At 36.8% G+C, this 72,089-nt stretch overlaps 3 protein-coding genes and 2 non-coding genes across 5 annotated transcripts; 3 read left to right on the top strand and 2 right to left on the bottom strand.

The window, feature by feature from the left end:
- Window positions 1–35,756: 35,756 nt before the first annotated feature.
- LOC120580393 (small nucleolar RNA R71) lies at window positions 35,757–35,863 on the bottom strand. Its single transcript, XR_005646116.1, has one exon. It is a non-coding gene; the product is annotated as a small nucleolar RNA R71 (small nucleolar RNA).
- Window positions 35,864–49,835: 13,972 nt separating this feature from the next.
- LOC120580347 (small nucleolar RNA R71) lies at window positions 49,836–49,942 on the top strand. The gene has a single exon (XR_005646071.1). It is a non-coding gene; the product is annotated as a small nucleolar RNA R71 (small nucleolar RNA).
- A 2,150-nt stretch (window positions 49,943–52,092) lies between these two features.
- LOC112420815 (protein ALP1-like) lies at window positions 52,093–52,739 on the top strand. Its single transcript, XM_024780509.2, has 2 exons — window positions 52,093–52,195; window positions 52,294–52,739. The coding sequence occupies exons 1-2, from the start codon at window positions 52,093–52,095 to the stop codon at window positions 52,737–52,739; spliced, it is 549 nt and encodes a 182-aa protein (XP_024636277.2).
- Window positions 52,740–56,390: 3,651 nt separating this feature from the next.
- Window positions 56,391–62,371, top strand: LOC25492062 (diacylglycerol kinase 5). The gene is made up of 13 exons (XM_024780908.2): window positions 56,391–56,549; window positions 56,862–57,068; window positions 57,741–57,863; window positions 57,995–58,123; window positions 58,450–58,535; window positions 58,722–58,845; window positions 59,125–59,173; window positions 59,659–59,741; window positions 59,867–59,934; window positions 60,548–60,622; window positions 60,871–60,958; window positions 61,169–61,285; window positions 61,845–62,371. The coding sequence occupies exons 2-13, from the start codon at window positions 56,874–56,876 to the stop codon at window positions 62,160–62,162; spliced, it is 1,455 nt and encodes a 484-aa protein (XP_024636676.1). The 5' UTR covers window positions 56,391–56,549; window positions 56,862–56,873; the 3' UTR covers window positions 62,163–62,371.
- A 4,318-nt stretch (window positions 62,372–66,689) lies between these two features.
- LOC25492064 (protein THYLAKOID FORMATION1, chloroplastic) lies at window positions 66,690–71,692 on the bottom strand. The gene is made up of 5 exons (XM_013600115.3): window positions 71,273–71,692; window positions 68,832–69,099; window positions 67,980–68,196; window positions 67,525–67,640; window positions 66,690–66,997 (listed from the first exon to the last, which is right to left on the bottom strand). The coding sequence occupies exons 1-5, from the start codon at window positions 71,478–71,480 to the stop codon at window positions 66,895–66,897; spliced, it is 912 nt and encodes a 303-aa protein (XP_013455569.1). The 5' UTR covers window positions 71,481–71,692; the 3' UTR covers window positions 66,690–66,894.
- Window positions 71,693–72,089: the final 397 nt, after the last annotated feature.

Here is a 72,089-nt window from a genome sequence, read left to right as displayed (position 1 = left end):
TGATTCTGATTTTTTCTGACTGATTGTGATGGATCTGACACATTTACTATTTATAGCCTGCCATGTGTATTGGAGACCCAATGGAAAATTGACACCTGGACTGTTTTGGACTTAAGGACTAATCTGCAAAAAAGTTAATATGAGGACTAATCTGCAATAAAAAAGACTAAAAAAAAAAAAAATGCAATTAAAAAAAAGTATTGGACAAAAATGCAATTTTGGGACCCTTTTGGGGGACCGAAATGTGAATAAAAATAAAATGAATTAAAATTGGTAATTGGTAAAAAGGTAAAGTGAAACGAAAAATAAAATCAACAAACGGACTAAAACGAACAAATTACCGACATGAGGTATTTTAAAATACCTCCCTGTCGGAATTTTGACAGGAAAAGACCAAAATGCCCCTAGGGACTAAACTGACTCAGATGCAATTTTTGAAATGATTTTTTAAACAAAGACTCAACAATAATTCATACAAACAAGTTGAAAAGACTCAGAGGCAAACACAGGGACTAAAATGGGTTCCACTGCAGGAAATGACCAAAATACCCTTTTGTATGATTTTTTGAAATAAAATGCAAGAAAAGTAATGCGACGTTTCAGAGAGTTCTTAAATGACTTGTAATGCAAGAAAAGACACTTTGAATAATTTTATGCAAGAAAATCGAGCTTGAACGTACTTTGAGACAGAGATAGTAAAATATGCAGATGAAAAGAGAGCAAAGATTCCGGGTAAAACAACAGCGAATTGACAAGTATCAGTGTTAGAAAAGAAATTTGAACAAGTATTTTTAGGTCCAAAATCAGGGTATAACAGCTGCCCCTATTTAAGTTTCTTTGTCTGGAGGGTCAAGAGACGGAGTCTTTGGCTTGACGGGACGAAGATACTTAAATATTAACATTTGCACTGTGTTTGGACGTAAAAATACGCTTGTACATTTTCAAATATCATGAATGCCATGCAACATTTGGATTATGAGTGCAAGACAAACGAAAACTGGAATTAACAAAAGATGTCATATCCATTGCGGGACTGAAAGACATTAACAAGATAACAGATAACAGGGTAGACAGGAAACTAGGAGCAAATTGACGGGTACAAGCTGCTCTTGGATTGAGCTGGGCACTTGACCGGGAATAAAAGCAGACAAACAGGTGCGAGTTGTTCTTGAATTCGAACTGGTTACTCGACCGGGGACATAGAAAAGATAGGCAGGTACGAGTTGTTCTTGATTCGAACTGGTCACTCGACTGAAAGCAAAGGCAAATAGACAGGTGCGAGCTTGTTCTTGGATGTGAACTGGTTACTCCACCGGAGACAAAGACCAATAGATAGGTGCAAGCTGCTCTTGGATTGAGCTAGCCACTTGACCGAACAGAAACAGATAGACAGGTACAAGCTGTTCTTGGACTTGAACTAGCCACTCGACCAAAACCAAAGACACATAGACAGGTGCGAGCTGTTCTTGGATTTGAACTGGTAACTCGACCGATAACATTGAAAAGTAAACGGGTGCAAGCTGTTCTTGGATGTGAACTGGTAACTTAACCGGAAACATAGACAAATAGGTAGGTTCAAGCTGCTCTTGGATTGAGCTAGCCACTTGACCAAACAGAAACATATTCACTGGGGATTATTGTTTTGACAAAATATAGATTGAGATTGACTTGACGTCGATTTGATTTGAAAGGTAGAAATTGACCGATATTATTGGCTCACAAGGTTTTGACAGAGAACCCGACATGAGTATTGAGTTGAGACTGTTGTTGATATTGGAAATGCAATATGCATGAATGATATAACAGTTTCATTAAATGCAGGGGCACGTAATATGCATGATTATGCATGTATGAATGCTTGTAATGCATGACTGTTGGCGATTTGTAAACACAGTTCCACAGATACAGACAAGACACTGGAGTGTTGGGCACGCAGTGGCTCGTGCTATATTACACATTCCTGGAAATCCTCTTTGGAGATGACGTCGTTGGGAGACGTATTGTAACACCCCATTTTCCCAACATAAAAATTTCATTTAATAATCAAAGTTATTCACGTAAACGGAATGCTACACTTCTTTTCATAAAATCATAAACTGAATAAATAACTATTTATCCTTTAAAATTCAATAACAAAATCTTTAATACTTCGCAGCGGAATTTATTCAATAACTAAAACCAGTCTTTGGCACTAAGGCCTCTTTACAATTATGTCATAAAAATCCATTCTAAAAACATAGTCATAATTCTTCAAAAACAATACGTAAGGAATAGAAAGCAATAACAAAGTTCCCATCCCGTTACGTATCAGAGCACCTAGAGACACTTGAGCCACCACTCCTACTAATCATTAATACCTGCAAGTTACTCATACGAAGAGCAACATTTTCAAGCAGAAGGGGTGAGATTTCACAAAACAATAATATCAAGCATATAATTCAATAATTATATTTAACAACATAAATAACTTCATCTATTAGTAATAATAATTCTTCATGTAATAATTCTTAATAGTTCAACCAACTTCTAATTATCATTTAACACATATTAACCAAATCGTAACAAACATAGATCATCACATCATAGTCGTAGTTCATATATAGCATGACAACATCTTAATCCTAATTCATATACAACATAACAACATCATTAATTCATAATAATAATTATTCATCAAACATCTCATTATCAATTCATTAATAAAAGACAACTTATCAATTTAACATAAACATCATCAAGTACACTTAACAACTCATAGATATCATCATCACTAATAACTTTAAAACAACACAATATAATCATCTCTTATTAATAGTAATAATTATCTACATCATAACATAAACATCTTCTTATAATAATATAACCACAACGTAACATGATATTCACTTAATAATAATAATAATTATATATACATCATCTCGTCATAATATAATAATATAACAACAACATAGCATGATATTCATTTAATAATAATAATAATTATACATACATCATCTCTTCATAATATAATAATATAACAACAACATATTCATCTTCTTATAATAACAACATATTCATCATCTTATAAAAATATAATCAACACATACTAACACCAAAATCAACATCATAAATCTTCAACATAAACATCTTAAACATAATCATCTTAAACATCATAGCATCTTTGATAAACAATTACCAAGTAATCACAACATTCGATCATCATCAATAACATAACATAATATTCACTTAATAATATTAATCATATATAGAACAACATATTCATCACTTAATAATAACACTTATATACATCACAACATATAGCATCATAATAACATCATATAATCAACATCGTAAACAACATCATAACATTATAATCAGTATCATATACAACATCATAACAACATAACAATATAACAATATCATAATCAATATCTTAAACAACATAGCAACATCTTAGTCAACATCATATAATTCACATCATAAACATCGTATAATCTTCATAGGTACTTCTTTAACAACACATGGGTAGAAGACAACTCGACAACTCATAGATGATAATTCATCGACAACTTAACAACTCATGGATGATAATTCATCAACAACGACTTTGACTCGACAAATGCGACAATGCAACTTAGACACTTATATGCATGTGGTACCAATCGTCATCATAAGTATTAATATACTTTAATCGTGCGGAGGACAAAGCTCCTAAACGTGCGGAGGACAAAGCTCCTAATCGTGGTGAGGACAAAGCTCAATGAATGCTAATGCATGGACTCTATCAACAGGACACCTTAATCAACTTATCACTTATACATCCAATAATTTGGAGTTCATCATCAACTTATTCATACTAATAATCGTGCGGAGGACAAAGCTCCTAATATAATTCAATAATATTTCGAGTAATGCATTTAATCATTTAATCACATTACAAACAACTTAGCAGTTCATAACAGCAACAGAAACAACACAAGCAATTCACAACATAACAATATTAATATGAAGTATCAACAACTTAAACATCATACATCTTCCACATAAGTCATATAAATATTTCACATAACCAACAACAGCAACATAGGCGACACGTAAACATCTCAAGATATAACAATATCAAATGATAATCAACAACAACTCATGCAACTTAGTTTAACAACAATTGCAGCATAATCAATTCATATCAAGCTTAATAACAATTCATTTCAACATCTTGATCATTCAATAATATTTCAAGTAATGCATTTAATCATTAATTCACAGTATATAATATTCTCTCGTTAATCATATCATCAAAGTAAGTCATATTCATCACAACAACAAAATAGCATCAATCAATAATGATAATCATCATATATAACAATTACAAATGCACGTCATCAACATCTCAATCATCAAACATAATTCATGCAATATATATCTAATTATATAACATTATAAATATCATCAAATCATCTTAATCATTATCTAAGGTCTAAGGACAGTTTCTACATCTTTTTAACAAGTTTCCACCGTTTATTCATTAATTCTACAATTTTAACCTACTTTTCAATTCCTCAAAAACTCATCCTACATCATGTTAAACCTAACCATTGATTCACATACTTAATAGAATTGCAAAGTTAGTCTCAGCCTTACCTTTGGATTGATCGACGAAGGACTCTACTGCTTTCTCTTATCTAAAAGGATATTAAACCGAAGAGGGATTATGGTCTTAAGAACACTTTTAATTCCGAAGGGACAGAAAGGAGTAGAAAAAGAAGAAAGACTCGTCAACACAAGTCAAAAGAGGGAGAAGAGAAGAAAAGCACAGGAAGTATCAACTGTGAATTTCGGTGTGTAGAATGCACTGTGTGAGTTCTCTATTTATAGAGATAATTTACAACTAATAAGTGAGAAACAAGTAATGCACCTATTAGATCTAGTAATTAAATATATCAATTGAGTACCAAAATATATCATATTAAGTACAAAAATATATTATTCAGTACAAAAATATATTAGATTGCCTACCAAAATCTCAATATTCTATTCTAATATATATATAAAATATTTATACAACAAATAACAATTATATCTCTATAACAAATATATTTCTATAACATATATATATTTCTACACAAAATAACATATATCTCTACACAAATTAACATATATTTCTACAACAAATCACATTTATTTCTGCAACAAATCATGTGTATTTCTACAACAAATAACATTTATTTCTATAACAAATCACATTTATTTCTGCAACAAATCATATGTATTTCTATAACAAATAACATTTATATTTTTAAATCAAATAACATTTATATTTCTAAACCAAATAACATTTATATTTCTAAACCAAATAACATTTATATTTTTAAATCAAATAACATATATGTTATACTAATAAATACCAACATATATCATACCAAAATATCACTCTTCAAAATAAATCATATAAATCATACAAATCATATAAGTGTATTCTAAACTCATTAAAAATATTTAAATAATTAGAGAGGGCGTTACACGTATCGGGACCAAGGCTGAGGGCCGGTAGCTATGCAACTTGCTGGGGATAGAATCTTGGGAGACTCTACTGGGAATAATGCCGGATGTATCGTGGACGTCGCATCTGTGGTCAATGCTTTTTGCATGTTATTTTCTCAATTTTCATTCATTCATTTTTTTTGCATCCCATTTTTGCCTGGATCGCCCTTTCGGGTTTTCGATCCACCGGGGAAATAAATTCTTTTCATTGCCCCATTTTTGCCTGAACTTCCCTTTCGGGTTGTCAATCCAGCGGGGTGCTCATTTTTGCCTAAGCCGCCCTTCCGGGTTTTCAACTTAGCGAGCCTATTCATTTTCATGCATTTTCATTCTGTTTTTTCATTCTTGTCATTGACCACAGACTATCCTGGAGGAGAACCTGCTTGTAACATATATTGAAATAGACATCAACATACTCTCGCTCATGCATGTTTCATTTGAATGTACCCTGTTGCTCAGGTTTGCTTTTCAAAATAGACAAAAAGTTTTCAATTTTCAAGATGTTTGTTTCGAGCATTTGTCATTATTAAAAATAGAAGGAAAATGTTTTGTATATAGCTTTGAAAGTAAAAAGAAAGCAGAGTTTCAAACAAAAGCACGGGCTCAAATTGATGTATAAGAGTGGTGGTCAGCCGAAGGCGTGACTCCACGGATTCACAAAGCTTGGAAAATGGTAATTTTATTGGTTGGTGGTACATTGAACACAGCAATCATTACATTTCCTAGAAACTTTGAATTCGCAAGCGTAGGAGCTTTTGATGAAGATAGTCATTAACAGCTGCAGATGCCCCAAGGGAGACGGTGATTGACCAGATATAGTTACTTGCCTTTTGTTTCAATCTCATTTTTGCATGAACCGCCCTTCCGGGTTTTCGGCTCATCGAGACGCTCATTCTTGCCTGAGTTGTGTACAATCTCAGCGAGCTTTTTCAAATATTTTTTTTTTGTCCCTTATTTTTGCCTGGACCACCCTTTCGGGTTTTCGATCCACCGGAAAGCGCATTTTTGCCTAGGCCGCCCTTTCGGGTTTTCGACCTACCACGCTGTTCTTTTCATATTTCTAGGCAAAGTATTTCTTGACTATATCGGCATTCACTGGATTTGGAAGTTCTACACCATCCATGTGTGTAAGGATTAAAGCACCACCGGAGAAGGCCTTCTTGACAACATAAGGACCTTCATAGTTTGGCGTCCACTTGCCCCTTGGGTCGGGTTGCTGGCTTACCCTCCTTTTCAATACAAGTTCTATAACACCCCGTTTCCCAAAATCAATTTAATTATAATTATAAAATCAGAGTTCCACATTAAACGGCATGTCACACTACAAAATATAAACTCTTAAATAGATTAAAACTATTTAACAACATCCTTCATTAAACTGCAGCGGAAAATTCTTTAAATTAAACTCCATTATCCAAAATAATCTTGGCATTAAGCCGCAACATAAAAATCAACGATAAACATGGACTACGTTAACTTGTTCCAAAATTTGATACATAGATAGAAATTTAAACTATAAATCCCATCCCACGCATCAGAGTCCTAGACACATTGAGCCACCACCAACTACTCAGGATCACCTGCAAGTTACCCATAGGAAGGGCAACATTTTCAAGCAGAAGGGGTGAGATTCACAACAAAATATAGATAAAGAATACATCAATTGAATCTAACACCCTATCATAATTCATCCACATTATTTATAATTTCATAACATCATTTTCGCATATTATTAATAATATTAATTCATACACCTCTCAACAATATATGCAACTTATCACCACTCCACTAAGACTCCTCTAACTCCCATGCATGTGGTACCATAAATCAGGGCCGTGACCCACACCGCTGTCGAATGGTTAAAGCATTCTCAACAGGACATAAGTCCTCACCACTACACCACTTTGAGTAACTAGTACTCCACCACTTTGAACGACTAAGCATTCCAGAGCCGAAGCTCTCCCACTGTTATGTTAATGCAACTAATCCCCATAGAGTATATCTACATACCAACCAACCTAGACATATACATATATATGATTCACCAACCAACTTACACCTTTAAGGGAATTTAATTATATACAACACACATCAGTCAGCATCCATTCATCAAAACCAACTAAGCATCCAGGGAAATATATATCAGCATACAAGCCATGCAATAATTCAACAAAATACACAATCCAAACAACAACAGAAATTAACCAACCAAATACTGGGCAACTCGCCTCGCGAGCTCATCTACTCGCTATGGCGAGCTCAGAAAAACAGGTACTCGCCATGGCGAGTTGGAGGCGAACTCGAGGCGAACAGAAATATGGTGCTCTCGGGAAAAATGACATTTTTCTCACTCAAACCTCAATTCTAAGCTCCCTAATCATCTTTTACACTTAAAACTTGCTCTAGTCCTCTTAAGAATCATCTAGGTACACGAGACTACCCAAAATACGGCTTATAACAACTTTTTCAAAATCCAGATTTTCACAAGGCTACTCGCCATGGCGAGCTGTATCACTCGCGAGGCGAGCGATGAAGTTGTTCACTCGCTATGGCGAGTAATGGGTACTCGCGAGGCGAGCGATGAACTTCTGTACGGGCAGAATGCAGGTTTTTCCCAAAAATCCCATTTTTCCTCAAATCACTCCCCAAATTAGTTTACAGATATGAAATGAAAGGTTTTATGCACCCAGAACCCATTTCTACCCTCAATTCTATGATTCCTACACTCAAAACTCCTTAATCAACAAAAACCCAATTTCTCCCAAATCCTCACATAAACCTGTTAGAACACAATCAACATTCAGAATCTATATAATTGCGGTAAACCTCAACCTTACCTTAGATTTGCAGAAAAAAATACAGCAGCAAATGGTTCCTAAGCTTCTCTCCCTTGCACTAGCTTTTCTCCCAAAACTAGACTGTTTTCACGTAAAACTGTTTTCTCTATTTTTCTTTCCTTTTCTCAACTCCCAAAATGTAACCTCCCACTCCCTAATTAGCAATTAACTCCCTACTAATTATGTTAATTATTTCATAACCCCCAAGATAATAATTAATCCTATTCTTATATTATTTTAATTATTTAATAAAATAATCATATAATAAATAAATATACACTACATAAATCACCAAAAATCACATAAATGACACCACACAATTAAAAATAATTAAATAAAAATTAGAGTGTTACAAGTTCCCCTACCTTGAATTCTCGAGGATGGACTTTCTTGTCAAAGGCAGTCTTCATTCTTGCTTGATATGACTGTCCACGAGCCATGGCATCCATACGTTTTTCCTCAATCAAATTCAACTGATCATACCGGCTTTGGCACCATTCAGCCTCGGATAACTTTGCTTCCATGATCACACGGAGAGATGGGATCTCCACTTCCAAAGGAAGAACTGCTTCCATACCATATACAAGAGAGAAAGGGGTTGCCCCGGTTGAACTGCGCACTGTAGTACGGTAACCATGCAGAGCATAAGGTAACATCTCATGCCAGTCCTTGTAAGTGGTTACCATCTTCTGGACAATTCTCTTGATATTCTTGTTGGCAGCCTCAACTGCACCATTCATCTGAGGTCTATAGGGAGAAGAGTTATGATGCTCAATTTTGAATTCTTCACAAAGAGCTTGCACCACATTGTTATTCAGGTTGGTACCATTGTCGGTAATAATCTTGCTGGGAACACCATATCGACAGATAATGTTGTTCTTGATGAACTTAGCTACCACTTGCTTGGTCACATTGGTATAAGATGCTGCTTCAACCCATTTGGTGAAGTAGTCAATTGCCACTAAAATGAAACGATGACCATTTGAAGCCTTCGGTTCAATTTTTCCAATCATGTTGATGCCCCACATTGAGAACGGCCATGGGGATGAAATATCATTGAGAGCGTGCGGAGGCACATGGATCTTATCAGCATAGATTTGACATTTGTGGCACTTTCTGGCGTGCTGGTAGCAGTCATGCTCCATGGTCATCCAGTAGTAGCCTGCCCGTAACAAATTCCTTGACATAGTATGCCCTGTAGCATGGGTCCCGAAGGTACCGTCATGTACATCATGCATTAACTGCTTCGCTTCATGTTCATCAACACATCTTAACAATACCATGTCATAGTTTCTCTTGTACAGAATATCTCCATCTAACAGGAATCTACTGGCCAATCTTCTCAGGGTCTTCTTATCTTGTTTGGAAGCACCCGGCGGATACTCACGGCTCAGCAAGAACTGTTTGATGTCGTAGTACCAGGGTTTATAGTCAACCACATTTTCGCCAGCCTGATCGATCACATCCCCAATAGCAAACACATGTGAAGGTCTTTCAAGGCGTTGCACTTTGATTACTGGCACATCATTCCAATGGTTTACTCGAAACATGGAGGATAGAGTAGCAAGAGCATCAGCCATTTGGTTCTCATCACGAGGAATATGGTGCAGCTCAACCTTTGTAAAATATGTCAGCAAACGTCTCGCATAGTCACGATAAGGAATCAATTTAGCATGGTGGGTCTCCCATTCACCCTTTCTCTGATTGATGACGAGCGCAGAATCTCCATAGATGTCGAGGTGTTTGATTCTCATGTCAATTGCTTCCTCGATCCCAAAGATACATGCTTCATACTCAGCCATATTGTTGGTACATTCGAACAGAATTCGGGCGGTAAAAGGGATGTGATGCCCCTGCGGGGATACAATGACTGCCCCAATTCCTTTACCATAAGCATTGACAGCACCATCAAAGACTAAACCCCACTTGCTATTGGGATCTGGACCTTCATCAATCAACGGTTCTTCGCAGTCTTTTGATTTCAAATACATGATCTCTTCATCGGGGAAATCAAACTCAATTGGTTGATAATCATCAAGAGGTTGGTAAGCAAGATGATCGGCAAGAATGCTACCTTTGATTGCCTTTTGAGTTTTGAACACAATATCGTATTCAGACAAAAGCATCTGCCAGCGTGCAATCTTCCCAGTAACAGCAGCTTTCTCAAAGATATACTTTATCGGATCCATTCTGGATATCAACCAAGTTGTATGATTCACCAAATAATGACGCAGGCGTTTAGCGGCCCAGGCCAAAGCACAACAAGTCTTCTCAAGCATTGTATACCGAGTTTCACAATCGGTGAACTTCTTGCTTAGATAGTAGATAGCATGTTCTTTCTTTCCAGTCTCATCTTGTTGACCAAGTACGCATCCCATGGACTCATCAAATACTGCCAAATACATAATCAAAGGCCTTCCTTCCACGGGTGGGACAAGGATAGGTGGTTCCAGCAGGTAATTCTTGATGCTATCAAAAGCTTCTTGGCATTCATCATTCCATACAATAGGCTGATTCTTTCTGAGTAGCTTGAAGATCGGCCCGCAGGTTGCGGTCATGTGAGATATGAATCGGGAGATGTAATTCAAACGTCCGAGGAAACCTCTGACTTGCTTCTCGGTCTGTGGAGCTGGCATTTCTCGGATGGCCCGGACTTTATCAGGATCGACTTCAATGCCCTTTTGGCTGACAATGAAGCCTAATAACTTCCCGGATCTGACGCCGAATGTACATTTGTTGGGATTCAATCGAAGCTTGTATTTTCTCAACCTTTCAAACATCTTTGTCAAATATTCAACATGTTGCTCCTCATCTGTTGACTTCACAATCATATCATCCACATATACTTCGACTTCTTTGTGAATCATGTCATGAAACAGAGTAGTCATCCCTCTTTGGTAGGTAGCACCAGCATTTATTAGGCCGAACGGCATCACTTTGTAGCAGAAAGTACCCCATGGAGTGATAAAAGACGTCTTTTCTCTATCTTCAGGAGACATTTTGATCTGATTGTAACCGGAGAAACCATCCATGAAGGAGAACACCTTAGACTGAGCAGTATTATCAACGAGCACATCAATATGAGGTAATGGAAAGTTGTCTTTTGGACTAGCTTTGTTCAGGTCTCTGAAGTCAACACACATTCGGACTTTACCATCCTTCTTTGGCACAGGTACAATATTGGCAACCCATTCAGGGTACTCAACTGTCATGAGGAAACCCGCATCAATCTGTTTTTGAACCTCGCTCTTAATCTTGAGAGCCATATCTGGATGAGTCCTTCTCAATTTCTGCCTGACGGGAGGACATTCAGGCTTGGTGGGGATCCGATGTTCCACAATCATAGGATCTAGACCTGGCATATCTTCATACGACCATGCAAAAATATCCGGATATTCCCGGAGGAGTTGGATGATCTTCTTTTTAACCCCTTTCTCTAGAGCAGCACCGATCTTGATTTCTCGCTTGTTCTCCTCGGTACCTATGTTGATAAGCTCAATCTCTTCCTGATGAGGCTGAATGGCTTTCTTTTCTTGCTCAAGTAACCGAGTGATCTCATATGGTATGTCATCACCTTCCTCATCTTCGGCCTCATACACTGGGAACTCAAAATTCGGAGGGAATGCAGGGTTACTGTGCCCAACGGGTTTATTATAGTTCAATCTGCGTAAAATGGTTGGATGATTTTAGAAAGAGGTTTTTTATGCAGATTTTTGAAATTAATAAGAAAATACAGATGTTTTGGTTTTTTCTGGCATTACCATTATTTCCAAGGAAAAAAGCACTAAAAAAGCAGTCGTGAAAGAAACGACAATTTTTTTTATTAATCAACGGCAATGCTGAAACAAACATGCCCTTACAGAAAATATCACTCTCGCTTTGGGCAGAGCGAGAGGATAGTTATTTTGAAAAAACAAGATACTTAAGCAACAAGGTATATTACTCAGAAACATGCATGATTGAGGGAATGTCAATGGCATCCCAATCTCTCGCAATGCCTCCTGGTGTAACAAATACAGGCCTCGGGCCAAATCCAGTTGCTTCTTCTGTGATTGCGTTGACAAACCCAGCACTATAGAATGCCCCGGTGGAAACTCCTGAAGTTGGGGAAAAGCCAAGACCTTCCTTATGCTTGTTCTCATGAAGCTGTATTAACCTGCCCCAGCCGGCAGCTTGACCCTCTTGGACGGCTCTCTGTGCATCCTTCAAAGAAGCCATGGCAGTTCCATCCCTTTTAGGCTCCGTACCTTCGACAGTTAATCCTTGAAAGGCGGTCCCCTCTGCAGACCCTGCTTCTATGCAAGAGAAAGATGATAGCTGGCTAACCAGGTATGCCTCCTCTCCATGAATTGTAACAAGCTTTCCGCTTTTTGCAAATTTCAACTTCTGATGCAAGGTAGAGGTCACCGCTCCCGCGTCATGTATCCAAGGTCTCCCCAAGAGACAGCTGTAAGAGGCATTAATATCCATGACTTGAAAGGTGATTAGAAAGGTCTCGGGGCCAATAGTTATTGGCAAGTCTATCTCCCCGAGAACACTCTTGCGGGTTCCATCAAAGGCTTTGACCAAAAAAGTGCTCCTCCTCAAAGGAGTTCCCCGGTAACTCAGCTGATCCAGCGTTGACTTGGGCATCACGTTCAAAGATGAGCCAGTATCTACTAACACATTTGAGATCATGTCGGACTTGCAATTCACGGAGATATGCAAGGCCAGATTATGATGCTTTCCTACTTCGGGCAATTCATCTTCACTGAACCACAGGTTGCTACATGCGGTAATGTTCCCCACTATGCTACCAAAGTGATCCACAGTTACTTCATGATCCACATAAGCCTGCTCCAATACTTTCAAAAGGGTATCTCTGTGGGCAGCGGAACTCAGGAGTAGAGACAAAATGGATATCTTCGACGGTGTTTGCAGCAGCTGATCTACAATCTTATAATCAGTTCTTTTGATCAACCTCAAAATCTCGTCCAGATTAGAATCCTCTATAGACCGGCCTGGTTGGCTCGCGTCTCTGTTAACGGGAGAAATATCAGTCAGGGTTGGCTTGTCAATGGGTGGCACAGTAGGCGTAGCTGCCTTCTTTTGAAACAACGGTGGACGGACTCTTTCGCTTCTAAGGGCTGCTGAAGTTCCTTCGGCAGTATTGTTCATCACAGCCAAGGACACCAGAGGCACTTCTACTCCGTTTTCGATTATGGTAGCATTATACTTGTACGGGATAGCCCTATCTGAAGTATACGGTACCGGTCCGGGCAACCTTATCACCAGAGGCTCAACATTCTCCTTCAAAGGCATACTCTTGACAGGCGGATCGTGAAAAACTGGCACAATCACGTAGACATCACTGACAGTCAAAAATTTATCATTCATCAAGCTTTGGATATCATCTTGAACAGTATAGCAACCCAAAGGATCACGAAGGCATCCTAGGCACTTGGCATGATCATGGCTGAACAGAGAAGCTTTGCACAGCTTGATGTGTAGAGGCACCAGAGGAGTTGCGACGTTACGGACATCAAGTCTAGGAGCTTCCTCGCATACTTCGATCATATTTACAGCGGCATGATTTGGAAGAGGATTGTCGAGGACATGTGGGACATTATTCTCAAAAGTCAGCTTTCCTTGATCAATGAGCTTCTTCACGATATACTTCAAAGCGTAGCATCCCTCGACATCATGACCCAGGGCGCCTTGATGAAAATCACATTTGAGATCGGACCTGAACCTTGGGGGCAACGGATCAGGTGGGGGCTTGCCCTGTCTGGTTGTACAATGTCCTCTATGGAGTAAAGTTGGAAGCAACTCAGCATACAACATCGGTATCGGAGGGAAAGTAGGCCTAGCTTGTTGATGTTGTTGTTGTTGTTGAACCGGCAGCTGTTGTTTCATCTGTTGAGCGATCGCATTAACGGGTACTTGAGGTTGACCCGGTGGCAGAGGGTACTGATGATAAAATGGCGGAAAGAAAGGATGCTGAGAATACGGCGCATATGGGTATGACGGAGGCATTTGGGCTGCATTGATAGGAGCAACAGTAGCCATGGATTGACCGGCTCCAGCTGACACCATCCCTACTTCCGTTTCTTTCTTCTTGTGGTGTCCATTACCATACCTCTTTGATGCATTCACAGAGGATTCAGCTTTCTCGAACACAATGATTCCATCCCTGACGGCTTCTTCCAGACGAGTTCCCATGGTGACCATCTCCGAAAAGTTATTCGGGGCAGCATGTAACACCCCGTTTCCCAAAATCAATTTAATTATAGATATAAAATCAGAGTTCCACATTAAACGGCATGTCACACTACAAAATATAAATTCTTAAATAGATTAAAACTATTTAACAACATCCTTCATTAAACTGCAGCGGAATATTCTTTAAATTAAACTCCATTATCCAAAATAATCTTGGCATTAAGCCTCAACATGAAAATTCAACATAAAACATGGACTACATTAATTTGTTCCAAAATTTGATACATAGGTAGAAATTAAACTATAAATCCCATCCCACGTATCAGAGTCCTAGACACTTTGAGCCACCACCAACTACTCAGGATCACCTGCAAGTTACCCATAGGAAGGGCAACATTTTCAAGCAGAAGGGGTGAGATTCACAACAAAATATAGGTAAAGAATGCATCAATTGAATCTAACACCCTATCAGATAATTCATCAACAATATTATATAAATATCATCATTTTCACTTATCATCAATAATATTAATTTATAACCCTCTCAACAACATATGCAACCCATCACCACTCCACTAAGACTCCTCTAAACACCCATGCATGTGGTACCAAAAATCAGGGCCGTGACCCACACCGCTGTCGAATGGTTAAAGCATTCTCAACAGGACATAAGTCCTCACCACTACACCACTTTGAGTAACTAGTACTCCACCACTTTGAACGACTAAGCATTCCAGAGCCGAAGCTCTCCCACTGTTATGTTTATGCAACTAATCCCCATTGAGTATATCTACATACCAACTAACCTAGACATATACATATATATGATTCATCATCCAACTTACACCTTTAAGGGAATTTTAATTATGTACAACATACATTCAGTCAGCATCCATTCGTCACAACCAACCAAAGCATCCAGGGAAATATATATCAGCATACAAGCCATGCAATAATTCAACAAAATAAACCATCCAAACCACAACAGAAATCAACAAACAAAAATACTGGGCAGCTCGCCTCGCGAGCGCATCTGCTCGCTATGGCGAGCTCAGGAAATCAGGTACTCGCCATGGCGAGTTGGAGGCGAACTCGAGGCGAACAAAAATATGGTTCTCTCGGGAAAAATGACATTTTTCTCACTCAAACCTCAATTCTAAGCTCCCTAATCATCTTTTAAATTTAAAACTTGCTCTAGTCCTCTTAGAAATCATCTAGGTACACGAAACTACCCAAAATACGGCTTATAACAACATTTTCAAAATCCAGATTTTCACAAGGCTACTCGCCATGGCGAGCTGTATCACTCGCGAGGCGAGCGATGAAGTTGTTCACTCGCTATGGCGAGCAATGGCTACTCGCGAGGCGAGCGATGAACTTCTGTACGGGCAGAATGCAGATTTTTCCCAAAAATCCCATTTTTCCTCAACTCACTCCCCAAATTAGTTTACAGATATGCAATGAAAGGTTTTATGCACCCAGAACCCATTTCTACCCTCAATTCCATGATTCCTACACCCAAAACCCCCTTAATCAACAAAAACCTAATTTCTCCCAATCCTCACATAAACCTGTTAGAACAAAATCAACATTCAGAATCTATATAATTGCGGTAAACCTCACCCTTACCTTGGAATTGCAGAATAAACACAGCAGAAAATGGTTCCTAAGCTCCTCTCCCTTGCACTAGCTTTTCTCCCAAAACTTGACTGTTTTCACGTAAAACGTTTTCTCTGTTTTTCTTTCCTTAACTCCCAAAGTGTAACCTCCCCCACTCCTTAATTAGCAATTAACTCCCTACTAACTATACTAATTATTTCATAACCCCCAAATTCTAATTAATCCTATTATTCTCCTATTTTAATTATTTAATAAAATAATCATATAATAATTATATATACACCACATAAATCACCAAAATCAAATAAAAGACACCACACAATAAAAAAATAATTAAATAAAAATTAGAGTGTTACAACTCTCCCCAAATTACTGAATTTCGTCCTCGAAATCTTACCTCAAACAAACAACTCAGGAAAAGAGTCCCTCATCTTACTTTCCAGCTCCCAAGTCAAACTTTCACCAGTTGCTCCGCCCCAAACGACTCTCACCAAGGGTATTTCCTTGCCCCTCAATGCCTTTACCTTCCGATCATCGATCCTCAACGGCAAGGTCTCAACTGTGAGATTGTCCCGAACCTGCACATCATCTCTCGGAATAACATGTGAAGGATCTGCTACATACTTCCGAAGTTGTGACACGTGAAACACATCATGCAAGTTCGATAGATGTGGTGGCAAGCCAACTCTATATGCCACCGTCCCAATCCTCTCTGAAATCTGATACGGACCAATGAACTTCGGAGTCAACTTTCTCGATTTCAAAGCACGTCCTACACCCGTCATCGGAGTCACTCTTAGAAATACATGATCACCCTCTTGAAACTCAAGAGCCTTTCTCCACTTGTCATGGTAACTCTTCTGTCGACTCTGTGACGCTTTCATCTTCTCTCTGATCATCTTGACTTTTTCTGTAGTCTCCTGAACCAAATCTGGTCCCAACACAACACTTTCTCCTGATTCAAACCAACACAATGGAGTCCTGCACCTTCGACCATACAAAGCTTCGAAGGGTGCCATTCCTATACTCGAATGATAACTGTTGTTGTAGGTGAACTCTATCAATGGTAGGTGACTATCCCAAGCTCCACCCTGTTCAAGCACACACACTCTCAACAAGTCCTCCAATGATTGGATCGTCCTCTCCGACTGACCATCTGTCTGAGGATGATAAGCCGAACTCAGTCTCAACTTCGAACCCAAAGCGTCCTGTAAACTCTTCCAGAACCTAGAAGTGAACCTCGGATCCCTATCCGACACAATACTCGAAGGAACTCCATGTAGCTTCACCACACTATGTATATAGATCTCAGCCAACTGAGCTACTGGGTAACTGATGTTGATAGGAATAAAATGCGCCGACTTCGTCAACCTATCAACCACAACCCAAATCGAATCATGTCCCCTCGGAGTGTTTGGTAAACTTGTCACAAAATCCATAGAAATACTATCCCATTTCCACTCTGGTACATCCAACGGTGTCAACAATCCTGCAGGTTTCTGGTGCTCAACCTTAGACTTCTGGCAAGTTAAACATGCATACACAAAATGAACGACATCTCGCTTCAACCCAGACCACCAAAACAGCTTTTTCAAATCATGATACATCTTCGTAGCTCCCGGATGAATGCTTAAGCTACTCTTATGACTTTCCTCTAGGATTAACTTTTTCATTTCTTCATTATCAGGAATACAAATTCTACCTTTGAATCTCAACACACCCTGTTCATCAACCTTGAAGTCACTATCTTCAACGCCATTACCAGCAACCATCAGATCAACCAACTTGACATCCACTTGCTGTGCTTCTCGGATACTACTCAGAAAATCACTGTTAATCTTTAGCATCCCCAACTGTACACTTTGAGGCGACAACTCACAAACCAAACTCATGTCTCTAAACTGTTCCAGCAAATCGAATTCTTTTATCATCATAGCAGACATATGCAGTGTCTTCCTGCTCAATGCATCAGCGACTACATTAGCTTTTCCCGGATGGTAATTCAACCCAAAATCATAATCTTTTAACAGCTCAAGCCATCTCCTCTGTCTCATGTTCAATTCCTTCTGATCAAACAAGTATTTCAAGCTCTTGTGGTCACTGAACACTTCAAATCTGGAACCATACAAGTAGTGCCTCCAAATTTTCAAAACAAAAACCACCGCAGCTAACTCCAAATCGTGAGTGGGATAATTCTTTTCATGTACCCTCAGTTGCCTAGAAGCATACGCTACCACCTTGCCATCTTGCATTAAAACACCTCCTAAACCCAGCTTAGACGCATCACAGTAAACAACGAATGGCTCTTCCGGCTTAGGTAAGATCAAAATAGGAGCAGTTGTCAATCTTTTCTTTAATTCATTGAAACTACTCTCACACCGAGCATCCCACACAAAGGACTTACCCTTACAGGTTAACTGAGTCAACGGCAATGCTAACTTTGAAAATCCTTCTATAAATCTGCGGTAATAACCAGCCAAACCCAAGAAGCTTCTGATTTCAGTCACCGACTTCGGAGTCTCCCATTGCGATACTGCATCAACTTTTGATGGATCAACCGCTATACCATCACCAGAAATAATATGACCAAGGAAACTCACTTCACTTAGCCAAAACTCACATTTCGACAATTTGGCATACAACTTCTTCTCTTTCAAAACTTGCAGCACAATTCTCAGATGTTCTACATGCTCTTCTTCAGTCTTCGAATAAATCAGAATATCATCAATAAATACCACCACGAATTTATCCAGAAAAGCATGAAAAATTCGATTCATATACTCCATGAACACACCGGGCGCGTTAGTAACACCGAAAGGCATCACTTTGTATTCGTAATGACTGTATCGTGTCCTAAAGGCCGTCTTCTGCATATCCTCATCCTTCACCTTAATTTGATGGTAACCTGACCTCAAGTCAATCTTACTGAACACCTTTGCACCCACTAGCTGGTCCATCAAGTCATCAATCCTCGGAAGCGGATATCTATTCTTAATTGTAACTTTGTTCAATTGACGATAGTCAATGCACAACCTCATACTACCATCCTTTTTCTTCACCAACAACACGGGTGCTCCCCACGGTGAAACATTGGGTCTAACAAACTTCTTATCAAGTAAATCTTCCAACTGTTTCTTCAATTCAGCTAACTCAGAAGCTGACATACGGTACGGTGCCATCGACACCGGCTTTGTTCCGGGAACACGGTCAATTGAAAACTCCACCTCCCTCTCTGGTGGCACATCGGGAATCTCATCAGGGAACACCTCCGGAAACTCATTCACCACTGCTAGTTTGTCAATCACAGCTTGGTTTTCTAACGACAGATATGCCATTAGAGAAAACATCAGAATTCCATCACGTTCTAACTGCTTCATCTGCTTTGTAGATAAAATTTCAACTCCACTCTCTTCTTCAGCAGAAGAAAAATGCACAGTCTTGTTAAAGCAATTGATATGAACTCGGTTATACTCTAACCAATTCATCCCAAAAATAACATCCATCCCCGACAACGGTAAACACACTAAGTCTACTTCAAAATCTCTACCAAACATAGAAATTGGACACCTCAAGCAAACCAGAGAAGTAGTCACTGAACCCTTAGCTGGAGTTTCAACAACCATTTCTCCTTTCATATCAGACACAATCAAACCCAGTTTATAGGCACATTCTAAAGCAATGAAACAATGAGTAGCACCAGTGTTTATAATAGCAATTAAAGGAATACTATTAAAGAAACAAGTACCTCTGATGAGGCGGTCCTCATTAGCAGTCTGTGTACCAGTCAAAGCAAAAACTTTTCCACCAACTCTAACCTTCTTCGGCTGTGTGCACTGAGTACTGATGTGGCCCTCTTCATTACAATTATAGCATACAACATCACCGCGCTTGCAATCGGCTAGCATGTGACCCTTCTGTCCACATCTGAAACATTTCTTCTCATCCTTGGTACAAACGTTACTCTTGTGACCTTTCTCGCCACACTTAAAGCACACTATCTCAGCAGGAGCATCCCTCTTACTCGGCCTCCTCTCATCATTAAGTCTCTGCTTACCCTTGTCAGCCGGGGCACTATACGGTTTAGGACGATTCTGATGTCCCTTACCTCTTCGCTCACTCATCACTTTATAATGAGCTTTGGTGTCCTCCTCGTAGATCCTACAGCGACTCACCAAATCAGAAAAAATTCTAATCTGTTGGTATCCTATGGCTCTCTTGATGTCAGCTCTCAAGCCATTCTCAAACTTTATGCACTTGGAGAATTCAGCTGTCTCCGGAGCATAATGGGGATAGAACTTTGCAAGCTCCACAAATTTTGCAGCATACTCAACAACAGACATATCACCCTGCTTCAATTCCAGGAATTCAATCTCCTTCCTACCTCGAACATCTTCCGGGAAATACCTATTCAGAAATTCCCTTCTGAACACTGCCCAGGTCACTACAGCTCCATTCTGTTCCAACACTGGTAACAAACTTACCCACCAGTCGTCTGCCTCCTCAGCCAACATGTGCGTCCCGAACCGCACCTTTTGCACTTCAGAGCACTGCATGACTCTGAAAATCCTTTCCACTTCTTTCAACCATGACTGGGCGCCATCTGGGTCATACCTTCCTTTGAATGCTGGGGGATGATTCCTCAAAAAGGTCTCCAGCATCCTCACTTCCCCATTACCAGCTTGCGGTTGCTGTTGAACAGCTTGAGCTACGGCCTCAAGTGCAGCAGCAATAGCAGCATCGTTCCTACCAGCCATCTTAAGATTCTACATAATGAACAACAGTTCAGAACAACATCAACAACAACACAACAATATCACAACAATATTAGAGTTGACACTCTATCCTAGGTGGCTCAACACGACTCTACTACTTGGCCGGACGGACCAACCTGCTCTGATACCAATTGTAACACCCCGTTTCCCAAAATCAATTTAATTATAGATATAAAATCAGAGTTCCACATTAAACGGCATGTCACACTACAAAATATAAATTCTTAAATAGATTAAAACTATTTAACAACATCCTTCATTAAACTGCAGCGGAATATTCTTTAAATTAAACTCCATTATCCAAAATAATCTTGGCATTAAGCCTCAACATGAAAATTCAACATAAAACATGGACTACATTAATTTGTTCCAAAATTTGATACATAGGTAGAAATTAAACTATAAATCCCATCCCACGTATCAGAGTCCTAGACACTTTGAGCCACCACCAACTACTCAGGATCACCTGCAAGTTACCCATAGGAAGGGCAACATTTTCAAGCAGAAGGGGTGAGATTCACAACAAAATATAGGTAAAGAATGCATCAATTGAATCTAACACCCTATCAGATAATTCATCAACAATATTATATAAATATCATCATTTTCACTTATCATCAATAATATTAATTTATAACCCTCTCAACAACATATGCAACCCATCACCACTCCACTAAGACTCCTCTAAACACCCATGCATGTGGTACCAAAAATCAGGGCCGTGACCCACACCGCTGTCGAATGGTTAAAGCATTCTCAACAGGACATAAGTCCTCACCACTACACCACTTTGAGTAACTAGTACTCCACCACTTTGAACGACTAAGCATTCCAGAGCCGAAGCTCTCCCACTGTTATGTTTATGCAACTAATCCCCATTGAGTATATCTACATACCAACTAACCTAGACATATACATATATATGATTCATCATCCAACTTACACCTTTAAGGGAATTTTAATTATGTACAACATACATTCAGTCAGCATCCATTCGTCACAACCAACCAAAGCATCCAGGGAAATATATATCAGCATACAAGCCATGCAATAATTCAACAAAATAAACCATCCAAACCACAACAGAAATCAACAAACAAAAATACTGGGCAGCTCGCCTCGCGAGCGCATCTGCTCGCTATGGCGAGCTCAGGAAATCAGGTACTCGCCATGGCGAGTTGGAGGCGAACTCGAGGCGAACAAAAATATGGTTCTCTCGGGAAAAATGACATTTTTCTCACTCAAACCTCAATTCTAAGCTCCCTAATCATCTTTTAAACTTAAAACTTGCTCTAGTCCTCTTAGAAATCATCTAGGTACACGAAACTACCCAAAATATGGCTTATAACAACATTTTCAAAATCCAGATTTTCACAAGGCTACTCGCCATGGCGAGCTGTATCACTCGCGAGGCGAGCGATGAAGTTGTTCACTCGCTATGGCGAGCAATGGCTACTCGCGAGGCGAGCGATGAACTTCTGTACGGGCAGAATGCAGATTTTTCCCAAAAATCCCATTTTTCCTCAACTCACTCCCCAAATTAGTTTACAGATATGCAATGAAAGGTTTTATGCACCCAGAACCCATTTCTACCCTCAATTCCATGATTCCTACACCCAAAACCCCCTTAATCAACAAAAACCTAATTTCTCCCAATCCTCACATAAACCTGTTAGAACAAAATCAACATTCAGAATCTATATAATTGCGGTAAACCTCACCCTTACCTTGGAATTGCAGAATAAACACAGCAGAAAATGGTTCCTAAGCTCCTCTCCCTTGCACTAGCTTTTCTCCCAAAACTTGACTGTTTTCACGTAAAACGTTTTCTCTGTTTTTCTTTCCTTAACTCCCAAAGTGTAACCTCCCCCACTCCTTAATTAGCAATTAACTCCCTACTAACTATACTAATTATTTCATAACCCCCAAATTCTAATTAATCTTATTATTCTCCTATTTTAATTATTTAATAAAATAATCATATAATAATTATATATACACCACATAAATCACCATAATCAAATAAAAGACACCACACAATAAAAAAATAATTAAATAAAAATTAGAGTGTTACAACTCTCCCCAAATTACTGAATTTCGTCCTCGAAATCTTACCTCAAACAAACAACTCAGGAAAAGAGTCCCTCATCTTACTTTCCAGCTCCCAAGTCAAACTTTCACCAGTTGCTCCGCCCCAAACGACTCTCACCAAGGGTATTTCCTTGCCCCTCAATGCCTTTACCTTCCGATCATCGATCCTCAACGGCAAGGTCTCAACTGTGAGATTGTCCCGAACCTGCACATCATCTCTCGGAATAACATGTGAAGGATCTGCTACATACTTCCGAAGTTGTGACACGTGAAACACATCATGCAAGTTCGATAGATGTGGTGGCAAGCCAACTCTATATGCCACCGTCCCAATCCTCTCTGAAATCTGATACGGACCAATGAACTTCGGAGTCAACTTTCTCGATTTCAAAGCACGTCCTACACCCGTCATCGGAGTCACTCTTAGAAATACATGATCACCCTCTTGAAACTCAAGAGCCTTTCTCCGCTTGTCATGGTAACTCTTCTGTCGACTCTGTGACGCTTTCATCTTCTCTCTGATCATCTTGACTTTTTCTGTAGTCTCCTGAACCAAATCCGGTCCCAACACAACACTTTCTCCTGATTCAAACCAACACAACGGAGTCCTGCACCTTCGACCATACAAAGCTTCGAAGGGTGCCATTCCTATACTCGAATGATAACTGTTGTTGTAGGTGAACTCTATCAATGGTAGGTGACTATCCCAAGCTCCACCCTGTTCAAGCACACACACTCTCAACAAGTCCTCCAATGATTGGATCGTCCTCTCCGACTGACCATCTGTCTGAGGATGATAAGCCGAACTCAGTCTCAACTTCGAACCCAAAGCGTCCTGTAAACTCTTCCAGAACCTAGAAGTGAACCTCGGATCCCTATCCGACACAATACTCGAAGGAACTCCATGTAGCTTCACCACACTATGTATATAGATCTCAGCCAACTGAGCTACTGGGTAACTGATGTTGATAGGAATAAAATGCGCCGACTTCGTCAACCTATCAACCACAACCCAAATCGAATCATGTCCCCTCGGAGTGTTTGGTAAACTTGTCACAAAATCCATAGAAATACTTTCCCATTTCCACTCTGGTACATCCAACGGTGTCAACAATCCTGCAGGTTTCTGGTGCTCAACCTTAGACTTCTGGCAAGTTAAACATGCATACACAAAATGAGCGACATCTCGCTTCAACCCAGACCACCAAAACAGCTTTTTCAAATCATGATACATCTTCGTAGCTCCCGGATGAATGCTTAAGCTACTCTTATGACTTTCCTCTAGGATTAACTTTTTCATTTCTTCATTATCAGGAATACAAATTCTACCTCTGAATCTCAACACACCCTGTTCATCAACCTTGAAGTCACTATCTTCAACGCCATTACCAGCAACCATCAGATCAACCAACTTGACATCCACTTGCTGTGCTTCTCGGATACTACTCAGAAAATCACTGTTAATCTTTAGCATCCCCAACTGTACACTTTGAGGCGACAACTCACAAACCAAACTCATGTCTCTAAACTGTTCCAGCAAATCGAATTCTTTTATCATCATAGCAGACATATGCAGTGTCTTCCTGCTCAATGCATCAGCGACTACATTAGCTTTTCCCGGATGGTAATTCAACCCAAAATCATAATCTTTTAACAGCTCAAGCCATCTCCTCTGTCTCATGTTCAATTCCTTCTGATCAAACAAGTATTTCAAGCTCTTGTGGTCACTGAACACTTCAAATCTGGAACCATACAAGTAGTGCCTCCAAATTTTCAAAACAAAAACCACCGCAGCTAACTCCAAATCGTGAGTGGGATAATTCTTTTCATGTACCCTCAGTTGCCTAGAAGCATACGCTACCACCTTGCCATCTTGCATTAAAACACCTCCTAAACCCAGCTTAGATGCATCACAGTAAACAACGAATGGCTCTTCCGGCTTAGGTAAGATCAAAATAGGAGCAGTTGTCAATCTTTTCTTTAATTCATTGAAGTGCCCGCTGCAGTACTGGGAGTGAAGAACGGTGGAAGCCCATACGGAAACCCAGCTGGCATAGCGAAGCGAGCGTCTGTAGATGCAGTTGGGAGCATGCTTGTAGTCACCGGTATAGCTCTGGCTATAGGGATAGCCGTGGCTGATTGTTCTTGAGCGGCTAGCAGAGCAGTCATGACATCATTAGCTTTAGCCAATTCTTCCATTAGAGTGGCTAACTCGGTACGGAGCTGAGCATTCTCTTCTTCCATGGCTGCCGAATTCTTCTTTCTGTAGAGTCTAGTCCGGTGTATTCTGTCTGATTCGTAAACTTTCCGAGCACGAGCCACCTTTCAATCTCTGTGGCAGAAGAACCAGGAGGCAGTGAGCACTTGTAAACCTTTTGTGGCTTGATGAATGATGCACATGATGCATGATATGTACAAATGCAAATGCAAAAGTTGTTTTTGGACATCGAAGGATTTTTAGACAAATTAGGAGTTTTGTAAACAATATCTAAACAAACAAAGCAAAACGAAGTGTTTACAAGATGAATCCCTTTGAAATACTAAGCCAAGGGAAGACTTTTGAAATATAAACAAATAAAACTCTCAAGCATAGGAAGTAGTGGGATGATCCTCAGACTCAGACTCCGAATCCGAACCGCAGTATCTAGCATAGAAGTTGCGTCGTCCTCTGGCTCTCTTGGAGTCCCGCATAAGTAGCTCATCCTTTTCTTCAAGTTCCCTTCGGACCTTAACCAATTCCTTCTTCAACATCAGGTTCTCATGAGTCTTCTGCTCATCCTTACCATCCAAAGTCATGATTAGATTCTCAGCCTCATTGTATCGGGCTTTCCACATTTGTTTCTCACGACTTTCCATGGCCAGATGCTCCTGATACATCTCCTGAGTTGTGGGAGGTAGAGGTAAAGGTATAGATGGAGCAGATGCAGCCACATGTCTCATAGCAGGGTATGGCATATCAATCTCTTCTGCTCGGTTTATTACCCACTGAGTATAGGCCTCATGAGCAATACCAGATCTCACACCCAAATGCTTCACATTCTTCCTACAGACCTTAGACCAAGCCCTTGTGAAAGCCTCCCTTTGTCCGGTGGGGGCGTTCGAATAATAGAAGAACTCCGGAGATGTAGCAAGATTGATGGGCTTTGTCTTCATAGGGAACCCAAACTGTCTCATAGCAAGCTCCGGATTGTAGTTGATTCCCCCACGGGTACCAAGAAGAGGTACATTGAGAAAGTCTCCACAACCAGTAATAATCTCCTTAACCTGAGCGGCGGGAGTGATCCCGACCACCTCGTTAGGAGAGAGAGCCATCATCCGCTGTGAGTAGGACCAATCCTCCGAGTTATCATGGAAGGAGCTCGGAAGGTGAGAAATAAACCACCTATATAGGAGAGGCACGCAGCAAAGGATATACCCACGACCTTTGAGAGTCCGGTCATGGATAGCATGATACATGTCAGCTAGCAAGGTAGGAACCGGATTCCTAGAATGGAAGATCTCAATAGCATTCATGTCCACAAAGTTGTCGAGATTCGGGAAGAGAACGAGCCCATAGATAAGCAATGCAAGAATAGCCTCGAGTGCGTCCTGACAAGTAGCTTCGAGATTAGCTTGCTCAAGTAGATACTTGGAAGTGAACCCTCGGATGTGAGACTTAGTAGTCAGATGCTTAGAGACATCGGAAGTCTTGAGATAGAGATCCTTAGCAATAACCAGAGGAGTAAGAGAAGCCCCGGGACCGGTGAAAGGCGTCTTCTCGGCTATAGGTGAATCCAATAAGTGGGAATAAGCCTCAAGAGTAGGGACCAACTGGAAATCCGGGAAAGTGAAGCAGCGGAAACTCGGGTCATAGAATTGCACTAGAGTGTGCAAGAGCTTCTCTTCAACATTAGTCCGGAGAATAGTAAGCAAACCACCATACCGGAGTCGGAAACCTGTTTGATTCTTCACCTTGAGTGCCAACTCTCTCAAACTAACCAAATCAACCTCCCTGAACTTGTAGGATTTAGTCTTCTTCATACCTGTAATGTTTACAAAGTTTTTAATTTGTCCAATCCTTCGATGAATGCATGAGAAAAAATTTATGCATGAATGCATGTATGCATGATTGTTTTTTTCAATTACAGAGAAAACATGGAGGGTTGAGATTAAAGTCGAGGAGCCAAGGGCGGACACGGTGCCCGGTAAACTAGGGCTTAGGATAATAGTAACCAAGGTTCTAATCAAGTCCCCAAACTGCAACCTCTCTTATGTATATCATGGTAGCACGGGACAACATCCGTTCCATGTTTATTCGCAAGAAGGTCTAGTTTGAGTGTAGTATCGCGTGACGACTAAAACTCGAGACAACACTCGGTTTAGCCACCGCACTATGTCCTAAAAAAGGCCAGGGATGGGTTTGGTAACTACGGTTCATAGCATCGTCGAACAATTGAAAGCAAAGTGCCTAAGCATGACAACACACGCCGACAATATTACTTCCAAAATGCCTCAGCTATGTGAGATTGATCGCATAATCCAATACACGAGGCAACCCTCGGATCGAATTGTCGATTATATCTCTACCTATTCATAAGTTCACTCAGCCCGGGTATAGGACTTTTGATATTCTCACCCCACACGTCAAATGAAAATAAACAAGTATTCACATATGTAAGCAATAAAACAAAGTGTAAATATAAACTAAGGAAAACTAGGCGTGACCCGCTAAAAATGTCCCCAGTGAAGTCGCCATTTCTGTTATCGCGATTTTCGGGTGTCAAGTCATAAATTAGGCTTGAACCTTTCAATCTTTGATATTCTCTATTTTTTCTTGGGAAGGGCAAAATTGAGAAAAACCCTTAGATTCGAAGTTCGGGGGTCGCTTTCGCTACGGGAAGGTGTTAGGCACCCGCAACGATTATGGTATTCCATAAGAACCGTTCTCCTAAGTTTATTTCTACGCTTTATTTTTATTGCCTACTTATTAAAGAAGAAGTTTTATTTGAGTGAAGAATGGGGGGAGAAAGTGTTTGAGGTTTTATTTTAGTGGACTTGGAGAGGTTTTGACCTCATGCCTACATACCCATTTAAGGGATCAAACTCCATGTAGTTCTCTCTCAAAAAATGTTTTTTTTTTGTGTGTTTGGTTGATTTTAGTTTTTGTTGGAAAATGGTTTTGAAGAAGAGGAAGAGGCCTTAAAGGCATAAGAGAGAAAAATGGTGAATGGTTGGTTCAATTGTTATTTAAAAAGTCTAAGTAGGAATTAGGAGTCATTTGGATTTGTTTAAGAAAATAAAAGAAAAAATTCAATGGAGTTTTGACTCCAAGGTTTGTTTGGAAAAATTTGAGTGATGGAATTGGTTTATTATTTTCTTGAAAATTGGCATTTGTCTAAAAATCGCGTTTCCTAAGCATACATCTAAACGGTAATCATGCAACGTGTGTGCGTGTCGGTGCTTGTGTCGGTGTACATCACTTATAGTGTCCATAGTCCTTTACATTGAATCCTAAATACATGCTATGGTCTTGCAAGGAATTAAAAAAGGAACTAATCTATCTAAAATTATTACAAACCCAATTGATATAGAAATAAATAAAAAAAATGATGCTAGAACTATGTGATGAATGAAATGTGAGATGAAATGGTTAGTATCATAAGGCATAAAAATAGTAGAAAGGTGAACAAAATTGAATAGAAGAGCAAGAGAAAAAAAAAAGTAATGAAATGAAATAAAGTGGCAAAATATACCTAAAATTGGTTATGATACTTAGACATGCATGTGACCTATAATTCTCTCATCATAGCCATTTTTAAAAGAGATTTGATTTTAAGCTACAATGTGAGGATCATAAAAACACACAAACAAAGCATCATACCATATTCCTAGGGATATTTTCTACACATTATTTAACATGCAAAAAAAAATAAAAATATCACAAAATGTCAAAAAAATGCACCAAGAACATATAGGAATTTAGTGAGCAAGAATTAAAAAGAACAAATGAAGAAAATAAAATAAAATAAAAAAAATAAGCAAGTGAATTCTAACATTTAGAGAAAAAATTAAAATGATAGGGAAACATTTTTAGAAAATTTTTAGGAGCATAAAATGCCAAGAAAGTGTAAAAAAGTATTTAAAAACACAACAAAAAAGCAATTAAAAAGAGGCTCAGCAGGATTTAATCTGGTCCGCTGGATGAATCCAGAGGTCCAGATCTAACTCCCAAGATCACATCACAGCCACTGGATCAAAGATCCAAGGGTCCAAAAAAAAGCACAAAAGATAGTGTAAAAATGCAGGAAGCACAGTGACCGTTAGATCAAAGATCTAACAGTTCAAACAGAAGATATACCATATTCCACACAAAAAATCACACACAGGATTCAAAATCAAACACACAGCAGCCATCAGATCTTGGAACAATCCAGATCTGATGGTTCACAGAGCGAGGGAACACCACAGAAGCATGCACGCGCGCGCGTGGGAACGGAGGGAGTATATAAAGGAATTTTCACACAAAAAACACATAAAAACAAACTCCTTCTCTCTCTAAGTTACACTTAGAGAGAGAAGCTCTCCCCTCTCTCTAAAAAACGGTCGCCGGAGAAGAAGGTGGAGGAGGTGGCCGGAGCTGCTCCGGCCGGCCGGTTTTCGGCGGCGGCGCCACCGCGTCGGAGCTTTTTTTCTTTTTTTTTTCAAAATTTTTATACCAAAAGCTTCGTCTCCTCCTCCTCTACACAAATCCGGCACTAGTTTTAGAAAGGGCTGAGAGATTTGGGCTAGATCTACACTTTTACTTTGAAATTTTTTTCACACTTTTCGCAAAAAAAACTACGGATCTAGATATCCTTTTCTCTATAAAGTCCAAATCCGGCCTCAAAATTTCCAAAATCCGAACACAAAAGCCTAGATCTACAAATCTTTATCCGTAACAAACTTTTTCACACTTTTTCTACACTATAGGCGCGCGCGAAAATGAAGAAAAAGAGGAGAGAAATGCGTTACCTCTGTCGTAGAACGGAGAAAAATCTTCGGAAAACTTCGAATCTCCCTTTTTCCCCTCTCCGTGCGCGCGCGTTTTCTCCGTTTGTGGTTGTTTTTGCTCAAAAATCCGGTACGTTTTGGTGTTGATGTGATGATTCGCGGTGGTTTTGAGTGAATCCGGTTCGGATTTGTTGATTTTGTGGTGATTGGAGTTGATTCTGAGCAGATCCGGTTTAGATCTGTTGATTTTGGTGATGATGTGTTCTTGGTGTTCTTCCTCTTTTTTCTGAGATTTTTCTGTTTTGATTCTGTTATGGATGAGAGAGAGAAAAAGATTCTGTTTGAGACTGATTGTGATTGATTCTGATTTTTTCTGACTGATTGTGATGGATCTGACACATTTACTATTTATAGCCTGCCATGTGTATTGGAGACCCAATGGAAAATTGACACCTGGACTGTTTTGGACTTAAGGACTAATCTGCAAAAAAGTTAATATGAGGACTAATCTGCAATAAAAAAGACTAAAAAAAAAAAAATGCAATTAAAAAAAAGTATTGGACAAAAATGCAATTTTGGGACCCTTTTGGGGGACCGAAATGTGAATAAAAATAAAATGAATTAAAATTGGTAATTGGTAAAAAGGTAAAGTGAAACGAAAAATAAAATCAACAAACGGACTAAAACGAACAAATTACCGACATGAGGTATTTTAAAATACCTCCCTGTCGGAATTTTGACAGGAAAAGACCAAAATGCCCCTAGGGACTAAACTGACTCAGATGCAATTTTTGAAATGATTTTTTAAACAAAGACTCAACAATAATTCGTACAAACAAGTTGAAAAGACTCAGAGGCAAACACAGGGACTAAAATGGGTTCCACTGCAGGAAATGACCAAAATACCCTTTTGTATGATTTTTTGAAATAAAATGCAAGAAAAGTAATGCGACGTTTCATAGAGTTCTTAAATGACTTGTAATGCAAGAAAAGACACTTTGAATAATTTTATGCAAGAAAATCGAGCTTGAACGTACTTTGAGACAGAGATAGTAAAATATGTAGATGAAAAGAGAGCAAAGATTCCGGGTAAAACAACAGCGAATTGACAAGTATCAGTGTTAGAAAAGAAATTTGAACGAGTATTTTTAGGTCCAAAATCAGGGTATAACAATTCTAAAATAAAACCTTCGACTAATCTTGGCATGATAAATTTAAGTCATTTTCGACATCGATTCGAAAGGCAACAACATCTTTATTATGTGGTCCTATTGTGTTATATTGTCCATGCCTTACACATGCTTAACATAATGTCACGTTGGACTCGTAATCCTATTAGTGATGGAAGTCATGAGAGAGAGCGTAGGCGTATTGATTTAATGAGACAACTAGTAGAAACTGAAAAATGCCGAGACATAATTCGAATGGGACCCGAGGCATTCATGTTGTTGTGTCATAAATTGAGAGGAACTAGTATTGTGAAGGATACAATATGATCCACAGTTGAAGAGCAAGTTGCTAAATTTCTACACATCATTGGTCATAATGTGAAAAATCGAACTGTGTCATTCTTTTTCCACCGTTCCGGTGAAACTGTCAGTCGTCATGATGAGATAAAACCGCAAGTGCACGGTCTTACCGAAGTAGTATGAAAAGAGTATCGTTCCGACAGGGAGTAGTTCAATTTAATTAACCTTTAGAGATGATTAGAAGAGAAGAGAATTGTAAGTTGGGGGTTTTCAAACGGTTGAAAATTAATATAATAAAAGGAGCCTTGGGATCGTTGGTTTCATCTAAATAACAAGTCCTTCTCAAACCAAAACTATAAGCTTATAATGTTATGTTAGACCTAATTTCTCAAGACAGTTTCTCTTATGTTCCTCTAGCAACCAAGCCTATTTCGCTGACTTGATTACTATCAGATTTTGGTTCCTCTAACAACCAAGCCTATTTCACTGACTTGATTGTTATTAGTTCCCTTGAAGATCGAAACTATATGTCTCAAAGATTGCAAAGCATATTTCGCTGACATTGCAATCCTTGTCTGGATTCACTTGTTCGAATATCAAAGCTCCACTTTCGTTTTATGAATTGATATTTGGAATAATGGATAAACAATTATCAAACCCTCCACTTTCGTTTCCACAGTTTGATAATGGTTGATCCATGTTAAGACGGTGAATTCAGATAAGAAATTAGGGTTACATAAGATTGAGGCTTAGAGCTTGGTTTGATTAGGATTATGTCATTTAGACTTATCCAACAATCCCAAGACAAGGAGAAGTCTACTCACTCATGTTCATCGTAGACATGGGGAAGAAGAGAGAAAGCATAAAGGTAAATGACAAGAAAATAAAGGAAAAGAAAAGAACTTTAATTAGAAAAGCAATTGTCACTTATTGAATTCCAAGTAAAGATGAATATTTGTGATGGATGGCTACTCTATTTATAGCATTTGTTCGACTTAAAATCTAAGCTATTACATTCGGGCTAAAAATAGAGTAGCTTAAAATCTAAGCAAAAGCAGCAAAAGTGACTCTGGAGGGTGGCACGGCCGTGCCAAGGTTAGCACGGGCCGTGCCAAGATTCTGGCATGGGGGAGACATATTTTTGTCTCTCAATCTTCATATTTTTTGCATCCAATCGGCTCCAAGTCCCTTTCTTTTGCTCCAAGATTCAATCCATCCAATATTCATTCCTGAAATAAAATAAAATGCAATTTAAAGTAAACTATCCTAAAAAGGAAATAATACTAACATAAAATAAAATAAAATCTAAATAAAACTAAACTAAAAAGCATATAAAAGTAAGCAATAAATGACTCATCAAACTCCCCCACACTTGAATCTTTGCTTGTCCTCAAGCAAAAGGCATAGACATGGCAGCAACAAAAGGATTAATATATGACACTTTAAATAAAAGCTTATGTCTCCCTCGAGGTTTCATTTCAATGTACACTAATCACAACTTCAAGCATTCCTTGTAAACTTATTCAACCCGACAACAAATCTCAAGTGAGTGTGTGTGTGTAGTCCAACCCTTTTCTTGCTCCTGTATAAGATAGATATTATGAGGAACAGGTTCTAACCTTAACACTAAAATGACCGAGAAAAATCTTTTCTTCATTTCATATAAGAGAAGTGGGAGAGTTAAGATAGACTTGATGAATTTATACATTTGGGGGCTTGTAGATGCCTAGGGGCTATCATTTCACATTGGAAGTCCGTGAGGGGGTATCCTTTCCTCCAAGTTTCTATGATCACCCTAAGTAGTGCTACAACTTGTTTACTTCACTTAGGAAGTTCCTCTTTTTAGAGGGTTTAATTCAAGCACAATTTGTTTGAGAAGTCATCACCACATTTAGGAAGTTAGTGAGAGGGTATCCTTTCCTCCACGTGTGGTGATATCCTTCCGCCCCATTTCGGTTTACACATTTCATCACATTAGAATTATTCCCACATAAACTTATACTACTTTTACTCTGAAGATTTTTAAGGGTCCAGGTTACCATTAAAGCTAGAACGTGTTCCTTAAAATACCTACTTATACACTTACTCAAGGATTGCAACTGGGTGTTTTTCTCATTGGAGAATTTATTTCACAATAAAACTTGATGTGGGTATAGCAAGAATACTTATAACACAAGAGATCACTTTCATGTACAAGAAACGACCATTGAAGAGACAACAAAAAATTATGTCATAATAAAACAATAAAAACAAGCTGCTTATTCATGCCTTTTACAATAAAACACAACAAAAGAATAAAGTTCAAGGGAGTTTGGAAACACTACGACTAAAGACACTTTATTAGGTTCCCCCCACACTTAGGAGAAGCATTGTCCTCAATGATTCAAGATAGAAAAATAAAAGAGAAGGAGAGGAAGAAGAAGAAGAAAAAGAAAAAGAAGGAGGAGGAGAAAGAAGGGAAGAGAGGAAGAGGAAAGTTCACATTTTTATCATTGGGGTCCATATGGAGGACCTTGGAGGTGAAAGGGGTGCATCATGTTCCGAAGCATTTGGTTGTTTTCTTCGGATATGCGGTTGCCACGTTGGACATCATTCCTTATTCCCATTAATTCAACACCTTGCCGTTGTTGCTCGGTGCTTATCCTTTCGACCTCGGTATTCATCCATGCCCATCTCGCATTTTCATTTGTTTCACCGTCATCATGGTCATGGTGCTTCTCATCATGGTGCATTTGTACACCTTCCTCTTCTTCATTATGATGTTCTATGTGCACCTGTGGGTCATCATTAACATACAACAAATTTTCTTCCACCTCGGTGTTAGTCCGAGATGGATTAGGCAATAAAATCAAAGTGGGCACATTGAGCTTGAGTGTATAAACAAAGGGGATTCGAGTTTTTATGAAATTCATAGAGATAAGGGTTTCTATGTTCAGCCTATTGTTACCCTCAATCTTGTTTATCCCTTGGTCTTCACTCACGCCTAACCGCCTAGCTATGTATGTTATGATACCACTAACTACGATTTCTCCCCTACTATCTGATGAGCCATTTATTGACTATTTTAATATGCTTTTTAGTTTAGTTTTATTTAGATTTTATTTGATTTTATATTAGTATTATTTCCTTTTTAGGACAGTTTACTTTAAATTGCATTTTATTATATTTCAGGAAAGAATATTTGATGGATTGAGTCTTGGAGCAAAAGAAAGGGACTTGGAGCCGATTGGATGCAAAAAATATGAAGATTGAGAGACAAAAATATGTCTCCCCCATGCCAGAATCTTGGCACGGCCCGTGCTAACCTTGGCACGGCCGTGCCAACCTCCAGAGTCACTTTTGCTGCTTTTGCTTAGATTTTAAGCTACTCTATTTTTAGCCCGAATGTAATAGCTTAGATTTTAAGTCGAACAAATGCTATAAATAGAGTAGCCATCCATCACAAATATTCATCTTTACTTGGAATTCAATAAGTGACAATTGCTTTTCTAATTAAAGTTCTTTTCTTTTCCTTTATTTTCTTGTCATTTACCTTTATGCTTTCTCTCTTCTCCCCCATGTCTACGATGAACATGAGTGAATAGACTTCTCCTTGTCTTGGGATTGTTGGATAAGTCTAAATGACATAATCCTAATCAAACCAAGCTCTAAGCCTCAATCTTATGTAACCCTAATTTCTTATCTGAATTCACCGTCTTAACATGGATCAACCATTATCAAACTGTGGAAACGAAAGTGGAGGGTTTGATAATTGTTTATCCATTATTCCAAATATCAATTCATAAAACGAAAGTGGAGCTTTGATATTCGAACAAGTGAATTTAGACAAGGATTGCAAAGTCAGCGAAATAGGTTTTGCAATCTTTAAGACATATAGTTTCGATCTTCAAGGGAACTAATAACAATCCAGTCAGCGAAATAGGCTTGGTTGTTAGAGGAACCAAAATCTAATAGTAATTAAGTCAGCGAAATAGGCTTGATTGCTAGAGGAACATAAGAGAAACTGTCTTGAGAAATTAGGTCTAACATAACATTATAAGCTTATAGTTTTGGTTTGAGAAGGACTTGTTATTTAGATGAAACCAACGATCCGAAGGCTCTTTTTATTATATTAATTTTTCAACCGTTTGAAAACCCCCAACTTACAATTCTCTTCTCTTCTAATCATCTCTAAAGGTTAATTGAATTAAACTACTCCCTGTCGGAACGATACTCTTTTAATACTACTTCGGTAAGACCGTGCACTTGCGGTTTTATCTCATCAAGTTTTTGGCGCCGCTGCCGGGGAGTAATTTTACCAATTTACTCAAAAAAACGGGGAATCTCTTTTCGATGTGTGGGAGCGTTTTAAAGAAATACTTAGACGTTGTCCCCATCACGGTTTGGAGAAATGGATAATCATCCACACCTTTTATAACGGTCTAACATCTAACACTAAATTGACTGTTGATGCAGCTGCAGGTGGTGCCCTAATGAACAAGGATTTCACAACAGCTTATTCCTTAATTGAGGACATGGCTCTAAACCTTTTTCAATGGACGGAAGAAAAAGCAATCATCAATCCTTCACCCTCTAAAAAAGAGGCAGGTATGGACGAAACCTCTTCCTTTGACTATCTATCTACCAGGGTGAATGCATTATCTCAAAGACTTGATCGCATGAGTACTTGTGTTATCACACCTACCTTCTCACCTCCATGTGAAGCATGTGGCCTATCTAGTCACTCTAGCATCGATTGCAAACTAAGTAGTATTGAGCAGTTAAACTTTGTTTAGAATGGCCAAAGAGTTGTTCAAAAATCTCACATTGAACTTTTAATGGAAAACTATTTTCTTAAACAATCCGAACAGCTCCAAGAGCTTAAGGACCAAACTAGACTTTTAAACAACTCTCTTGCTACTCTCACGACAAAGATAGACTCCATCTCCTCTCACAACAAAACCTCTGAAACTCAGCTCTCCCAAGTAGTTCATAAGGTTGACCACCCCAACAAAATGAATGCTGTTACACTTAGGAGTGGCAAGCCACTCGAAGACCCCGTAAGGAGAACCAAATCCAATGACAGTGAGAAAGAGATCTGCAAACCACCATCTAGGGAAACTAGGGCAGAAAGAGAGGAACCACGAGTTGAGGAAAACACACCACCTCCCTTTAAGCCGAAAATTCCCTTCCCACAAAGGTTTGCCAAATCTAAGCTAGATGAGCAATTTAAAAAGTTCATAGAGATGATGAACAAAATATACATTGATGTGCCTTTCACCGAAGTCTTAACCCAAATGCCTACCTATGCTAAATTTTTGAAAGAAATCCTTTCTAAAAAGAGAAAAATTGAGGAAGGTGAGACGGTTAACCTTACGGAAGAATGCAGTGTCATCATCCAAAATAAATTGCCACCAAAGCTTAAAGACCCAGGCAGTTTTTCCATACCTTGTGTCATAGGGTCAGAAGTAGTGAAGAAAGCTATGTGTGATCTAGGAGCCAGTGTCAGGCTAATGCCTTTATCCCTTTACGAGAGGTTGGGAATAGGGGAACTTAAATCGACAAGGATGACCCTACAACTAGCGGACCGTTCTGTTAAGTATCCAGCTGGAATCATAGAAGATGTCCCTGTTAAGGTAGGAGAGGTATACATCCCCGCTGATTTTGTTGTAATGGAGATGGAGGAAGACAACCAAGTACCAATTCTTTTAGGAAGACCTTTTCTTGCCACCGCAGGAGCCATCATTGATGTAAAAAAGGGTAAGCTTGCTTTTAATGTCGGTAAAGAGACTGTTGAATTTGAACTTGCTAAACTAATGAAAAGTCCTTCCATTAAGGACTCTTGTTGCATGATAGATATAATCGACCATTGCGTGAAAGAGTGCTCTTTAGCATCATCTACACATGATGGTTTGGAAGTATGCTTGGTAAACAATGCAGGTACAAAACTGGAAGGGGAGGCAAAATCTTATGAAGAGCTGTTGAATAGAACTCCTCCAATGGAAGGTCTAAGTGTGGAGGAGTTAGTAAAAGAAGAACCAGCACTTCCACCCAAGGAGGCACCGAAAGTAGAGCTTAAACCGCTCCCATCAAATCTAAGGAATGAATTCTTGGGCCCTAACTCTACCTATCCTGTTATTGTAAATGCAAGCCTCGATGAAATAGAAACTGAAAAGTTACTTTATGTCCTCAAGAAGTATCCTAAAGCTATAGGGTACACCATTGACGACATTAAAGGAATAAATCCTTCATTATGCATGCATAGGATACTTCTTGAAGAAGACTATAAACCCTCCATTGAGCATCAAAGAAGGCTAAATCCTAATATGAAAGAAGTTGTGAAAAAAGAAGTTTTAAAACTCCTAGATGCAGGTGTTATTTATCCAATTTCTGATTCCAAATGGGTTAGCCCCGTGCAAGTTGTACCTAAAAAGGGTGGTCTCACAGTTATTAAAAATGATAAAAATGAATCCATTGCCACTAGGACCGTCACCGGTTGGAGAATGTGTATTGATTATAGGAAGCTTAATAAAGCAACCCGTAAAGATCACTTCCCTCTCCCTTTTATAGATCAAATGTTAGAAAGGTTAGCTAAGCATTCACATTTTTGCTACTTAGATGGTTATTCCGGATTTTTCCAAATACCCATTCACCCTAATGACCAAGAAAAGACGACTTTTACATGCCCCTTTGGGACCTTTGCCTATAGAAGGATGCCTTTTGGTCTTTGTAATGCCCTTGCTACTTTTCAAAGACGCATGATGTCTATTTTTTCTGACTTTGTTGAAAAAATAATGGAAGTTTTTATGGATGATTTCTCTGTGCATGGATCTAGTTTTGATGATTGTCTGACTAACCTTGAAAAAGTTTTGGAAAGATGTGAACAGGTGAACCTAGTCTTAAATTGGGAGAAATGTCACTTCATGGTAAGAGAAGGAATTGTCCTAGGACACTTGGTCTCCGACAGAGGTATAGAGGTAGATAAAGCAAAAATCGAAATTATTGAAAAAATGCTACCTCCTACCTCAGTCAAAGAAATTAGAAGTTTCCTAGGACATGCAGGGTTCTACCGCCGTTTCATTAAAGATTTTTCATCAATCACTAAACCACTAACAAGCCTCCTTCTTAAGGACGCAGACTTTGTGTTCGATAATGCTTGTTTGCAGGCATTTTGCAGGTTGAAAGAAGCACTAATCACTGCCCCAATCATACAACCACCAGATTGGAGTTTGCCCTTTGAAATAATGTGTGACGCAAGTGACTATGCGGTTGGGGCGGTGTTAGGTCAGAGAAAGGAAAAAAAGATGCATGCCATATACTACGCCAGTAAGACCCTAGATGGGGCACAGGTAAATTATGCCACAACAGAAAAAGAACTGCTAGCAGTTGTCTACGCCATTGACAAATTTCGGCAATACTTGGTAGGATCAAAAATCATTGTTTACACAGATCACTCGTCCATAAAATACTTGCTAAACAAAAAAGATGCCAAATCGAGATTGATCCGATGGATTTGGCTCCTCCAAGAATTTGACCTTGAAATAAAAGATAAAAAGGGTGTAGAAAATGTTGTCGCTGACCACTTGTCCCGACTTCGGGAGACCAACGAGGATGAGTTACCCTTGGATGATTCCTTCTCGGATGACCAACTCTTCTTATTGGCACAAACTGACGCACCTTGGTATGCAGATTTTGTTAATTTTCTTGCAGCAGGAGTGCTACCGCCTGAGTTCAGCAACCAACAAAAGAAGAAGTTCTTCAATGATCTCAAGTACTACTATTGGGATGAGCCCTACCTCTTCAGAAGAGGCTCAGATGGGATTTTCAGGAGATGCATTCCTGAAAACGAGGTAAGTAGTATTCTAACTCATTGCCACTCCTCTTCTTATGGTGGCCACGCCAGTACACAAAAGACTTCTTTCAAAATTCTTCATTCTGGTTTCTGGTGGCCATCACTCTTCAAAGATGTGCATTCCTTTATTTCTAAATGTGACAAATGTAAACGCACCGGCAGTATTACTAAAAGAAATGAAATGCCTTTGAACAACATCCTTAAAGTCGAAATTTTTGATGTTTGGGGTATTGACTTTATGGGACCATTCCCCTCCTCTTTTGGGAATCAATACATATTGGTAGCAGTTGACTATGTATCCAAATGGGTTGAAGCCATTGCTTCCCCCACTAATGATACACAAATTGTTATAAAACTGTTTAAAAAAGTCATCTTTCCTAGGTTCGGAGTGCCAAGGGTTGTGATAAGCGATGGAGGGTCTCACTTCATTTCAAGACATTTTGAAAAACTTTTGCAAAAACATGGCGTGAGGCACAAAATTGCGACATGTAACACCCCGTTTTCCCAACGTGAAAATTTCATTTATTTAATCAGAGTAATTCACCTAAACGGAATGTCACATTCTTTTCTTAAAATCATAAACTGTATAAATAACTATTTATCCTTTAAAATTCAATAACTAAAAAGTCTTTAATACTTCGCAGCGGAAATTATTCAATAATCAAAACAGTCTTTGGCACTAAAGCCTCTTTACAATTATGTCATAAAAATCCATTCTAAAAACATAGTCATAACTCTTTAGAAACAATACGTAAGGAATAGAAAGCAATAACAAATTCCCATCCCATTACGTATCAGAGCACCTAAAGACACTTGAGCCACCACTCCTACTAATCATTAATACCTGCAAGTTACTCATACGAAGAGCAACATTTTCAAGCAGAAGGGGTGAGATTTCACAAAACAATAATATCAAGCATATAATTCAATAATTATATTTAACAACACAAATAACTTCATCTATTAGTAATAATAATTCTTCATGTAATAATTCTTAATAACTCAACCAACTTCTAATTATCATTTAACACATATTAACCAAATCGTAACAACATAGATCATCACATCATAGTCATAGTTCATATATAGCATAACAACATCTTAATCCTAATTCATATACAACATAACAACATCATTAATTCATAATAATAATTATTCATCAAACATCTCATTATCAATTCATTAATAAAAGACAACTTATCAATTTAACATAAAAATCATCAAGTACACTTAACAACTCATAGATATCATCATGTAATCATCATCACTAATAACTTTAAAACAACACAATATAATCATCTCTTATTAATAGTAATAATTATCTACATCATAACATAAACATCTTCTTATAATAATATAACAACAACGTAACATGATATTCACTTAATAATAATAATAATTATATATACATCATCTCGTCATAATATAATAATATAACAACAACATAGCATGATATTCACTTAATAATAATAATAATTATATATACATCATCTCGTCATAATATAATAATATAACAACAACATAACATGATATTCACTTAATAATAATAATAATTATATATACATCTTCTCTTCATAATATCATAATATAACAACAACATATTCATCTTCTTGTATTAATATAACAACAACGTATTCATCATCTTATGAAAATATAATCAACACATACTAACACCAAAATCAACATCATAAATCTTCAACATAAACATCTTAAACAATATCATCTTAAACATCATAGCATCTTTGATAAACAATTATCAAGTAATCACACCATTCGATCATCATCAATAACATAACATAATATTCACTTAATAATATTAATCATATATAGAACAACATATTCATCACTTAATAGTAACAATTATACACAACATCATAACAACTTAACAATATCATAATCATTATCTTAAACAACATAGCAACGTAACAATATCATAATCAATATCTTAAACAACGTAGCAACATAACAGTATCATAATCAACATGTTAAACAACATAGCAACATAACAATATCATAATCAATATCTTAAACAACGTAGCAACATAACAATATCATAATCAACATGTTAAACAACATAGCAATATTTTAGTCAACATCATATAATTCACATCGTATAATCTTCGTAGGTACTTCTTTAACAACACATGGGTAGAACACAACTCGACAAACTCATAGATGATAATTCATCGACAACTTAACAACTCATGGATGATAATTCATCAACAACAACCTTGACTCGACATATGTGACAATGCAACTTAGACACTTATATGCATGTGGTACCAATCGTCATCATAAGTATTAATATACTTTTATCGTGCAGAGGACAAAGCTCCTAAAACGTGCGGAGGACAAAGCTCCTAATCGTGGTGAGGGCAAAGCTCAATGAAATGCTATGCATGGACTCTTAACAACAAAACACCGTAATCATCGTAATCAACATATCATCATGCATCCAATAATTTGGAGTTAAACGTCATCATTTCAATATATATATATATATATATATATATATATGGACATCATGCACTTAGTTAAATAACAGCAGTAGCACAGTCAAATCACACAACAATAGAGAGATATCAATATATCAATTGCAATTCACAACATAACAATATTAATGTGAAGCATCAACAACTTAAACATCAAACATCTTCCACATAAGGCATATAAATATTTCACATAACCAACAACAGCAACATAGGCGACACATAAACATCTCAGGATATAACAATATCAAATGATAATCAACAACAACTCATGTAACTTAGTTACATAACAATAGCAGCATAATCAGATTATATCAACAGCTTAATACCAATTCATTTTCAACAACTTCCTGATCATTCAATAATAATTCAAGTAATGCAATCAATCAATAAATCACATTATAAACACTTAGCATTTCAATATAGCTTCACAATTCACAATCATTATCTTTAATAGGTCACACTATGTACCTAAAGTTCATTTCTAACCAATCCAAGCAACTCAAGTCTCACAATGCACTAAAAACACTCAATTCTGGAAGTGCTCGCGAGGCGAGAGCATCTGCTCGCCGTGGCGAGTACAAGCCAACTTTCCAACTAAGGTTGTTCTAGGTTCAATCTCGTTCTAAATCATTCTCTAATCAATAGTAGGCACCTAAAGGTACTCAAAGGCATCTAAGGTTCAACTCAAAAGGTCGAAACACAAAATCTAACATGCTCTCTGCCTTAGCTCGCTATGGCGAGTAAGGTTGCTCGCAATGGCGAGCAATACCAAAACACTCGCGAGGCGAAGGGGAAGGCTCACGTGGCGAGCGATGAAGATCATCACTCGCGAGGCGAGGATCATAGCTCGCCGTGGCGAGCGATGAATCTAGGCTCGGACATGATGCACTTTCTACACGAAAATCATCATCTAACAAGGTTCTAAGCCTAATTTCAATTCCAGAATTCATCTAAATCATTATCTAAGGTCTAAGGACAGTTTCTACATCTTTTTAACAAGTTTCCACCGTTTAATCATCAATTCTATCAATTTGACCTAATTTCCGATTCTTCTTAAACTCATCCTAATTCATGTTAAACTTAACCATTGATTCACATACTTAATAGAATTGCAAAGTTAGTCTCACCCTTACCTTATAATCAAGAAATCGCAGCCCCTCTAGGTCTCTCCCTCTTCTCTTGGCTTTTCTCCCTTTTCTCCAAAAGCAGTCGTACGTACGTTATGTTTTTCTAAACTAGGTCTCTCCTATTTATATAAATCTTTAACCTACTTATTTTTCTCTTAAATCCAAATATTAATATTCTATCCCAATATATATATATATATATATATATATATATATATATATATATATATATATATATATATAAAATGTTTCTATAACAATAATAAATAACAATTATATCTCTATAACATATATATATATATATATATTTCCATAACAAATCATACATATTTCTATAACAGATTATATATATTTCTACAACAAATCATACATATTTCTACAACAAATGACATATATACATTCCTAAATCAAATAACATATATTATATTTTTAAATCAAATAGCATATATATATATTTCTAAATCAAATAACATATATATTTCTAAATCAAATAACATATATATTATATTAATAAATATATAACATATATCATAACAAAATATCACTCATCAAAATAAATCATATAAATCACACAAATCATATAAGTATATTCTAAACTCATTTAAAATAATGAAATAATTAGAGAGGGCGTTACACGACACCCTATCACCCCCAAACTAGCGGACAAGTGGAGGTCTCAAATAGACAAATCAAAGCTATCCTTGAAAAAACTGTCTCAACCTTTAGGAAAGATTGGTCAAGTAAGCTTGACGATGCCCTTTGGGCCTATCGAACGGCTTATAAAACTCCCATTGGAATGACTCCTTTTAAACTTGTCTACGGGAAATCTTGTCACCTTCCCGTTGAGCTCGAGCATAAGGCCTATTGGGCAATTAGAAACCTCAACTTAGACCCCAATTTAGCCGGTGAAAAAAGAAAGCTTCAATTAAGCGAGCTAGAAGAACTTAGGATAGATGCCTATGAGAATGCCCGCATTTATAAGGAAAGAACTAAGAATTGGCATGACAAGAAAATCGTCAAGAAGCACTTCAAAAGCGGTGACCTTGTGCTACTCTTTAATTCTAGGCTAAAGCTCTTCCCCGGTAAACTAAGGTCACGATGGTTCGGCCCTTTTTAAGTTCGCACAGTCTACCCTTATGGGGCGATTGAAATATTTTCTGAAGAAACATGATCCTTCACGGTTAATGGGCAAAGGCTTAAAATCTATAATACCGGAGAAGTAAATGAAGTAGTGGCTGATTTCACTCTGAGTGACCCACCTTAAGGATTTTTATCCTTATTTTTGTCAAGCTAGTGACAATAAAAGAGCGCTTCATGGGAGGCAACCCACTAATTTAATTGCTTTCTTTGTTTTCTGTTATATTTTTTGTTTTGTAGGTAACTGTCTGAGATTGACTAGGAAACGCAAGAAAAATCAAAGTTACAAGAACCAGAAAGGTGGCACGGCCCGTGCTTAAGTTGGCACGGCCGTGCCAGGAATCACACCACCACCTTAACCAAAATTGGCAGAATGACGGCACAGCCCGTGCTAAAGTTGGCACGGCCGTGCCAACCTGACAGGCCTCCGGGGTTCAAAAATTTCGGCAAATTGTGAGCTTTCCGCATCCTTTCTCACTTTTTTTTCCTTGTTTCTTTCGTTTTTTAAATCATTGAGGACAATGCTTCTCCTAAGTGTGGGGGGAGCCTAATAAAGTGTCTTTAGTCGTAATGTTTCCAAACTCCCTTGAACTTTATTCTTTTGTTTTGTTTTATTGTAAAAGGCATGGTTAAGTAGCTAATTTTTATTGAAAATATCATGACACAAAATTTTAATTGTCTCCTCTTATTTGATTGATTCTTGTACATGAAAAGCAAACTCTTGTGTTTTAAGTCTTCTTGATATACCCACATCTTGTTTTAAAGTGAATAAAATTCTCCAATGAGAAAAACACAAAGTTGATTCCCTTGAGTAAATGTATGAATAGGTATTTTAAGGAAACGCGTTTTAATCTTAGTGGTGCATTAACCTTTAAAGATTCTCAAAGTGCCAGTAGTATAAGTTAGTATAAGGGAGTTCATAAAAAGCCAAAAAGCCAAATAAATTCCAAGATCTCATCATTGAATCTAGATTGGGGAAGGAGGTAGGCCCTCCGACTTCCTACGTGAAGATGATTGTTATCTTGAGGAAAAACTTTAAAAAAGCATCATTGAATCTAGATTGGGGAAGGGGGTATGCCCTCCGACTTCCTACGTGAAGATGATGTTTTAAGGGATACCATTGAATCTAGATTGGGGAAGGGGGTAGGCCCTCCGACTTCCTACGTGAAGATTTTGTTCCATAAAGAACTTAAATGTGCAAATGGCAAAGAACAAAGATTCTCAAATACTCCCATCTCTCTTATATGAATTATAGAAGGAATCTTTCTTGGTTGGTTTAGTACTAGGATTAGACCATGTTTCCTCATAATGCCTATCTTATACAGGAGCAAGAAAAGGGTTGGACTTCACACACACACTCACTTGAAACTTGATCGTTGGGTTGAATAAAAATTACAAGAAATACTTGAGTTTGTGATTAGTGTATATTTAGGATTTAATTGAGGAGACATGTGCTTCAATTGAATTGTCATTTGATAAAATTGTTTGTGCTACTATGTTTATGCCATTTGCTTGAGGACAAGCAAAGACTCAATTGTGGGGGAGTTTGATGAGTCATTTATTGACTATTTTAATACGCTTTTTAGTTTAGTTTTATTTAGATTTTATTTGATTTTATATTAGTATTATTTCCTTTTTAGGACAGTTTACTTTAAATTGCATTTTATTATATTTCAGGAAAGAATATTTGATGGATTGAGTCTTGGAGCAAAAGAAAGGGACTTGGAGCCGATTGGATGCAAAAATATGAAGATTGAGAGACAAAAATATGTCTCCCCCATGCCAGAAGCTTGGCACGGCCCGTGCTAACCTTGGCACAGCCGTGCCACCCTCCAGTGTCACTTTTGTTGTTTTTGCTTAGATTTTAAGCTACTCTATTTTTAGCCCGAATGTAATAGCTTAGATTTTAAGTCGAACAAATGCTATAAATAGAGTAGCCATCCATCACAAATATTCATCTTTACTTGGAATTCAATAAGTGACAATTGCTTTTCTAATTGAAGTTCTTTTCTTTTCCTTTATTTTCTTGTCATTTACTTTTATGCTTTCTCTCTTCTCCCCCATGTCTACGATGAACATGAGTGAGTAGACTTCTCCTTGTCTTGGGATTGTTCGATAAGTCTAAATGACATAATCCTAATCAAACCAAGCTCTAAGCCTTAATCTTATGTAACCCTAATTTCTTATCTAAATTCACCGTTTTAACATGGATCAACCATTATCAAACTGTGGAAACGAAAGTGGAGGGTTTGATAATTGTTTATCCATTATTCCAAATATCAATTCATAAAACGAAAGTGGAGCTTTGATATTCGAACAAGTGAATTTAGACAAGGATTGCAAAGTCAGCGAAATAGGCTTTGCAATCTTTGAGACATATAGTTTCGATCTTCAAGGGAACTAATAACAATCAAGTCAACGAAATAGGCTTGGTTGTTAGAGGAACCAAAATCTAAAGTAATCAAGTCAGCGAAATAGGCTTGATTGCTAGAGGAACATAAGAGAAATTGTCTTGAGAAATTAGGTCTAACATAACATTATAAGCTTATAGTTTTGGTTTGAGAAGGACTTGTTATTTAGATGAAACCAACGATCCCAAGGCTCTTTTTATTATATTAATTTTTCAACCGTTTGAAAACCCCCAACTTACAATTCTCTTCTCTTCTAATCATCTCTAAAGGTTAATTGAATTAAACTACTCCTTGTCGAAACGATACTCTTTTAATACTACTTCGGTAAGACCGTGCACTTGCGGTTTTATCTCATCACTATTGGATCTATTTCCTATAAGGGAAAGGTAGTCAAGCAAGTAAAAACAAGTGTTAACGGGGTGGTTGTGCAGCATAGCCCAAAGTATGAACAGTTCATCACTCCTAGTGTTCCCTAATTCACTCATTCCCTAAATAGTGCAAGCCATAACCCTTTGAAGGTACCTAAGTACGGGGTTGTGAATGTTGCTAGCTTTGTTGGCACGTGTGTTAAACTGGTCAAGACCTGTAATTCGCTCCCAAAAGGCGGCGGGTTGATAGTCAACCGGTTTTAAATTTTGATCCCAAGAGTCGTGGATGAACCCCGCATTTGCGAAGCCCATCTCATCACAGAAGTGTTGAAGAGACATCTCATAATCAATATTCATAAGCCGGAAAGAAACTCTATGGTTAGGGTTATCAAAATTCAACCTATCTTTTGTAAAAACAATAGAACTTAAAAATTCATTGGTGAAATTCTCATACCCTTTCATAGGTTTCAACATATCAACCCATCCTAACCTTTCTAGCAGATTAAACACATTATCTTTAATTCCTAGCTTATTCAAGTCATGGTTATCAGGGTACCTGCAAGGATGTAAAGGTTTAGAGATTAGAATTTTGTACCTATCCCTTTGCTTGTTGTCCCTGAAGGTGATGCCATGATTTTTGGCTTGCGCTTTTTTCTTTGGGGGGGGGGGGGGGTTCCCCCTGATGAGCTTCCAACTTCTTTTTCACCTCTCTTTGAAGCCATTACCTTGACCTTGCTGTAGTGGTGTGATGGCGGTGAGGGTTTGTGTATGGGTTGTTTTGGTGGAAAAAGGTTGGTGTAGTGATGTGGTGAGGGGTTAAGTGAGTTTTAGGGGTTGGCTGATGGAGATTGGTGAAGAATTTGGGTGATGTTGTTTGGATGGACGAAATTGGTTTTTGAATGGTGGGTTATGATTGGTTGGGAGGAGAAATTTTGGGAATTGGTGAGATTTGGAGGGGGGGTGTGGAGTTTTGAGGTTGTATGGTTATGGAGGTTTTAGAGAGAAGGGTGAAGGTAGAGAGATGTTTGTGTTTGAGAGTGAAGGAAGAAGAAGGCCAAAAGGTGAGATTATACTTACCTGATATCGGGCACGGCCGTGCCAAGCTTAGCACGGGCCGTGCCAACATTCTGGAACAATGGCTGGTGTTGGTTTGTCAAGGTCTGGCACGGCCGTGCCAGTGTGAGCACAGGCCGTGCCAAGGTTCTGGAGGACGAGGCTTCAAAATTTTTCTGTTTCCTTGAATCCTACTCGGACAATCACCTACAAAATACTTAAAATAACAAAAACAAAATAAAAGCAGTTAAATGCGTGGGTTGCCTCCCACGAAGCGCTTCTTTATGGTCATTAGCTTGACGTTAAAGAAAGTGTCCATTAGAAAGGGTCAAAGATGTTGTATTGTGTAGATGACGCTAAAAAGCGTTCTTTCACATCATGTTCTTTAACCATATTGCAATAATAAAGGGCGGGACCTTCCTTAATGTTTTCATACTCAAATCCTACCATGTCTTCACTCACTTGAAAAACTATCCTACCACTCTTAACATCAACTATAGCACCCGTAGTGGCGAGGAAGGGTCTTCCTAGTATCATAGGGCAATCGTGGTCTTCCTCGATGTCAACAACCACAAAGTCAGTTGGGATGTATATCCCTTCTATCTTACCGGGGATGTCTTCAACGTATCCGGCTATCGGGATGACCGAATGGTCAACCAATTTTAATATCATCTCGGTAGGTTTCAACTCTCCTATTCCCATTTTTTTAAAGAGGGATAGAGGCAACAAACTAACACTGGCTCCTAGGTCACACAAGGCTTTGTCAACGGTCTCTTTCCCTATCACACAAGGAATGGCAAAACTTCCTGGATCTCTAAGCTTTTGGGGTTGCTTCTTGACGATTGCACTACTTTCCTTAGTTAAAGCTATTGTCTCTTTGTGATCTACAGCCCTTTTCTTTGAAAAAATTTCTTTTAAAAACTTGGCGTATAGAGGCATACGAGACAAAGCTTCAGCAAAGGGAATCTTAATGCAAATCTTTTTAAGTATGTTTAAGAATTTAGCAAATTGAGCCTCCAAGTTGAGCTTAGTAAGCCTTAATGGGTTAAGGCTTTTGTTCTTATCAAGCGGGTTCTTTATCGTATCCCTCTCACCTAGAAGCTTAACATTCTCTCCCTTGACACTTTTGGCTTTAGTAACGGTCTCTTCTAACTTACTGCCCCCAAGAGAAATAGCATTGACATGGGCTTTGGGGTTTGTTTCAGGTTGACCAGGAAAGATTCCTGGTGTTTGAGAAGAGGTGGCCACTTGTTGGGCTACTTGGGAGATTTGGGTCTCAAGCATCTTGGTGTGTGTGGCGATAGAATCAACCTTGGTAGTGAGCTTGGAGAGAGAGTCATTCAGAAATCCCGTTTGGTTTTTTAGTTCTTGAAGATTTTTATTTTGATTAGCTATGCAATTTTCCAACAAAATCTCCAAACTTGATTTCTGAGCCACTCTCTGGTTGTTTGTATAGCTAGGTGGTGCTGCTTGTCCATAGGAACCTTGAGAATTTTTGTAAAAATTTTGATTTGGCCTCATTCCTTGGTTATATTGAGCGTAATTCAGTTGCTCAATATTGGCAGCACTACCTAACTGACAATCAACACCGATATGACTGGATATACCACAAATTTCACAATGAGGGGATGTAGAAGAAGGTGTGACAGCATTAACATTAAGTTTTTAAAATTTTTGGGTTAATGCCTCAACCTTAGCAGCAAGGTGATTATATTCAGAGACTTCGTGTATACCTGCCTCTTTCTTATAGGGAGTAGGAGCGGTGACGGCTCTCTCGTTGGTCCATTGGTAATGATTCTGAGCCATGTCTTCAATCAAGGCATAAGCCTCCGTATAGTTTTTTTTTCATTAGAGCTCCACCTGCAGCTGCATCAACAGACATCTTAGTGGTATATGACAAGCCATTATAAAGCGTGTGGACTATAAGCCACTTTTCTAAGCCATGGTGGGGACAAAGTCTGAGCATTTCCTTGAAACGTTCCCACGCTTCATAGAGAGATTCCCCATCCTTTTGATTGAACCGCGTGATTTGATCTCTAAGTTTAGCGATTTTATATGGGGGAAAAAATTGGGCAAGGAATGCTCGCCTCATATCGTCCTATGAAATGATGAAACCGACTTCTAGGGAATGGAACCAAGCGCTAGCTCTATCCCTTAAGGAAAAGGGAAAGAGATGAAGTCTTACGGCTTCTTGGTTCTCTTTTATGGTGCCACTGAGTCTAAGGAAGGAAGAAATATGGAGATTTGGATCCTTAGTGGGTGATCCAGAAAACTGATTTTGCTGCACCAAATTGAGTAGTGCAGGCTTGATTTCGAAGTTATTACCCTCAACCGTTGGGTACACGATAATAGCTTGTGGCTCTTCCGTTGAAGGAGTAGCATACTCTTTGAGAGTGCGTTCAGCCATAGCAGTATTATTTTGTGCCTCTCTCTTTTTCTTATGCAAAAATCTTTCGATCTCATGAATAAATTCTCCGAGACTTTACTTCTTCGCATAAGAAACCGAGAACCCAAGAAGTTAGTGGTAAAACAAAAGAAAGAAGTAGAAGAAAAGAGGAAGAGAAGAGAGTTCTAATCACAAAGAAAGAGTTAATCAAATTAGTTTACTCCCCGGCAGCGGCGCCAAAAACTTGATGAGATAAAACCGCAAGTGCACGGTCTTACCGAAGTAGTATGAAAAGAGTATCGTTCCGACAGGGAGTAGTTCAATTTAATTAACCTTTAGAGATGATTAGAAGAGAAGAGAATTGTAAGTTGGGGGTTTTCAAACGGTTGAAAATTAATATAATAAAAGGAGCCTTGGGATCGTTGGTTTCATCTAAATAACAAGTCCTTCTCAAACCAAAACTATAAGCTTATAATGTTATGTTAGACCTAATTTCTCAAGACAGTTTCTCTTATGTTCCTCTAGCAACCAAGCCTATTTCGCTGACTTGATTACTATCAGATTTTGGTTCCTCTAACAACCAAGCCTATTTCGCTGACTTGATTGTTATTAGTTCCCTTGAAGATCGAAACTATATGTCTCAAAGATTGCAAAGCCTATTTCGCTGACTTTGCAATCCTTGTCTGAATTCACTTGTTCGAATATCAAAGCTCCACTTTCGTTTTATGAATTGATATTTGGAATAATGGATAAACAATTATCAAACCCTCCACTTTCGTTTCCACAGTTTGATAATGGTTGATCCATGTTAAGACGGTGAATTCAGATAAGAAATTAGGGTTACATAAGATTGAGGCTTAGAGCTTGGTTTGATTAGGATTATGTCATTTAGACTTATCCAACAATCCCAAGACAAGGAGAAGTCTACACACTCATGTTCATCGTAGACATGGGGGAGAAGAGAGAAAGCATAAAGGTAAATGACAAGAAAATAAAGGAAAAGAAAAGAACTTTAATTAGAAAAGCAATTGTCACTTATTGAATTCCAAGTAAAGATGAATATTTGTGATGGATGGCTACTCTATTTATAGCATTTGTTCGACTTAAAATCTAAGCTATTACATTCGGGCTAAAAATAGAGTAGCTTAAAATCTAAGCAAAAGCAGCAAAAGTGACTCTGGAGGGTGGCACGGCCATGCCAAGGTTAGCACGGGCCGTGCCAAGCTTCTGGCATGGGGGAGACATATTTTTGTCTCTCAATCTTCATATTTTTTGCATCCAATCGGCTCCAAGTCCCTTTCTTTTGCTCCAAGACTCAATCCATCCAATATTCATTCCTGAAATAAAATAAAATGCAATTTAAAGTAAACTATCCTAAAAAGGAAATAATACTAACATAAAATAAAATAAAATCTAAATAAAACTAAACTAAAAAGCATATAAAAGTAAGCAATAAATGACTCATCACGTCACTTTCACAATGTTTTACGAGCCATCATCTCATTAGAAGATGAATATCTTGTCCAACCTTCTGGGAGGGATGTACCTCCGCAAATACTACACAACAACAGATACTATCCTTTTTTTAAGGTACTTATGCCATTATATCATTTCAATGTGATGCTATTAAAGTTTATGATTAATTTAAATAATCACTAATAGAATAACTTATATAATAAAAAAGGATTGCATTGGAGCTATAGATGGGACACATATTCGAGTTAAGGTCCCAAGAGCATATGTCCCTCGATTTCGTGGAAGAAAAAGACTATACTACACAAAATGTTTTGGCTGCATGTAGTTTCGACATGAAATTTACATATGTTTTAACGGGGTGGGAAGGCACGGCATCTGACTCTATAATTTTGAAAGATGCTTTAAGCAGGGGAGATTCACTAAGAATTCCCGAAGGTCAGTAGTATATTATTTTTCTTTGACTAATAAAACTTTCAATTTATAGTTAGCTCCGTTAACATGTAGAGTTAAAATTTATATTACAACCTTTGTAGGAAAATATTATCTTGGGGATGCGGGATTTATGCTTAAAAAAGGAGTGATCACACCATATAGAGGTGCTCGTTATCACTTGAAGGAATACTCTGCTCGTGGCCCACAAAATATGAAAGAGTTGTTCAACCACCGTCATGCTTCACTTAGAAATGTTATAGAGAGATGTTTTGGGGTATTAAAAAAAAGATTTCCAATTTTATCAGGTGGCGCAGAACCGTTTTACTCATTTGAAGTGATGTCTGACATTGTACTTGTTTGTTGTATACTGCATAACTTCCTAATGGGTGTTGATATTGATGAGACCTTAATTGCCGAAGTAGACCGTGAGCTACCTCAACATGAGAACGAAAGACCCCACCAGCATCAACGTGATGATGACTATATACAAGGAACTTTAATAAGAGACAATGTTGCTGTCGGAATGTGGAATGTCTATGAAATATGATAACATCATTAATACAACACATTCCTAGTATATCATGATTTTGTATAATATGAATGCATTTGTAGCGTGTATGTGTAGCTTATGTTATATTTGGTTCTACATTTTGTACACCGTTATGTTTCAGACGTAAACATATGTACTGTTAAGTGTTGTGTGCTAGTAATTTCTAATAGTTTGTTCATGTTATTATTGTTTTGAATTAATTTATCATATGCTAACTTTTATATGACAATGCATACATCAATTTCAAATATATATTGTGTCACTACTTTTAAAATTTGTATGTAGCTACTACAATGTCTAAGGGAAAAGGTGCCGCATAACAGTCTGATAATCCCTGTAGAGATATTCTGCAATGGAATGATGAGATGGATCAAGCGTTGTTGAATGCTTTGCGTGAAGAGGATCATAAGGGAAATAGGCTCGATGGTGGTTGGACAGCAGAAGGATACAATAATGTGGTTGAAGTCTTAAGATTTGTGATTGATCCGACTATCACGAAGAATCATATAAAGAATATATTGAAAACTTTGAAAGCACATTTTGGTGAAGCTCATGACATGTTTCATGGCTTAAGTGGATTTTCATGGAACTCAATCACCCAAAAATTTCAGGCAGAGGATGAAGTCTGGGCTGATTTGATTAAAGTAATTATCTCTTTTACCTTTTACAATGTGTGCAATTATTTGTGTAGGTAAAACCACATGCAGCAAAATGGAAAAAACATCCAATTAAGAATTATGACATTTTGAAAGAATTATTTGAAACTGATAGGGCAGCAGGAAAACAAACGAAGACAGTCAAAGAAAGGCGAAAACAATTGGAAAAGGAGAATATTGACCTTAATAATGATTATGATGATGCTGAAATCTATGGGTTAAATGTTTCTATGTTTGATGAGCATCAACTTTCAAACCCTGACTTTGAGAATGTTAGTCCACAAAATGGTCCGACAAATTCACCAGCTGACACACATACTTCAAAGGGGATGAAACGAAAGAGAACCATGGTTGAGTTAGTTGAAGATCAATATGAGCACATGAACGAAGGTATCATGACCATAGCTGAAGCTTTGAAAGAGGGCAATGCAGTTTCTAAGGAGATACATCAAGTTGCAGAGCGTCAGGTTGAAATTGTTGAACGACAAGTTGCGGTCATTGAGAAACAAGTTGAAATTGCTGGAAAAACAACTTATTGTCATGCAACAAACCCAACCTCATCATTATTCTGAATCTGATGTCTGGGAACTTTTAGATGAATTGAGAGTGTTTGATGATTATCGCATGAAGTTTTATGATCATTTGTGTGATAATGAGCACAAAAAACGTAAGATTTTTGAGGTACCTCGTCATATGAGAGCTGAAGCTCTCTTTAAAATGATGAATGATGCTGGTTTGCTTGATTAAGAGCAGTTTTACTGTTTTTTTTTTTTTGGGGTACTATCTATATATATATCATGAATGACTTTTTTGGGATGTATGTGTGCATCACTGAAGCTTTAAAGGAATTGTGATTGAGCATTGGTTGTGGATGTGCTCTCTTCTTTTGGTGTTGTATATATTTATGGCATCATATGGCCTAATAGTTTATGATGCTCTATCACCACTAATTTTTTGGGATGTCAGAATATATGACTAGTAGCTAGGAAGTAAGTATTAGTTTTATATGGCTAAAGATGTATGGTAAGGCCTGCTATTATACTTCTTTTGAGTATGCTTGGAAGTCTGCTACCCATGCTGGTTTTACACTAATGATGTTATATGCTGATAAATTGGTAGACGTTGATTTCGGAGAGGTGTTGGATGGTATGTATAAATAGCCTAAGTTATTTTTCTTATTTATCTAATTCTGGTATTACACCAACCTAATATATTCAATCATATGCTCTGTACTTGCAGTGATTATATCAATGTGTTTCTACACACTTGGGTACAAGGTTGTATGCACTCCAAAGGGTACATCTACTATGATAAATATGGTATGCTATCTATGCTAATTGAATAAAACATTTACTATGTTGTGCTGTTTTTGCTGTTGTGGGGTTTGTCTGGCTGCTGGAGATGCAAGTAGTTTGGTTTATGTAGTCTGGGTTTTTGGCTGTTTATGGATGTCTGTTTTGGGCCTTGCTGTTTTTTTCACCTTCAGATCTGCATTTCTGGTGTTGCTGTCATAGTTTTAGGTTGTGGGGGGTGCAGAGAGCGCGTCCGTGCAGCTGTTTGTTGTTTTATCAGGCTTTTGTAGTACCTGCTGGCCTGTTTTCGGGGGGCCGCAGCCATGCCGGCCATGTCGGAGGCGGGTTTTAGGGGTGTTTGTGCTGATTGTGAGGCAGGGGTATGCGTTTTTGCGGTCTCTTAGGGAGCGTACTTAGTCTTTTGGGCTACTTTATTTTGTATCCCTTTTTACTGTTCGTATATTTCAACCTCATTATTTGTATTACCGTGTTGTAGCATGTGTGCTAGGCACACCCCTTGGCTTCGCTTGTGTGTGGTTTGAGGTGTTTTGTATGTGATCCGTCTATATACGACATCGTCTTTGTTGCCTTTTGTTTCAACATTCACATTGACTATTATTATTTTTGTTCTTTTTAGTAGTTGGTGTTGAAGATTTCTACAAATAGCTTGCTCATACATATGCATCGTGTCATGTAGGGGCTAATCTTGGGTAGCGACTATGATTGTAGATCCATGACAAAGTGCTAGAGGAAAATGAGGATGATGTTATCAACACAAATGCAGAGAAGTTCAATGTCCACAAATATGCACGTTTATGGTAGTTTAGTCAAAGAACTTTGATTTTGAACTTATGTTGAATTTGCACTAGGAAGTGTAATGTCATTGGAGAATGTATGAATTAGTGACTCAAACTCAATATTATAGTAGAATGAAGTTGCTTCAATATTAATCCATCAAACTTGATATTTCAAAAATCTAACCGTAACTTCTTTTTTTCGGGTAATAATAAGCTTACATAACTTTAATAAAAACTAAATAGTAAGATGAAATAATGCTTAGGTGGATATTTATTTGTTAAAGGAATTGTTAATAAATTTACTATTTTTTAATAAGTATTCTTCTGTGTCAAAAAAAAAAAAAAAAGTATTCTTCTATGTTCAAAGTTCTAGGTTACTCTATTTTGCTTTCTAATTTTATTCTTTATACCATTTGATTTTTTACTTGATGATATTTTTGTCATTTCATAAATATACACTTTCCTCTCCTTTCAACATTCTATTGAACCATGCAAGGGAAGAGAAAGTTTTAACATTTCTTTCCTTTCACTTTCTCTCATTCCAAACAACTAAAACAATTCTCTCTCTTTCTACTCACTCTCTTTCCTTTTACTACCTTTCCTCTGTGTTTCTTTCCTTTCACTTTCTTTTCCTAACCAAACACAGCCTAAAGATCTCGCTGGTTTGATCTTCTATCTCGTTTTGAAAACATTGGGTAGGTTATAGCCTAGGATCAAATTGTAAATATATAACTAATAGTTATTACTTATATAAATCTAAATCTTTGCTTGTGTCTTTTTCCTACAATATTGAGTGAACCGTGCAGATTTAGTAATGCATTGGTGCACCACAAACAAGTAATGTACAATATAACTCCCTTCATACAACATTCTGAATCTACATGTCGTTTTGGGTCCCACCCTTCCCCTTCCCCAGTCCCCACCCAGATCCCAATGTTAGCAGAAGATACCTTGTAATTCCGCAAGAACTTTTCGCTTTCCATTTTGATTAATTAATTCAAATTCAATTACAGATCCAAATCAAAGTCAACTTTGTCTTCTGCAATCTCATTCCATCTCCAGGTACACATTAATCAACCATGTTTAGTTTCATAACATATCTATATTTCTCCATTTTGCAAATTCTCTTGTATTTTTATGAGCACATACTCGGACACGTCGACACTGATAATAATTTTAAAAAATAACATAATTTAATGTAATCACATGTTGTGCGCTTCAGTGTCAGACGCCGACACACATGTCAGACACAAACGCACATTCAATCAGAAGTGTCAGTGTTGCAAAAACTACTGCAATTTTTAAAACAAATTTGTTTAAGTATTAAAATCTAATCTGAACAATTTGGTGATCACTGTTTATGAATTTGTGCAGCTGCATGTAACAATGGCTGATGAGTTCTTGAACAACTTTAAGATTCCAGATTACATTCTTGTACCGGAATCCAAGGTTGAGAAAATTGAGGAATGTGGTCTGCTTGTGCCTAAGTGTCCTGTCTTGGTTTTTGTTAACTCCAAGAGTGGTGGTCAGCTTGGAGGGGACCTCTTACAAACATATCGTACACTTCTTAATGAAAAACAGGTATTTTTATATGTATATAGTCCGGGTTTCGATATAACAAATTTATTAAGCGTTTATAGTACAAGTGTTTATGTATAAGTTATTTTTATAAACGAAAGATAAAGTAAAGTCAATCAGTTTTAAGTTTTAACATTAGCTGTTTTCATAAACTATCCTGATGAACTTATGGAAATAAGCTGAAAACAACTCGTGAACCTCTCGCAGATAGTCAAACTGTTTTAGTATAAGTTCTCATGGAGAGCGTATTCAAATAAGGTGAAAACAGCTTATGAACCTCTTCGAGTAGTCTAATGATTGCTGGTGTAAGTAGATAAAATTAATTAAGTCAATCTAGACAGGCCCATAATGTACAGTGTTTTCTTTTTGGCAATTTTCATGTTTATGAGTTTGCTGATAATCGCGGATTGAATCCATGAATTTGTATGAGTTGGGTAAATTTGGTTCATGAAAGGGAAAGTTCTCGATTGCATTAGTAGTTCAAGACAAGTGCAGGGACTAAACTGAGCCCATAAAGAAGTTAATGATCGATAAATTTTAATTTCATGAATTATTTTGAAATTGTTACTTTTAGAATCAAATTGTCCATGCTTACAATTTCAAAGATTAAAATGGCGATTCATTGAAGCAAATTTCATAAGTGGGCTGAGTGTGAGTGGTGAATGTAAATTTCAGGTCTTTGATTTGGGGGAAACTGCTCCTGATAAGGCGCTGAGAACAGTCTATGCTAATTTGGAAAGCCTCAAGAAACGGGATGATGAATTTGCTATGAAGATCATGGAGAGGTTGAAGTTAATTGTGAGTTGTGATACAAACCTTTGATGAGTTGATTGTACCATTTTTGTAAGCAGGCAAAGCAAATTTATGTCGGTACTTGGTATGGTCTTTCTTTGATTTGAGTTTCTGATACTTTGAAATAAATGTTTTAGGTTGCAGGGGGCGACGGAACAGCAGGCTGGCTACTTGGAGTTGTTTGTGATCTCAAATTATCTCATCCGCCTGCAATAGCTACTGTTCCCTTGGGCACTGGAAATAATCTACCTTTTGCATTTGGTTGGGTTGGTAACTGCATTTTTTTGGATGCTTCTAGTGATACTTTTAATTACATCTGTACATGTAAAACATTTATTGTGCTGGTGTCCTTGTTCTTGTTTTAAGTTTTTACAGGCAGGGAGCAATGAGCATATTATTATGTTCGTTTTTTGCTGAAATTGTTGCATGTTTACCATATATTAGGTTTCAAATTTGCAGCCATTTTATCTGTATATACAAAGATTTGCGATTCTACAAAGCTTTTCAATTTGTTTGGAAGTTATGGAAGTTTCGGTAGTAACTATTATTTTGATGATAAATAATCAAACACTTTGTTTTTGCTGTATTTCAGGGGAAGAAGAACCCAGGAACAGATCAACGCTCAGTTGAGGCGTTTTTAAATCAAGTCATGAGGGCAAAGGAAATGAAAATAGACAAGTAATGAGTTCTGAGCCTATTCTTTAATCGTATAACTAGGATAGTTTTCTTGTTCTTCTACCTATATGTCTTAATTTTGATAACTACCTGACTTGATGCAAACTGCCACTTGAGCTACGGACCTACGGTTATTGGGCTACTACAAATGTTGTTTGATATTTGTTTTTGGTTCTTTTAATGCTTCAGCTGGCATATTCTCATGAGGATGAGGGCTCCAAAAGAAGGTTCCTGTGATCCAATTGCGCCACTTGAGTTGCCACATTCTTTGCATGCCTTCCATCGTGTATCTGAAGCGGATGAACTTAATAGGGTAAGAAATCATATCAGTAACTATATTGAAAATTAACCAGATTTGTCAATATCGGTTTTTCGCTATCAAGAATAGAAGCCTAATTTCTAGGGGGACACTGTAAACTAGTAAAACAAAATGTTTTGTAGATTTTAATCACTTTCGTTATTTATTTTTATATTTGAGTTTGTGGATATTAAAACTGAGGGGGAACAGTACTTATTTTCCTAGGTTTGTTTTTAGGATGTTGTCTTTTTTCCTATTCTACTTACTTTCTCTTTGTTTCTAACTGTTTCTCAGGAAGGTTGCCACACCTTTCGCGGCGGATTTTGGAATTACTTCAGCATGGGTAAGTAAGAATAGTTAGTCCTAATTTCTTCTGAACCTGAACTTTATGTTGTGGATTGTGGGACCATATAAATGTGTTTTTCATTATGGAAGAATTAATTCATTTTGTTGGCGCTTTGTTATGTCATTTAAATTTGGTCTGTTTCCAATCTTTTGATCTCTTACATGTTAGGTAATATCAAATGTTGACTATATATGATCCAGTATAAATAACTATTAGCATTAAAAACTTTCTCTTTTTAATATAAGCTGAAAATTTTGACATAAGTAATGAGGAAAACAATCTATAATCATAATATATAAGTCTCCTATTAAATTAAATTTTGAAATTTATTGATTATCGACTTCATTACTGTTTCCCTTGTTTTGCTTGATTATTTTTATCTTTTCTTAGAATAGTTTAGATCTTAGATAATATTGGGGGAATTTCGATTTTCAGTCCACCTAATTGTTAAAAATAAAATTATCAGTTATTGCTTATAATAGGAATGGATGCTCAAGTATCTTACGCATTTCATTCTGAACGAAAGATGAATCCTGAAAAATTCAAAAACCAATTGGTGAATCAGGTATGCAGTTGTTTCTTCAGTAATTATGTGCGCATATTGTTGATAATTGTTTGAAAAGAAAATGTATTCTCATTCATCAACTTTTTAAACCTGATATTGTGTTCCTAATTTCAATTGACATTTAGAGTACGTATGCTAAACTTGGATGCACACAAGGGTGGTTTTTTGCCGGTTTAATGCATCCTTCTTCCAGGTCAGCTCACTAAGATCTGTCACTGAAAGCACAAAGACTTGCATATTTTTCCCTCAAATTTTACATTGTTTTTTCCCACCTTAAATTTTATGAAATGTAAATGCATAAATATTTACCCATGTAACTGTTTCCTTTCCTAGACTTATCACTTATCCCCACCCCATATAGACATGTCGTTACTTTGATTTTAAGAAGTTATATTGATTTTCTGCACAAGCCCATCTGGGAACTTGTTAGCTCCTCTAAAATTGCTTGCATTATTATGGCCACTGCCTAATGCGGCTTCGCCATCAAGAATCTATAGTTGGTGATGAATCCTTAGGGAATAGAATATCAACATTGGATTATGTCAAAACCAAAAATTTCGTGTTCTTAAATTGAGCTTATTTTTCAATTTGATACTTGGTACGGGTTCTGGTAAATGCTGGTCAGAGACTCAGTGGTTAATGATTGTAACAAGGAAGCATTAAAAATATTGTTGTCAATACATCTGGAGCATTCTCTGTATTCACCTAAAAGACCAAGTTTATTTGTAACTTAACGATTTTCTTGTATATTTGGTTGCATTGTCATTTGTATACATAGGTAAATATAATTTGATTCTTTAATGCAGGAACATGGCACAACTTACAAAAGTAAAGATCATGCAAAAACCTGGTCAATGGCAAGACCTAAACATACCTCCCAGGTAAACCATTTCATATACTATCTATATCTTATTAAAACATTAAAAAATATACAGGTTAGTGGAAAGAAAAAAGAAAGAAAAAAAAAAAAACAGCAATTCTAACTTGACAAAGATCAAATATTTTCGCACCGAAACTCAACTAACTTTGTTAGTTCTCCTGCTCTTTTGTCTGCTGCCTATTGCCTTTTCCTCAGTTTACTTGTTGAATAACATGTATGATGACTCTTTCCATTGTATTTTATGTACAGCATCAGGTCAATTGTATGTCTTAACTTGCCAAGCTTTTCTGGTGGATTTAATCCATGGGGTACACCCAACAGGAAGAAGCAACGTGATGTAATAATCAAATCCTAATTCTTTTGTTTCCTCTCCTTTCTGGCACTACCATTTGAACCTGGTCTCTAATGGAAATGTATCCCAACAATTACCAGAAAATTCATATGCTAATTCTAAATATATACTTCTTTTGTAAAACATTTTTCCTGTTAGTTTTGAGAATGAGATTAGTTAAGTACTAAACCGATATTTTTATTTTTAATTATACAGAGAGATTTGACACCGCCATATGTGGATGATGGCCTTCTTGAAGTCGTTGGTTTTAGAAATGCATGGCATGGTCTTGTTTTGCTTGCTCCAAAAGGACATGGAACTCGTCTTGCTCAGGTATGCATGATATGATGCAATGAAACATAGGGTTCACAGTTGCTCATGTAATTTTTATTATGAGACTGCAGCCTATTTCCCTTTAAAAAGACAAAGTCATAAGAATATGTGACATATTTATCGTTGTTATGCGATACATGTTAGTCTTATCTCGATTCAAACAAAATTGGTCCAATCTATATAAATCACTATCTATTTTGGACATGAATTGTCGCATGAATCTCGATTTATATGATGAATTGCATGTTTCTCCTGAGCTGTGTAGCAGCCATTATTTTTTTGTCAACTTTGTGTAGTCCGTTACTCTTTTGTCTTTTCCTTCTTTTGATTTATGAGATAAATTTGAACTGTTTTAAAGTTTCTAGATAGACCAAATCCAATTTATATTTGTGTATATCATTTGCTTGTGTGTCATAAGATTTATTTCACAGTTTGGTAAGCAAGTCTAGTAGTAATTTACTGTATGAATCTCGATTTGATAAAGCATTATTTATATCACCACAGAAAAAGAACAATAAAACTATGGTGTAGCATTTATCCTTCTCCCCTGTTTCATTAGGCACATAGAATCCGATTTGAGTTTTGCAAAGGTGGGGCAGATCATACATTCATGAGGATTGATGGAGAACCTTGGAAACAACCACTTCCAGCTGATGATGATACCGTCGTGGTAGAGATTTCTCACCTTGGTCAGGTTAACATGCTTGCCACTCATATATGCAAATCTAAAAGCGTCTATGATCCTTCATCACCATACCGTGACAATGAAGAAGATGACAGTGATGAAGAAGACTCTATAGCAGAGGAATATCGGAAGTTTGGTGCAGCGGATACATTTAGAATCCCAGATGATGTTGATATTTCTCAACTTAGTTAATTCGTTAAGAGTTATATATTTAGAATCCCTAATATTTGTAGTTGCTTTGATTCTATCATTGTTACAACCAATTCTCAATTCTTGCAGTGTTATGGCTGTAAAATTTGTATAGGATACCCTAATATTTGTTTCTTCCTCAACAATTCTTGCTTAGTTTTCCTCTAAAAAAAACAAAAATATAAAAAAATTCTTGCTTAGATTTCAAGTAACTCTAACGACCCTGGTACTGATTCAGGTCTGGCAGCCTCTCGAGCTTGTGTGTCCATATTTTTAATTGATAAATTTAAGTATATTAGATTTTAGGTTTAGAGAGTAAATTTTTTTTTTTTTTGAAGGTAGGTTAAGAAAGTAAATTGATATTTATAATTTTAGAAGACAATTATTTGACTTGTTTTGGGCGTTTTTCACAAAAAAATAAATAAATAAATCCGACTTTTACAATTTCAATTTTCAAAATGCTGATTTACATTACATATATTATTATTATTTTTACAAATTTTAAATCCAAATATCAATATCTCGATTTGTTTTTTATTTAGATATAATTTTCCTAATAGTAAAATAAAACTAAGTAATTTTTTTTATGAAAAGAATAAAATAAAAATAAAACTTGTTTGAATATTTATTTTTTTCCTAAATCAAAAGGATCTATAATTTACTTGTTAACAATTTATATATCAGACTATAACCCTTATCTATAAATAAATCTCTTTGTTAAGCTCTAACATCACACCTTTTGTTGTTAAACACAAATTCACTCACATAATTTGAGTCTTGAGAAATCAACCAGAGTTAAGGTAAAACACATTGCTCTTATAACTTTTATATCTATAGTTGTTTTTTCTTGATTTTGTTTTAATGTGTTCTTGTGTTTGTTTCTTTGATGGTGTTTGTTTTTCTCTTCTCTCCATATGTTCTTCTCTTTTTTAAAACTATACTTTTAAACTAAACAATTGAGCGAAAGTGATTAATGAGTTCATCACAGAAGAATGGTTCATAAGAGCATGAGTTCGATTCTTGGATAAAATAACTCTTGACCAGAGGTTTTACATATCGGCCTCTTGGCTGAACTTCCGATTATCAGGGTTAGTTCATACATATCAACTTTTTAAATCCAAATACCTTTTCATTATTTTATTTATTTATTTTATAGTCCTCATGAGTTTAGCTCAGTTGGTAGGGATAATATATAAATATATAATATATGCAAGGTCTGGGGGTTCGAATCCCGGACACCACTAAAAAATTTATTTATTTTACAAATTTTAAATCCAACTATCAATATCTCGTTTTGTTTTTGATTTAGATCTGATTTTTTTTCCTAATAGTAAAATAAAACTAAATTTTTTTTATCAAAAGGATAGTCAAGCTTTATACAAAAATTAGGGTGACGAAAACTTGTTTGAATATTTTTATTTTGTTTCCCAAATCAAAAGGATCTATAATTTATTTGTTAACAAATTATATCCAAGGCTATAATCTATAAATAAATCTCTTTGTTAAGCTCTAACATCACTCCTTTTGTTGTTAAATATTACAACACAAAATCACTCACATAATTTGTGTTTTGAGAAATCAACCACAGTTAAGGTAAAACACATTGCTCTTATAACTTATATCTATACAATTGTTTTGCTTAAAAAAAAATATATCTATACAATTTTTTTTTTCTTGATTTTGTTTTAATGTGTTCTTGTGTCTGTTTCTTTAATGGTGTTTGTTTTTCTCTTCTCTTTTTTTATGTAAAGAACCATTCAACCCCTAACATATTCATGCATGTTATCTCTGATTAATAACTCTTCTAATACTTTTTATTTTTCTTCATAGTCCTTTATTTTTGTTCTTTTACTTTTCTTAATCAAAAGAGTATCGAAAAATTTCATATTGATATTTACTGGAATATTCATGCATGTTATCTCACATTTTACACAAGGCCACAAGGTTTAAACATAAAAGTTTTGCAGTAGTTTATGAACACCAATGCTATTAAATCTGATAATTCTTCTAAGATTTTTTTATTTTCTTTTACTTTTCTTAATGTGGAATTTCAAATTGATATCGAAACTCTAATTTCAACAATTTATCTTACGGTTTTCTTATACTTTAACTTTACAAAAATTATTACAAGTATTAATTGGTTTATAATTCTTTTTGCATAGTCTTCCTTTTATAAAAACTACAACTTTTAATCAGTTAAAATTCTTTTTGTATTGTCTTCTTTTTATAGGGTTCGCAGATGCTAGCTTAGTTAGAGAAATAACTTTTGTTTTATTGTTAATTTTTGTATATTTCTTGTGTTGTTATGTTCATATGATCTTTAATTAGGAGAGTTCGGTCATTAAATATTTTGGCAAGGGGCATTATTATTGTTATTTATATTAACAATATTGTAAAGATTGTTATGTGGATTTAATTAGGATTAATAGTGTTTTTCACCCCTCTAATATATGTCATTTTTGGTTTTCGCCCCTATAAAATTTTTGGTTTGATTTGTGTCCTCGTAAAATTGTTATTTTCCGGAAAACACCCTTAATAGGCCATTTTCAAAAAAAAAAAAATCAAAAAATTTTGGTTTTTGAATGGCCTGTTAAGGTGTTTTCTGGAAAAAGAAATATTTTACGAGGATACAAATCAAACCAAAAATTTTATAGGGGTGAAAACCGGAAAACATATATTCCGAGTGAAAAACACTATTATGAGGACATGTTTAAATTTTTTGACTAGTTCTATTAACTGATGTATTTTTGTTTGAAATTTGTAGAATGGGTCGTAAAAAAATACCAATGAAATACATCCAAAATGTGAAATCTCGCAAAACGGCTTTCAAAGAAAGAAAAAATGGACTAGCAAGGAAACTTTCTAAATTTGTTAGCAAGACTGGAGCAAGAGCTTGTTTGATTGTGTATGATGAAGATGGTAATAATGTGGGACCAATGACATGGCCAGAAAACCCTAATATTGTAAACTCCATGCTTCAAGAATATGAGCATAAGAAGATTGAGGAAGCTCCTGAAATATTTGATGTCCACAAATACTTTGAATTTAGGAAAAAAAATGTTGAAGCTAAGATAACCAAAGTGAGGAAAGATACCCTCAAGGAGAAGTATCCAACTTGGCATCAAGATTTCCAAAACATGGAAGCAAATCAACTCAGAGACTTCATTGCTACTGTAAATGATAAGATCCAAGCTTGTGATCACAAAATCAGCATGTTGAAAAATAATGCTCTCATGCAAAATATGGTTCAAGAGAGTGTTGTTTCTTCACATTCAAGGCAAGTTAATGTCATGCATAGCAATAGCATCCCTCAAATGCAACAACATGTCAATGGTACTAATGAGATGGTGGATTTGACTAATCATGTTGATTTGCCTCATAATTCATCAACAAACCAACTTCATGATATTAGTGAGATGATTGATTTCACTAATCTTGGTGATTTGCATCCTAGTTCATCTACAAAGCAACTTAGTCAACTTGATGATTCTGACGATTGGTTAAATCAACTAGATGGTGGTGTTTTGAATCAGGTTAGTCAGCCTCATCAGTTTTTCTGGAAAGATCTTTCTTTTTCATCTCAAAGTGAAAAGGGCGATGCAAGTTATCTTATTAATTTGCATCCTAGTTCATCAACACAGCAACTTAGTCAACCTAACGAGTTTGCCGGTTGGTTAAATGATGGTGTTTTGAACTGGGCTAATCAACCTGATCAGTTTGCATGGAAAGATCTTTCTTTTTCATCTCAAAGTGAAGATGGCAATGTAAGTTATCTTGGTGATTTTCCTCCTAGTTCATCAACAAAGCAACTTAGCCAACCTGACGATTGGTTAAATCAACTAGATGATGGTGTTGGTCAGTTTGCCTCGAAAGATCTTTCTTTTCCATCTCAAAGTGAAGAGGGCAATGCAAATTTGGATGATTCGATCCGATCAAAAGTTAACTTTTAAAGATATTTAGCATTAACACTTTACATTAATGTTTTAATGCTTCGTAGTTTTACAGCTTTTAGCTTGGTTATTGAAAGACAAAGCCAGATTTCAAGTATTTTTTAGGTTTTATTAGATTTCAAGTTTTCAAATTTCCAGCTTTCTATTGTTCTCTATTGTTGGGTGTTTTTAGAGCATTGACTCTTTCACGATTTCGTTTTGTTTGCCTAAAATATTGTTTTAGTTTTGCTATGCTTTATTTGTTGTTTATCTTATAAAACTAAAATGATTACTTGTCTTCTACTCGTGCGAATTTGCACTTTTGCGAATCTTCCTGTTCAAATAAACCCTTTGCACGTTGAGAAGCTGTGGTGAAAAGATGTTGGATTAACACACAGCATCTGTGCCAACTGCAATGGCTTCCATATGTTGTTACAGACCAAACAAAAATTCAATAATTTAGAAGGAAATGTTGTCTTTATGAAGAATCTAGAATTTTTTTGCATACTGGCTGTAGAAATCTTTGAGACATATAAGTGAATAATTTCAGCTATCAGAATAGAACCTGATCCTCGACAACGGGCTGTATGGCGTAACTGGCTGTAGAAAATCCAATTCATTATTCAGGTACGCGACCGAACATATGAATTATATAAAATTGTATTGAACGTGTGAATTAATTGAGTATAACTTGATACAACAAAAGATACAATAAATACATTATGCAAAACCAATATCATGAAAGTGCCCCATTCTGATATCAGTTTCCCAGAACGAACAAAAGGTGAGTCGAGGAAACCAAATTTTTATCTGGTGATCATGTTAGAAAACTGCTCTTGTCCCAAACATTTTGATATGGCCTCATTAGCCTTTTGTGGTTCAGCCCTTTCTTCTATTTTCTTCTTCTCCCTGAAGTAAGAGATCATTCCAAAGAATCAAAATCCAGCCGCAAAACCAAGCAAGTTATAATCATAACATGTCGAAAATTTAGGTTAAGGAATCAAATGATTTTGAAACAGTTAAAATAACCTGACTATAATCTGCCAAGTTCTCAGTATATCACTAGAGCGTTTGTACTATTATATTATCTGAAAAAGGTTATTTAGAAAATAATGCTTTTCCTAAACCCTAAACTGAAGAACTTAGTAAATGGGTAACCACCTTAATTTTCAATTAGAAGTCAAATCAAACATTCTTACTAGTATGCTACTTGAAAGTTTGTGATCTCAGTTTTATGAAAAGGACGATTAGAATATAGATTCAATCTTGAACTTCAAGGGTTAATGACTTTGCAGATTTGACACTGAAGACTAAATGTAGCATATGGAAAAAATAAATTCAGCAAATTTTACATTCAAAATTATATATCATAGGTGAAAGCCCAAGAGAAGTGAGAACAACTTAATACTTAATAGCATTGCAAGGTTTATGTTTACCTGTCGATGTATTCCTTTAGCAGCTCTTTAGCTTGTACCAACTTAGAAAGTAGATTGCGATACACGTCCAAATCTCGATCAACACTTTTTTTGTTGATATTCAAAGCCGAACAAAGCTGTTGAATTGACAAAGATGTTAATTGATAAATAATCCCAGCCACGTAAAAATTATTAGTGGTAGAATAGACACTTTCATAATCTTGACATTCAGAGAATCTTATGCAACGCCATAGTCTGATGATAGTCATATCATCTGTATACTCAATATTAGTAGTTTTAACCTTTACGAGCAATTTGTGTGCATCCTAAATGTTTATTACCGATGAGTAATGCAATAGTTTCAGCAGAGGTAAAATAGTGAAATCAATTTTCAATATAAACAAAATATATAATAAAATAAGTATTGAACTAAGTTGGGATCAATATATCATGACAACTTAAATGAACTGGGTAACCTTTTCCAAAATTGTTGGTTCCATTGCATTTGCTAACTCAAGAAGTCGAAAAAGGCCGACTGCAAAGAAACGACTATAACTGAAATCCCCATTTCCACCAGCTCTTTCTGCAATATCCTTTAAAGTCCCCTCAACTTCTCCTTCTCTAGATGAAAACTCAATCAGAGAAGTCGCATTTTGAGCACGAGCCCACTCTTCTAACTTCTGTGCATCTACTCTGCAGAGGTCAATGTTATAGATCTTTTGATGTAAGACAGAGAATTCGTACGTGACATTTATTCAAAATCAAATCTAGGATATAACATAAAAATCCAAAGACAATGATACTTGCACTAATGCTACATGATTCTTTTTAACTTATTGATGTTTCATGAGATGCAAATTTGTATCTGGAAAATTAATTCGCTCCACTATTTTGTCGACATACATACTAAAAATTAGTTTATGTTTTTTTCATTTAGCAATAATCATCGAGGCATTACTGATGCTTTCATGATCTGTTAGTACTATACTTCCAATTACGACTTTATAAAAAACTATAGAAGAATCAACAAGAACTAATAATTTAAGCAGGAAGTGATTAACTCTAAAAAATGTTTTGAGCAACTAGTACAAGTAACTATATAATATAGCAAACCAAAAGTGATTCACAAATGACGAAATCATGTAGCAGACAGATAATACAATTTGTAGCTCTGCTTGAACGGGATTTGGGGTTCCGAAATCATGTTTGGAAAGCTCACAATTGTCCCCCAAATCTGACATTACATTTCAATCATTGAGTTGAACATATGGTGTAGGAACAACTTATAAACAAAAACCACACGCAGACATACAAACACTCGTTCTAACCTGTATTGGGCTGGATCTTCCTTCAATGCGTTAATGTATGCTTGGAAGATGGCATCTCTGTCCTCATCACTAGGATACCCTTCCATGAGTTGGTCATATACAGTGACAAAGCCAAGAGCAAATACAGGATCATAACGGTATGACTTCTTGTATCTCATCAAATGTTGCTGGACAATGAGCTCCTGTAGCACGGAGTTATAGATACTAGGTATCGGTCGCTTATATGCCTTGAGAAAATTTAACTTTGTCTCAGAAACAGTTGGAGGGTCTGCAGATCAAGTATGTAGACATCCATGACTAAGTATTGATAACAAGGTTTATTTTCTATTTTTATTTCTTCTCCCTTTTGGAATTAAGAATTTGCAATTTAGGAACCGAATTCAGAACTATATATTCACAACATTCAACATATTATGATCATGATAAAAAGAGATGCTTGCTTACAGTATGAAGCCTCAATATATATTTCTAAGAACGTCTTTATTTTTAAACCACATGACCTGCTGATTATATTTAAACCACATTCTGTCATTTAAAACCACATGACCAGCCAATTATATTTAAACCACATTCTCTCATGCATGAAAGAGCATCAAAGAATTTCAGATCGATATTCACAGGAAAATTCCGCATGGACACAACAAGTTGGTATCAATCCAGACAATTTTCTGGTTAAAAAATATGTTCCTCACCAATTCAAAAATGTAAAGTAAATTCATAGAGATAAATTCCAGAGAAAACAAATGTATTTCTTCGGATATGTGTGTGTGTTCTATTTTCAATATGTTGCCTATATGGTTATCAGTGTGTGTGGTCTGTCTCTTTGTTTGGCCATGTCAACTATTATCTGTGTGTGGTCTAAGTTGATGTGGAATTACGTTTCGTATCATAGAGTATGCTGATTCAGATTTAACTCCAGTCCTATTAGACAAATTTTGGTCCTTAAAATTAGAAACATTTCACACTTTCTAAGTGTACTAATTATCGATATTATCTTATACCCTCTAATTCATTACACGGTTTAGTTTATCAAGAAGCTTATCTTCTCAATGCCAGTGAGTTTCATTTAATAACAGCTAAGGGTATTACAGGAGAAAATATTAGAACTAACTTCTTTGATTGTGCTTCACTGGTTTCTGTGATTCAGTCTTTTGGTTCTTATAAATATGATCGAAAGGAGTATAAAATAGCTGCCATGCTACCAAGGTTGTCAAAATTGGGATTTTGCTTCAGATCGAAAGGGGATAGCAAGATCGAAAAGCATAAAATTGCAATCAAGATTGAAGGATTCTACAAAAACAAAAATAATACTAAATATATTAATGACTCAAAGTCTGGTCAAAAAGCTTAAAATAAATGATTCAAGTTTCAAGTCCACAAAATACTTGTAGCCTAGATGCTACATCACATCACAAACACTCCAATTATATGGTTCATCCCCTATTAAATCAACACCTTCATCTTCATTAATCTCATCACCTCCTGCACCATTATCATCATCTCTTGCATCCCTTACATTATCAATTTCTCTCTTGATGATGATGACAGAGATGATCATTGACAAAGAGCTTAGGATTTTCTATTCGTCGTACAACTAGTAAAGTTTGTTAGAGGCAGTTGTGTGTGTGACACAATTAAAAAATAGTGTTTCTTTAGTTTTTTTATAGACGCGGGTCTCGGGTCAAAACTGACTGACCCAACCCAATTCTCCCAAAGAACCTTCAAAATCATTCATAATCCTGCAATTTTATGTTCTCTTGCGATCTTACCAAAATTTCGATCATTCTACAATTTTACACACGATCTGGAACACTGAGGGTATGCAAAATCGCACTATTTTGGTCATGAGCAATGCATGCTACTATCTATTATCTTGCTACATTATTTTTGCAGCCCGCTGCTACCCCTGTTATCTGAGATTGATAACAATGTTATCTACCGCAAAAGCATTATGCATGGTGGATATCCAAGCATTAAAGGAAGCAATTTGAATTTGAAAGTCATTGTAAAAACTCGAGCACAAACAAATAATTAGAAGATTCTTATGTACTACGAGCTTTGTACCAGTGACACGTTTGATCGAAGGTGTGTCCAATCCAATGTCTCACACCGACACATGTGACCAAAATCAAATAATTCATTTTATCAAATTAGCATCAGTGTTGGGTGATAGTCAATGTGCCTTGCACATTGCAATAAGTGCAACAAAATGCTCAATTAAGCAATTTCAGCATTAGAAATGCACATGAGTTCATAATTTCAAGTCAAACCAAACATCAAACACATAATCATCATAAAATTAATTCTACATAATCCAACCCGTTTCACTCTAAATTCATAATCCCAACAAAAGAGCCACAAAATTCACACCCAAATCTCAAAAAAGTGAAAAAATTCAAAAACTAGTAAAATAAAATAATTGGTTTTTTTTTATTTCAAACCTGACACAGAAGAGGAACACCGAACAACCAATTTGGAAACGAAATTGGAAGTTCGAACAACTCCAACATAGCGCAACGATATGCTGAAACGAAACCGAACTGCATCTGAATCGGAACCAAAGAAGCGAGTGGAAGAAAGTGTGGTTAATTTCCTCTGAGAAGATTGAGTGAGTGTTGAGAATGAGAAAGAAGAAGTTACGGCGGCCATCGGAATTTAGACGGTGGTGGCCGGAATCAGAAATTTTCCGGCATAGAATGAGATTTATTTAGGGAGAAAAATGAATGAAAATTCAGAGGGAAAGTTGCTTATGTGACTGAGTGTGTGTGATTGTTGTCATTAGGAAAGTGAGGTTTATGTGGATTACATGGAAAATCAATATCAAAAGCTTATCCATTTCGTGTCATGTTCAAATTTTTGTCAATTTTTCTATGGAGCCAATGGTAGTGCCCATGCTAATGATAAAATAGTTGTGTTATTCGAAGAATCTGACAATTTATGGGACAATCATAAATTAAAAAAAGTAAGAATTGGTATGAAAATCAAAACAACGAAGAGAAAAAGTAAAAATAAGATGTTAGTATGGGAGGGAAAGTTGTAACAAAAATTGTTAAAAAATAGTTGTACAAATATAATTTCTCATGATAAAAATAAGGTCAAATGTATCTAAAGGTCTTCTAAGTTTTTCGTTTTTCCCAAAGTGATAGTTTCAAAAGTCCCAATCAAGCCCTTTAAGTTTCAAAAGTCCCAAACAAGTCCTTTTAGTTTTTGAATCGTTTCAAACAAGTCCTTGTAGAAGATGATGGTGATGATTTAGAT

This window comes from Medicago truncatula, chromosome 4 (assembly GCF_003473485.1).
Source record: "Medicago truncatula cultivar Jemalong A17 chromosome 4, MtrunA17r5.0-ANR, whole genome shotgun sequence".
NCBI lineage: Eukaryota > Viridiplantae > Streptophyta > Magnoliopsida > Fabales > Fabaceae > Medicago > Medicago truncatula.
The sequence above is the reverse complement of the archived record's forward strand: the minus strand, read 5'-3'. Positions and strand labels throughout refer to the sequence as shown.

Excerpts from the sequence above, each read along its gene's own strand:
- LOC25492062 (XM_024780908.2), top strand. The coding sequence starts at position 56,874 with ATGGCTGATGAGTTCTTGAACAACTTTAAGATTCCAGATTACATTCTT. Across the intron at positions 58,846-59,124 it reads AAGCGGATGAACTTAATAGG|GAAGGTTGCCACACCTTTCG; the intron begins GTAAGAAATCAT and ends ACTGTTTCTCAG. Across the intron at positions 59,174-59,658 it reads TTGGAATTACTTCAGCATGG|GAATGGATGCTCAAGTATCT; the intron begins GTAAGTAAGAAT and ends TGCTTATAATAG.
- LOC112420815 (XM_024780509.2), top strand. The coding sequence starts at position 52,093 with ATGAAATTTACATATGTTTTAACGGGGTGGGAAGGCACGGCATCTGAC. Across the intron at positions 52,196-52,293 it reads TTCACTAAGAATTCCCGAAG|GAAAATATTATCTTGGGGAT; the intron begins GTCAGTAGTATA and ends CAACCTTTGTAG.
- LOC25492064 (XM_013600115.3), bottom strand. The coding sequence starts at position 71,480 with ATGGCCGCCGTAACTTCTTCTTTCTCATTCTCAACACTCACTCAATCT. Across the intron at positions 69,100-71,272 it reads GTGTTCCTCTTCTGTGTCAG|ACCCTCCAACTGTTTCTGAG; the intron begins GTTTGAAATAAA and ends CTTGATCTGCAG. Across the intron at positions 67,641-67,979 it reads AACCAACAATTTTGGAAAAG|CTTTGTTCGGCTTTGAATAT; the intron begins GTTACCCAGTTC and ends TCAATTCAACAG.